The 72,089-nt window shown below is 33.4% G+C and overlaps 3 protein-coding genes across 3 annotated transcripts; 2 read left to right on the forward strand and 1 right to left on the reverse strand.

The window, feature by feature from the left end:
- The first annotated feature begins 9,020 nt into the window (after positions 1–9,020).
- Positions 9,021–18,893, forward strand: LOC141342161 (regulating synaptic membrane exocytosis protein 4-like). Its single transcript, XM_073846556.1, has 6 exons — positions 9,021–9,407; positions 13,171–13,312; positions 15,189–15,301; positions 15,393–15,494; positions 15,589–15,728; positions 16,835–18,893. The coding sequence occupies exons 1-6, from the start codon at positions 9,245–9,247 to the stop codon at positions 17,048–17,050; spliced, it is 876 nt and encodes a 291-aa protein (XP_073702657.1). The 5' UTR covers positions 9,021–9,244; the 3' UTR covers positions 17,051–18,893.
- Positions 18,894–21,522: 2,629 nt separating this feature from the next.
- LOC141343143 (dendritic cell-specific transmembrane protein-like) lies at positions 21,523–24,887 on the forward strand. The gene is made up of 2 exons (XM_073847744.1): positions 21,523–22,581; positions 24,534–24,887. Exons 1-2 carry the CDS (start codon positions 21,523–21,525, stop codon positions 24,885–24,887), a joined length of 1,413 nt encoding a protein of 470 aa, XP_073703845.1.
- A 1,087-nt stretch (positions 24,888–25,974) lies between these two features.
- Positions 25,975–40,766, reverse strand: dpys (dihydropyrimidinase). Its single transcript, XM_073847304.1, has 9 exons — positions 40,358–40,766; positions 35,684–35,842; positions 35,344–35,523; positions 31,347–31,536; positions 31,036–31,192; positions 30,798–30,939; positions 30,461–30,603; positions 26,351–26,558; positions 25,975–26,235 (listed from the first exon to the last, which is right to left on the reverse strand). Exons 1-9 carry the CDS (start codon positions 40,607–40,609, stop codon positions 26,170–26,172), a joined length of 1,497 nt encoding a protein of 498 aa, XP_073703405.1. The 5' UTR covers positions 40,610–40,766; the 3' UTR covers positions 25,975–26,169.
- Positions 40,767–72,089: the final 31,323 nt, after the last annotated feature.

Below are 72,089 nucleotides of genomic sequence, written 5' to 3' on the forward strand. Positions count from 1 at the left end.
CTGATTTATTATTAGAATTATCAATGTTGTAAACAATTGTGCTGCCAAATATTTTTTGGAAACCTGTGATTTTTTTTTTTTTTTTTTCAGAATTCTTTGATGAAAAACAAGTTAAAAACAACAGCATTTGTGTAAAATATAAATCTTTTCTAGCAATGTAAATCTATGCTGTCACTTTTGATTAATTTAATACATCCTTGGTGAATAAAAGTTTTAATTTCTTTCAAAAAAAGAAAGAATAAAAATTTACTGACCCCAAACATTAGAACAGTATTGTATATTGTTAGAAAACCTTTCTATTTTAAATAAATGCTGTTCTTTTTAACCTTTTATTGATCAAAGAATCCTGAAAAAAAGTATTCCAAAGCACAACTGTTTTTAACATTGATAATAAATCAGCATATTAGAATGATTTCTGAAGGATTATGTGACACTGAAATTTTAGCTTTGTGTCACAGGAATAAATTAAATTTTAAAATTCACGTAGAAATTTTTTTTCTGTGTTATATATATATATATTACAAAAACAGGAAGCTTTAAGTGTCATGACAATGATGCAAATTTTGTGTGTAATGCATGCTTAATGTATTTCATGCTGTTGTCGTGCCATAGGGAATTACAGGAAATGTAGTTGTGCATGACTCACAACATAAATCAACAAAATGAGCATTTTATTCTGGCTAGCCTGATTTCTGCTTTTCATCAACACATTATGAACAAGCTAAATTGCCATCTACATTCACAGTTGCAACTTAGTAAGATCAATACCAGTTTGCACCGTCATCCTTTAAATTGACACAAAATCATTAACAACAACAACAGACAAAAAAAGAGTATTTTTACGAAAAAACGTGCGTCTGTAGTTGAAGATAAAGTGATTCTGCTGTTGTACAGAAAGTTTGATAATCTATTTAGATCCAATTTTTTATTTCTGTGGTGTAGTCCTTATCAGGCTTGTGCACAATTCAGAATTTCAGAATTAGCCGCCATTCAATTCATGAGTTGGAATTTGAATTGAATTGACTCCGCCCCACAGGAATTTGAATTTGAATTGGAGTTGGAATGACAGGAAGTGGAATTAAATTCATGGCAGTTCAAATACATTCCACACAGTCATACAACAGAAAGAATGTGTTGAATCTCACATACAATTACATTAATTTTGTAATTTAATAGCATAATTTCATTACACATAACTAGTCACTCCTCAACCCTGCATACATTTTGTTCCAACATATAGATAATGATCAAATTTTTGAAATAAATTACTCCCTCAATGTTTGATTAGTTTTGTTCAAAATGTTATTTTCATTTCAAAGAGATCAAATAACACAATGTAATCTGTACAAGTAGTTCAAACTAATATCATTTATAGAATATGTAATGAAATCATATCTGACATATATTGTAAAGCTTCATTGTTAAACACTTCACTTATGTATATGAATTTCTTTGAATTTGTTTTGAATTGCAATTCTGCTTCCTTTAATTCAAATTCGAATTGTAATTCTAGATCCTGTTTTTGACATCAATTCAAATTCAAGAATTGAATTGGAATGTAGGAGTCATTCTCAATTCAATTCTGAATTGTGCATATCATGTCTACACTAATACGTTTTGGTTCGAAAATGCATCTTTTTCTCTCTGTTTTGGCCTTCTGTCCACACTTAGACAGCATTTTGGTCAGGGAAAACTAAGCTTTTTGAAAATGCTTTCCAAAGTGAATCAATTTGAAAACTGAAAATGGAGGCTTTTGAAAATGAGGACGCATATTTAGTCATGTGATGCATATTGTATCAAAAGATATGTTTATACCGGTAATTGTGCCTGTTATGTGCTATTCACTGTCACACTGCTGCTAAAGAGATTTACCTTGTACGCTCTTCATATCACAGTCCTAAAATGATGACAGAAAATGTACTCAGTTGCTGTACTGCAAAACATGACGACAGCTGCTTTTCAGATAAAATATGAGTGAGCGTGACATGGATGCATCAGTGAATGATGAGTTATTTCCCTAAATAAAATGATCCTGCCAGAAGAATAGGTTGTTTGCAATCACGTGGTTCTGATGACGCGCAAAATGCAGCTAGAGGGCAGGAAGTGATTTTTCTCAATAGGAATCACTAGCAGAAACTTGAAATGCCTGTGTTTTGAGTTGTTTATGGAAATTGGTCAAACTTAGAAATTTCATTTTGTATCGTGTATGAAAATTTGCTGTTCATAAGGACGAAAACGCAAGAAATTGACTGAAAAATGCAGAGAAAAGTGAGTTGTAAACCTGTGTCTGTGGTCAGGAGGAGAGTTAATGTGATATTACGATATAAACAATATATAAATAGATACAGGGTGAGACAGTGAGAATTTGCTAAATACCACACGTAGACACAATGTAAATAAGACATTACATTTGCGATTGATTACAACGGAACCTTGTGAGATAAGTAAATTGAAGTGAGTGACTATGGAAGCGATATTTGCTCACTTTACGTGCTGCTAACAGGACCGATAGCCAAAACCCTGTACAGCAGTAGTTTCAGGAGTCACATATATCCTGCATCCTTCATATAAATGTGGGACTTTTGAAATTGTTTGCAATCAGGCTTACTTAGCTTATAATATAAGTCTCAATGGCAGGCAACTATTTCAATTTGGTTGAAAAATCATCTTCATAACATAACGATCACATCCAACATATGTTGTGATTTTCTGTATATACCTTTCTCTTGTAGCGTCTAAACCAGTACAGTGCTCGAAACTGAATATACATTGTGTCTACTGAATCTTTTCTTAACTATTTGCACACTCAAGTATTATTCGGCTCTCCTCCTGACTGCAGACAGAGGTTTACAAGCCACTTTTTCCAGCGCCTTTCAGTCAATTTCTTGCCTTTCTCCCATTATGAACAGCAGATTTTCATACAATGATAAAAGCTCCGTGTGGTTTCTCGGTTTGACCGATTTTGAGCGCCTATGAACAGTGCAAAACACAGATATTTTAAGTTTCTGCTATTGATTCCTATGGAGAAAAATTACTTCCTGCACTCCAGCTGCATTGAGCAATGACGTCATGTGCAAATAACCTATTGCGTGAAAACGTATTATGTCTGTTCCGTCTGTATAATCTCAGTGAGTTTTTGGAGGCTTTACGCATGTGCAGTAAGGCGAATTTAACGTTTTCCTACGTTTCAGTGTGGATGAGAAACTTAAAAAAAAAAAAAATTCTGTTTTTAAATGTATCCAGATTAAAGGGATAGTTCACCCAAAAATGAAAATTTTATGTTTATCTGCTTACCCCCAGGGCGTCCAAGATGTAGGTGACTTTGTTTCTTCAGTAGAACACAAACAAAGATTTTTAACTCAAACCGTTGCAGTTTGTTAATCATTTAATTGCAGTGGATGGGCACCAAACCTTTGAAAGTAAAAAAAAAAAAACATGCACAGACAAATCCAAATTACACCCTGTGGCTCGTGACGATACACTGATGTCCTATGACATGAAATGATCAGTTTTTCCAAGAAATTGAACAGTATTTATATCATTATTTACCTCTGATACACAGCAATATCCAGCTGTCCTGGGCTTGTGCTCAGTATCCGGCGCTTTACATGTGTTGGGGAGCGCGGGGAACAGCCTAACACTTTTTGAATTTTGCGTTTTATGTAAATCCAGTTCAGAGTAAAATTTTTATCCAAATTATTTTCACACTTGTCTAGTACAAATATATCACTTTGTTTCATATTTACAGTGTATACGCTTTTCGTTATTTACCTCAAAAGAAAGGAAGTGAAACGTGACAACATGCCCCGTAGTTGGGGTACATTGTAACACGACCATATGACAGCTTAAAATGTTATCTGATCAAATTAAAAAAATATACACAACAAACTAAAATATTTTGTCAATAAAATACATGTTAACTTTTTCAAATAAAGTAATGAAGTTTTTTTTTTTTTTTTTTAAATAAAAATGATCTAATTTTGGAGTTTGACAATGAACATATCGCAACAATGCTTGGAACGGACCTGATCGCAGCACAGCTGTACAGGAGTTCAAAACAATGTGGACAAATAGATGAAACACATTTAGACATTCAAAAGAACACTCCCCTCCCACCACATACAACTCTCATAGAACACGACACACATAAACCAGCCAAAATGCTTTACATTTCTTGAAATAATAACATCTGAACATTAAACATTGATTGTCAGCCTTTATTCACCTGTTTCTTGTGGTTTCTTATCAAAATCCTTATAAGTAAATAGTGTAAATTGCACCGCTTATGTCATAGAATAGCATAGTTTAATAACAGCGGGGCATAACACAGCGTTATAACGTTCCCCATCTGTGCGACTGGAGTTTAAAGCAGGTTAGTGTCTTCTGCTGGTTTGCGAAGCATTAATAAACTATCCAAACTGATAAATAACAAATTGGAGATTAAAATAATAGCAGATTTGTCTAATTTGAAATGAGTACTAAAAACTGAAATTAAAAGTTTACTTCAGCCAGAAATGTACTTTTACTATGGTAAAATAAATTTTAAGCGATATCTTCAAAAGGCTTTTGAATTTTGGCGCTCTTTTTTTCTCTGCATAGTGTTGCTATGGCAACTAGTAAATACCGTAAATTTGGTTATGCTTGCATGTGTAGAAATATATAAACCACGCGTGTTACAATTAACCCCGCGTTAGGTTGTGCCCCGCCTATGCACTCCGGTGTAGTATACGCAAACGCTGGAAGGGAAAAAATGATCGCTGCAGACCCTCCACACTTTTACTAAGTGTACGGGCATGTTGATATCCAGCCGAAGAGCAAGCAACCTTAACTTCAAACGTTCAGGCTCAGAAGTTGGGAATCGGTGAACAGTCAACAGTCCCAGATGAGTTTGCACAAGCAAACGTTATCTTTCAGCTTTAAATCGGTTTGAACAATCAGGATAAGCGCAAGTAATTACCATTTTGAATAGCCGCTATACCCACAATCTCTGTGCACTGTGTAAACAATGAGTGTCGTATACACATGACAGATCGCTGCGTTTGCGCATGCACCCAGGACAGCTGGATATTTCTGTGTATCAGAGGTAAATAATGATATAAACACTGTTCAGTTTCTCGCAAAAAATGATCGTTTTTGTGTCTTAGGACATCAATGTACCGTCACGAGCCACAGGGTGTAATTTGGATTTGTTTGTGCATGTTTTTTTTTTTACTTTCAAAGGTTTGGTGCCCATCCACTGCCATTAAATGACTAACAGACTGCAACGGTTTGAGTAAAAAATCTTTGTTTGTGTTCTACTGAAGAAGTCACCTACATCTTGGATGCCCTGGGGGTAAGCAGATAAACATGAAACTTTCATTTTTTGGGTGAACTGTACCTTTAATGTAGATGTAGCCTGAGTAGCATTTGCTCTTCATCTCAAAGTGGCCGTAGTTCTACACGATTGACAATTGACATTTGTCCAAATAATGGGAATGTAGGCCAGTTGAAGCTCTTGAACAATTTACTGAATGACTGTGACCAACATTCATTGATGAAAGCTTGTTTATGTAGGGGAAAATGCTTTGAAGAGGCTTTTTCATTTATGATGCAAATTATGAAGTGGTTGTTGCACAAAGAAAGCTTTGGTACAGCTTGTCTAGTGATATCATCTGTGTTTTTTAGTAGTTTTTTTTAGTAGTACACTGATTCATACATGTTTTCCTCTAATCTGCACTTTTTTTGAACCCTATGGCTGATCGTGTTGACTGCATTTAGTTTACATTGTAGTCTCAGACTGCATATTTGTGGATCATGAATGATTAATCAACATTTTCCGGAATCAAGTCATGTGTTTGGTATTAGCTAAACTGCTTGCAATAGAGGAGTTTTAGAGATTTATCAAATCAGATTTCCTTATGTGGTAACCCACGGGAAAGTTTGACTTCTTAGAGCTCTTTCGTAGCTTTTCTGAGTTTGCTTGTTGCTTTGTGTTTGCTCAGATTGTCTAGTTTGTAGATGTGGGTCACTAGAATTTTTATTTGACCTGAGCAGTTAATACTTTTAAGTGTTTAAAAAACCCACTTCCTTTCTCTGGCTGTCAGTCCTGCTGAGTTTCACAGTGAAATGTCTAGTTTAGACTAGTTCAGTCAGTGTGCTGTAATTGTCTGCTTCCTTCCTTTTGCTTTATTGTGTTATGAGGGTTTTGAGACGTCACCTCTGCCCCCCTGTGCTGTTTCACGGCTCCAGAAGACTCGCGTTTGGCTGTGAATCAGGATGTGAGTGCGTTCTGGCAGGTTTGGGAGTAACAGTACACTCTGTTATGTTCTTCATGTCTGCTAGAAGATATTCAGACCTCACAATGTAAAACACCCATAAACAAATCAACATGAATATCATAATAGACCAGAGTAGTACTGGATACCAGATAGGTATACTTACTCAGATATGGAAGACACCATATATGCAGTGTGTGTATGGAAACATTCTGATTTTTAATTTTTTTTTTTTTTTTTGAAGTCTCTTATGCTCACCAAGGCTTCAAAAACACTAATATTATATATAAAATGTAAAACAAATGTAAAACAACTGTTTTCTATTATAACATATTTTAAAATGTAATTTATAAAATGTAATTTATTCCTGTGGTGCAAACCTGAATTATCAGCAATATTACTTCAGTATTTAGTGTCACATGATCCTTCAGAAATCATTTTTATTTTATTTTATTTTATTTTATTTATTTTTGATAATATATTTGAGGGGAACAAATTGCACAAATTTGCTATTAGTGCCACTGATGGAAAATACTGGTCAAGTAATCATCAATAATCATGTTATTTCACTAAGAAATATAAATCTAATGTGCACATTGTTTACAAAATAAATAAACTATACATTATTTATTAGAATTCCACATCACCGTTTCTCTTCACATTAATCTAATATTACAATAATAACAGACATATTTACATATCTTTTGGATAATATTTAAATATTTTCCTCTGCCTTTAGCACAGTCATAAAGGCAAATTATTTAATTATTGGCTAATTAAAAGCTAATTATTGTTATTATTATATATATATTTTTTTTGAGAATATATTTGAAGGAAAATATTAACTAATTTGAAAATCATTATTAATAATCATGATCTTACTCCACTGAATAAGAAATAAAAATAATAATGTGCACATTGTTAAATTAATTTATTAATCTTAAAAAAATACATTTTATGTTGGATTTTCCTCACTTTTTTATATTTTATTATTTTTATAATATATTTGAGGGAAAAGATTGCATAAATTTATTATCAGTGCCACTGGCTGAAAACACTTGTTGAAATTTTATTAATAATTGACCAAGAAATAAATATTCCCCTGATCAAGAAATAAAAATCTAATGTGCACATTGTTTAAAAGAATAAATGAATTAAAAAAAAAAAACATTACCACTCTCAATATTTCTCTTCATATTTGTTCAAATATTTAAATATTTAATATAAAAATATTTTCTTCTGCCTTTAGCAGTCATACAAAAAAAAAAAAAACATTTAAAAAATCATTTATTTTATTTTATTGTATTTTATTATTTATTTTGGTATATTTGAAGGAAGAAATAAAAATTGGTATCATAAGTGACACAGGTTGAAAATCATTATATTCATAATAATCATGATCTTGAACCATTAACTAAGAAACAAAAATCAAATGGGCACATTGTTTAAAAATAAATAAATATTAAATAAATAAAATACATTATTTATTGGATTTTTCCTCACCACTGTCAACTTCTGAATTGAAATGTTTGTCTTCACATTTATTAATCTAATATTACAATAATGGAAGAACAAAGATAGGTTATTTAATGCAATGTACATATTTTTAAGATAATATTAAAATATTTATTCAGCCTTTACTACATAAAGCCAATCATTTAATTAATTAATATTATTTTTATATATATTTTTTGAGAATATATTTGAACAAATTTGGTATTATTAGTGCCACAGGTTGAAAATCATTATATTAATAATCATGATCTTATTCCATTGGCTAAAAAAATAAATATAATGTCCAAGTTGTTTAAAAAAAAATAAAAAAAAAATACACTATTTATTGGATTTTTCTCACCACTGTCACTCTATGAATTGAAAAGTTTCTTTTCACATTTATTAATCTAATACTACAAAAATAGCAGAACAAAGATAAAGAAAAAGCAGTTATTTTATTTTTAAAACACTTGTTTTGTAAATCTAGTATAAATGCGTCACTCTTCATAAAAATATGTTTTAGAAAAGAGGTCCTTAAAGGCATTCAAAGACTGAGAATCCTGTCATAGAGACTTTGGGTAATTTTGACCTTCATAGCACTGTAGAAACCACCTAGCACTGTCCTGGCTATCGTGGTTGTAAATTTTGCACAATGCAAAAATCCAGTATTTTAGCCCTCATTAGACACCCAGTGTCTTGTTTTTCTCTAAACGTGATGCTTTAAGTGCCTGTTGGAAATGGTTGGAAATGCCTGCTATTCCTGTTATGACTATGCAAATATTTGCAATGCATTTTGCAGGGATATTTTTCTGGCATAGCAGTGATTCAGCTGTTTCGGTGGCCGGACATCTTCAGTGGTAAACATTTACACTGGGAGATAGTGAAGAGAGAGGTGGAGGCCTGAGATAAAAGATGCACGTCAGCACAGGCAAAATAAATCTCTTTTTAAGAGCTGAAGAGAAAGGAGGATTGTCAGCCACTCTCTCTCTCTCTCTCTCTCTCTCTCTGTGTGTGTGTGTGTGTGTGTGTGTTTAACACGTGAACTGTGGGTGACTGGCATGTGGACAGTCAGGGCAAGAGATGCTCAGGTTCCTAATGGCCCCACACACACACATTTGCAGTATCTCTGGGTAAAGCTCATGTGCCTGGAGAAGCATCTGAAGCGCTGAGCCACACCGCTGCCTCTGATTGGCCGGGGGAGGATGCAAGAAAAGGAGCCAGGCTCCGCCTCCTCCCCCCTCCTGCGCGTGTTAGAAAGGAGATAGCTTGAGGAGAGCCGACAGCTTCACTGCGCCGAACGCACACTAATGCTGCATACTCCAGGGAGATCATTCGACGCAGATTGTTCTCCAGCTGAAGAACCCAAAACAAACCCGGTCTGGAGCAAGAGCACGTCCAGTTTAAATGTTGTTTAAGAGCACTCTGTATTCTCAGTTCAGCTCGTCGTCCACAGTCTCAGCACTTCAGCATCTTCTCCAATCGCCCCGGCTGTAAACATGGGCAGGCAAAGCCACGATGCCACGTCCACCACGGGCTCGGGTGCGGGCAGCACCGGTGGACGCATGCAGCGCTCCCAGAGCCGCATGAGTCTCTCGGCTTCATTTGAAGCGCTGGCCGTCTACTTCCCTTGCATGAATTCTTTCGATGAGGAAGATGGAGGTAAGATGTGTCACATGTGGAGAGGACTGAATGAGCATCTTGCATGTCAAAGTAAATGCGTTTTGCAGGATATTTGGTGTTAGAGAACATACTTAAGATACTGAACTGTTTTTCATTCATATTTAATTAGGTTTGTAGTTATTTCTGGTGGTGTTTACACACAGTATAATTGTGCAGAATTGTGCATGGCTGTCATAAATTATTTAGGTGCATAAATTGCACATATATTCAGTTTCGTAGTACTGAGTAGTTGTGCAGTGTTTTTTGGTGGTTTGGTGGGAATCGAGCATCATGTGTTGTGACCTTGAAGGTGTTTGATTTCCTTTCTCTACAGCATCTCTCTCACTTTCTCCCCCTTCAGTCGCTCTAGAGATTAATATCACTGGAAATATCGTATGACTTTTCATATCTTGCAGAACTAATACCTTTCGTGGGATGCGCAAGCGCAGCCATATTCTGTTTAATCCATTATTATATTTAATATATATTTAGTGATTCTCGAGAGAACATAGTACAGGTCATATTTTATCCTAAATTATTATTTTTTCTTTGAATACATAAAATTATAAATTATTATTATTATTATATATTTTTTTTATTACAATTAAACACGTTACTCTCAAAATGTGTTATTGTACTACAGGAATATTAATGCCTTTTTCTTTTTTATTCAGCATAAATTATAAACCGTAAAACACAAATACTATCATGATATATACATTCTTTACAAATTAATGTCTATTTAAATGTATTTATTAATATGTATTCATTTTATTTAACTTTTTATTTATTAATTTTATTTTTTTTAAACATTGTGCAAATCAAAATTTATTTATTTATTTGTTTATATATAATATTATATATTTGTGGCAAATATATGTGCATTTGTATGTATATATGAATTTAAATTTGAATGAATATAAATATTAGTTTTTTTTCAGGATACATTAAATTCAGTACAAAACACACTATCATGATGTATAAATTCTTTACAGATAATGACTATTTTAATTTATTTATTAATGTATTTATTTATTTATTTTATAATTTCTTAATTGTTTATTACTTTTTATTTTTTTAATTTGTTTTAAAACATTAATTTTATTAAAACATTGTGCAAATCAAAATATATTTATTTATTTATTATAATACTTATTATTTAGTGGTAGATATGTGTGTATTTGTATGTATATTTGAATTTAAATATGAATAAATATAAAATAAATATTTTTTATTCAGCATAAATTAAAGACAGTACAACACAAATACTATCATGATCTTTACAAATTAATCTCTATTTATTAATATTTATTCATTAAAAAAAATTATATTCTATGTATAAATTCTTTACAAATTAATATGACTATTTTATTTATTTATTAATATGACTATATATATTTATTCATTTTATTTATTTTTTTCATTTTGTATTACTTTTTTATTTATTAATTTGTTTGAATTTTATTTTAACTAAAACATTGTGCAAATTGAAATATATTTATTTATTTTGTCATAATATCACATTATTTAGTGGCAAATATGTTTTTTCTATTCAGCATAAGTTAAAGACAGTACAACACAAATACTATCATGATCTTTACAAATTAATCTCTATTTATTAATATTTATTCATTTAAAAAAAAAATATTCTATTTTCTATGTATTTGTTTTAATTTTATTTTGTTAAAATATTGCGCAAATTAAAAATTATGTATTTATTCATTTATAATATTATGTATTATTTATTGCCAAATACATGTGTATTTGTATGTATAAATATGAATGAATATAATCCTTATTATTTTATATTCAACATAAATTCTATCATGATGTATAAATTATGTACAAATTAATATAACTTTTAATTTATTTATTAATATAATTTACCCGTTTTGTGCTTAATTATAATGAAATAAAATAAATAGGCCTTATTATTATTTTTATTTCTTTTGATTTTGGTTAAAATATGACCTGAACCTAAACACGCGTCATTAAAGCGACAGTCCATACAAAAATATACGTTTTCTCACCCTCATGGCTGACTTTCTTTTGTGGATTACAAAGGAAAACATTTTGAAAAATATTGGAAACAAACCAGATTTGGTTTCCATTGACTTCCATTGAATGGACAAAAAGTGCAATGGAAGTCAATGGGAACTAGAAATGTTTGGTTACCAACATTCTTAAAAATGTCATCTGCATTCTGCAAGTCATACAGGATTTGAACGGCGACATTTTTGTGTGGACTGTCGCATGAAGAGATCATTGAACTGGGTCTTCTGACATCGGTTTCTCAGGTTTACTTTATCTCGGTCAAGTTCAACAAGACCCACAACAGTTATGAGTTCTTGATTATTTTATACAAGTGCACTGTTAGTACAGAAAAGGACATTCGCATCCACCGCTATGTTCGTCATCCTCTTGTGTGCAGTTACGTCTCAGGGCCGAAAGCAGAGGCGGATGACATTGAATAAAAAGAAAATCAAGCCTGCTGTGTGTGACCTGCAAATGAATGGTTTAATCTCAGCAGCTCAGTCGCGTTCTGCTTCCTGTAGCCTTCCTTCTCTCTCCTACCTATTGAAAGCAGGTTCTGCATTCTGAGTGGATGCATCACATTACTGTATCATCCTCATTTTTGCATACGCAGTAAAAGAACAGGATGTGCATCAGTTTTGGACGTCAAGTTAAATAAAGCAATAAGCAATGAGAGAACGTGTTTAACAGCGATTTTAGCCTCAGGTGACTTATTACTTGGGTGAAATTGTGCAATGCATCATAATAATGGGAATAAACTACTGTTTAGCCAAGTAATATGGTCATTACTCTTACTGTACACTCTTAAAAATAAAGGTACTTTAAAAGGTTCTTCACAGCGATGCCATAGAAGAACCATTTTTGGTTCCACAAAGAACTATTCAGTCAAAGGTCCTTTAAAGAAACATCTCTTTCTTACCTTCTTAAAATCTGAAGAACCTTTTGCCACAAAGACCCTTTTGTGAAACTGAAAGGTTCTTCAGATGTTGAAGGTTCTTTATGGAACCATTTAGACAAAAAAGGTTCTTCTATGGCAGGGTTCCCCAAATCTTACCCTGGAGGTCCAATGCGCTGCAGAGTTTAGCTCCAACCCTGATCACACTCACCTACCTGTTATTCTCTATTGATCCTGAAGACCTTGATTAGCATGCTCAGGTGTGTTTGATTAGGGTAAGAGCTAAACTCTGCAGGAAAATGGATCTCGAGGTCCAGATTTGGTGATCCCTGTTCTATGGCATCATGAAGCACCTTTATTTTTAATAAAGAATCTGCAGATTTTTAGTTATAGCTAGGTGTTATAGTTATAATTGTTCAAGTTAACTTCTGTCTTTATGAGGATTATGCATTGTTTAGCTCTGAAGTTGCTGATGCAGGTTGAGGTGTTTGGTCACATCATGTCTGATTTTGGTTCAGTGCACCTGCGTAACCCATCATGTCAAATCACCCTGGATCTCATGTACACAGACACTATGGCATGTTTGTAGGCCAGATATAGATGCAGTGTATCTACAACAAGAAATTGTTGAATTCAGTCCATCCTGTGGGAGCAGAACCACGTGCTTCTGGACCTTCATATCACACTGTCTCGATCCGCTGTCACATTTGAGCCACGTGTGAGGCTTTGGTTTCCTGTTGGAGAGATGTGCAAAAACGTGTCCTTCAACATTCCACCTGAAACATCTTGATATCTCGACTGACACACTGTCTCTCTCTCTGTGTGTCGCTGTAGAAGCAGGAGGAAAGAAGCTGCGTAGCACTATCCAGAGGAGCACAGAAACTGGTCTGGCCGTAGAGATGAGAAGCAGAATGACCCGACAAGCCAGCCGCGAATCCACTGACGGCAGCATGAACAGCTACAGCTCAGAGGGAAAGTAAGTAACAAACCATTTTGTGAATATATGACAAGTTTATTTGCAAAAATCATGTTTTTCATTGTGCATTCCAGTTCATCTCAATCAGTCTGCAGTTAGGTTATTTTGATATAAAATAAAAACTAAAAAATACAGCTAACACAATAAAACAATAAAACATGATAACATAATAAAAAACATGATTTTTGAAGATATATGTTTTTGCAAATAAACTCTTCATATATATATAAATCATTTAGTGGCAAATATATGTGTATTTGTATGTATATGTGATTTTTAAATAAAATATACTCATAAAAATACCTGAAAAATATGACTATGATTAATATTAAATTGTTATTATTAAATAATAATGATATGTATATTGTAAAGTAAAGTTAAAACCGTAATAATAATAAATATATTGTTTATATGGTTATTTTAAATAATTGTAAGTAAATAATTACTACAAACAATGTATTATTATTATTATTAATACATTTGTGAATAATTATATGCATATTAAAATAATATATATTATCATAGTAAAAATAATAAATGTTAGAATGTATATATGCATATTTTAAATAAGTAGTATTAAATGCATAATAAAATGTCACATAATAATAATAATAATTTAGCTTTCAACAACATCTGTGACCTGTTAAATTCTATTTATTGTTGTATTCAAACAGAAGTTGCAAATTATTATTATTGAATAATAATAATAACAATTATATGTATATTCTAAAATAAAGTAAAAATTGTAATAATATTATATTTCATATAAGCTTCATATAAGTTACAAATTGTTATTAAATAATAATAATTATTATATGTATATTTTAAAATAAAGTAAAAATAGTAGTAGTGATAATATTAATAATAATATCTTGTATATATGGTTATTTTAAATAATTATAAATAAAAAATTATTACAAATAAAGTATTATTTTATTATTAAATTAATGTTAATAATTATATGCATATAGAAATTATAATATATTATCATAGTAAAAATAATACATGTTATAATGTATGTATGCATATTTTAAATAAGTATTAAAAACTTAATAAAATGTAATAATAATTTAGCATTCAGTTACGTTACCTGTTAAATTCTATTAATTATTGTATTCGAAATAAAGATGCAAATTGTTATTATTAAATAATAATTAATAATAATTATATATGTCTGAATGTATAAAATAAAAATAGTATTAATTATATGCATATACAAATAATAATATATTATAATAGTAAAATATAAAAAATAATAAATAATGATAATTAATGCATATTTTAAATATGTAGTATTAAAAACTTAAAATAAATAAATATTAATAATAATAATAATAATTTAACGTTCAACAACATCAGTGACCTGTTACATTTTATTCATTATTGTATTCAAACAAAAAATGTATTGACAGTAATGCCAATGTACAGTAAAAATCTGTGGGGCAGGGTATTGCACCAGATGTTAATAATAATAAACACTGGCACAATGTATCACCATAGAATTTAAACATTATATAAAATATGGGTCTATCCAGTCTTTCACCTGCTACCATATTCATTTACACACCAGAATGAAAAAAACACCCAATGTTTACTGTTTAACGTTTACATAGAGAAAAATCAATTTTACAGGTAGTAATCAGAATATAATCTACCTACAACAGCAATTCCACCACAAAAACAGCAGTTTTGATGACTTTATAGCTCAAATAAGCATTTTTGTGCAGTAGAACCAATATAACTCCTTTAACAAGCATATAAGCTGCACATTGATGCTTTTCCATTTGCCCCATTGATTTCCACTGTAAATGCTTTACTATGATGCAGAATGTTTCAATCAGAATCAACCTACTAATCAAAAATCTTTTCTTCTCAGCCTCATTTTCCCTGGAGTGAGACTCTCTTCTGACAGTCAGTTCAGTGATTTCCTGGATGGACTTGGCCCCGCCCAGCTTGTGGGGAGACAGACATTAGCCACGCCCCCTATGGGTGAGTTCTTGTTTATTTGATTCTGTATACACACTTCACTCAAGTGTCTGTGTCTCCAGTTACACTCAAAATCCTTTTGTTCCATGTCTAGGTGACATTCAGATCGGAATGGTGGAAAAGAAAGGAGCCCTAGAGGTAGAGGTCATCCGAGCCAGAGGCCTTGTGGGAAAACCAGGTTCTAAGGCACTGCCAGGTGAGTGAGGTTACACTTTCCGATGTTGATTTCTCATGCACCTGAAAACTCGTCACTCACGATTAAAACATCATCTGTGGTTGTTTTTCTCCAGCCCCTTACGTAAAGGTGTATCTACTGGAGAACGGCGCCTGCATAGCCAAAAAGAAAACAAAAGTAGCACGAAAAACACTGGACCCTCTTTACCAGCAGCAGCTGTCGTTTGAAGAGACACCAGGAGGAAAGGTTTTACAGGTACAACGTCATCCCTAATGGTTTTATTTACCAGTTTTAGCTCATTATCTCATGGTTATTTGGCTAGTCTAAACAGAATTAGTGCCTTTATCAATCAGTTTGTAGTAGAAGTCAACAAATACATTTTAATGTCCGATACCAATATCTAAAGACAAATTCAAAAATGTTTTTGTTCCAAAATACAGCAAAATCAGTAATCTTTTTACTATTTAAAATAACTGCTTTCTATTTGAATATATTTTCAAAGCTAAAGTCTTCACTGTCACATGATCCTTCAGAAATCATTCAAATATGCTGATTTGCTGTTTGAGAAACATTTATTATTATTATTATTATTATTATCAATATTTAAAATAGTTGAGTACATTTTTTAAGGATTTTTTGATGAATAGAAAAAAACTTTTGTAACACTATTTGAAAAGAAATTACAGATATTAACAATTTTATTTAGCGAGGATGCTTTAAGTTGATCAAAAGTGATGATAAAGACATTTATAATGTTACAAAATCACGTGAATGATGTTCTTCTAAAATTAATATTCATCAAAGAAACCTGAAAAAATTCTACTCAAATGTCTTTAATATAATAATAATAATAATAATAAATGTTTTTTGAGCAGCAAATCAGAATATTAGAATGATTTTTGAAAGATCATGGAACTGGAATAAAAATGATGGATGCTAAAAAAATTAGCTTTGGAATCACAGGAATAAATTATATTTTAAAACATAATAAAATAGAAAACAGTTATTTTAAATAGTGAGATATTTGAAAATATTTTGCTGTACTTTGGATCAAATAAATGTAGGCTTGGTGAGCAGAAGAGACTTCTTTAAAAACATTAAAAATATTACTGTTCAAAAACTTTTGACTGTGTATACAATTTATTAAAAAATATATTTAAAACCATGGCATATAAAATATAGTTTAATGATTGAATAAATTACGTTTTAATTTAAATCAACGCTTTTTTTGTAGTGTATTTACTTGGATAATGTTTAAAAAAATTATGTTATGAGGCATGGCCTCAATCTATCACCAGTTAGTTTTTTTGCGTGTGAGTGTGACTTGATATTAACGGCCATTTATTCTCTTCCCTTCGTAGATCATTGTGTGGGGAGACTACGGACGCATGGACCACAAATCTTTCATGGGAGCCGCTCAGATACTTTTAGATGATCTGGACTTGTCCAACATGGTTATTGGCTGGTTCAAGCTGTTTCCTCCCTCTTCGTTGGTCGACTCAACCCTGGCCCCGTTGACCAGAAGAGCTTCCCAGTCGTCTCTCGACAGCGGGTCCGGGCCGTTCGGTCGCTCGTAGCAGTTTCCTGAAATCTAGCGTTATTGTAGCAGCCATTGGGTGGAGTTTGAGATTTGCGACAGGTCCCGTCCCCCCGGTAACACTGCATGCTTGATGTTGTGTGTTCAGAGCTTGTTTCTTAGGGGTGAAAAAAGCGGTCCTGTTTTTGCTCGCAAAAAAAAAGCCGCACAAATCGTGCGCAAAGAGCAACCCCTAGAGGGCAGGGACGAGACGAAGCTGGGGAAAAATGGCCTCCTTAGCTTGAGGAACGTCACAATTCCTGCTTTTAGAACCTATTTGAAGCCATTGGAGATGAGTCTGGACTGAGAACTGACATGTCGAGTTCTTCAAAAGCCCTTTTTCAAACGGGGTGAAATGTTCTCTTCAACTTTCGTTTTCCATTTATGTTTCTTTTAATGTTGATGTGTTTGTATCTACATGGGCTAACAGTGTTCCTCGGGTCAAGCCATGCCAACAGACCCAGCAATGTACACACAAAACAAGACTATGACGAGGGAATGAGCACCTCGCTCCCTAGATATGATTCTGCTAGATCAATACAGAGATGAAATGTAGGTTTGAAATATCTTTTAAGATCAAATTGAAGTACTTCTCTTGATACCGTATGAAACCTAAAGAAGAAATAACAAGTTTTTTGTTGCATGGACACAACTTTAGCTGAACTTGGGGAAAAAAAAAAAAGTGAATAGAAAATAATTTTCTCAGACTGCTACTTGCAAAAAAAAAATAAAAAAAATACAATGAGAAAAAGAAAAAATGAACCGGATCAGCCATTTTCAACAATTTCTATTATTTTTAAAGATAAATTTCACTAGTGCATGATTTTCATGGGGAGTGAATGCTACAGTGTGATTTGAAGAAAAAAAAACAAAAAAAAAAACATGAAACCTTGTTTTTTTGTCCTGTAGACCGTTCATTGGTCTCTCTACTGTATTTTTACAGACAAGCAGATAAATGACAAGCTTAAGATTTTATTTACAGTGAAAAATCTGTTCATGTGACAAAGACGTAAAAAAAATAAATGTCTATGATTTATTATTGTAAAGGCGTAAGCCTCATGAAGCTAAAGATGATGTGCAAATTGTACATGTTTCTCTACTTCTCCCTTGTCCCAGGGTAAACTCTCTGTACTTCTTGCTTCCGTTGTCAGATTTCCCCCCGGATATTGTTCCAGTTCTCTTTTACTTTTCATTCGTCTCCTACAGCTCTTCTAGTTTTAGTCCGTATATTGTTTGACGTTCATTCGTTTAACAAGCATGTTGAAAAGGGTTTTTGGCAACATGGCTTGGGCACATCTTACAGTAACTCAGCATGTTTTGATAAAGACGATATTTGGAGAAAAAAAATGCAGTTTCTTGTACAGTGCATGTCGACGACGATCCTCTCTCCCCCCTTCACCCTGAATTGAATTTTAGCGAAAATTAGGCAGTGGTCCCACACGGACCAGAAGGGCGAAATTCCGAATGAACATTCCACCTTGTAAAATCATACTTTGTTGACAAATTTAAGGGAAAAACGTGACCAGGGATTTTTATATCTTTACGGAAATAACGAGCTGCAGTATTCCTGACAAAAGAGCCCAAAATTTCACGAGATCTTTTTACCGGAGGCGGCCGCAGCTCACTGACTTTCGCAGTATTGTGCTGTACAGTTTTCCGAGCATGATGCTGTCTGCAGAGAAATGCACATCGGGACGATGATATTGCCACACGATATAACTTTGGTTTTTATTTCTTCCTTTCGAGAAAGTAGTCGTTTAATATATTTTTGTTAGTTGATTTACAAGCCAAGACCTATTTATTTTTTATTTTCTATTTTTTAGTAATAATCCGAGCTTCTTATTTCTGAGAAGTTGATGAATCAGAGTTTTAATGCAATGAATGGAAATATACACTGAGACATTACACCTCTTCCTACGAAAATAAACTTTTCTGATGAATCGATTTTATCACGCTTTCAGTCTACTGTGTACAATCTACAGAATTTTAATAGAAATCTCTATTAAAGCAAACTCTTTAGGTATTGTCAAATCTTATGGAAGTGGAATAATGTCTCATGATGTCAAAGGTATGTTCTGTTCTATTTCAAATGCCTTCTCTATTGTTTTTTTGTTTTTTGTTTTCTTTCTTTTTTTGGTGCAATGTGTTCATGCCAAGGCTATGTCTTGGTCAAGTATGGTTGAGTACAGAGATTTATGTAAGTTATTTTTCAAATTAAAAAATAAAAAATGGATATTACACTGGAAAATGAGCGTTCGCAAACAAAAGCAATATGTCTCCAATGTTTCTTGACATGATCTGAAAAACAGCATACAGCACACACACAAATACACATGCATACAGCTTTTTAACTTAAAAAGTGAATAGTAAATAAATCATTTGAGAAAAAGGTCAGAAAAAAATCATGTCCTGTAGCATATATCAATGGTAAATTGCAATGTACAGTGTGTATTCAAATGTATGATAAACATACATACAGTATATACACTACCAGTCAAAAGTTTTTTGGACAGTAAGATTTTTAATGTATTTTAAAGCCTCTTTTGCTCACCAAGCCTGCATTCATTTGATCCAAAGTACAGCAAAAACTGTAAAATTTTGAAATATTTTTGCTATTTAAAATAACTATTTTCTATTTGAATATATTTTAAAATGTAATTTATTTCTGTGATCAAAGCTACATTTTCAGCATCATTCTAAAAATATATAAATAACCTAAAATGATAGAAATTAATACTTTTATTTAGCAAGGATGCTTTAGATTGATCAAAAGTGATGAAAAAGACATTTATAATGTGACAAAAGATTTCTATTTCAGATAAATGCTGTTCTTCTGAACTTTCTATTCAAAAGAAATCTGAAAAAAATTCTGCTTAGCTGTTTTTTTTTTCCAGTTTCTTTCTCTTTTAACCTTAACTAGATCGATATAATAGCAATCATATTTTGCTGTTTATGAATGTATCCACAGATATTTTACTTGTTTTGAGTCACTTTTGTTATAGAATCCAGTTTCACACTCATTTATTTCTAAATTGTGTGTGAACTGAAAAAAAAAAGACAAATGTATTCTGATCCAGTTTGAATATTATTTTCATTTCTGTAGGTATAAAGGGATAATTCACGCAAAAATTTAAATGTCTTAATTTACTCATTCTCATGTCGTTCCACACATGTATGACTTTCATAATAATAAACATAATAATAAATGTTTTTTGAGCAGTAAATCAGAATATTAGAATGATTTCTGAAGGATCGTGTGACTAAAGTAATGATGCTAAAAAATCAGCTTTGAAATCACAAGAATTGCATTTTAAAATCAAAACAAGTATAAAATAGTTATTTTAGTAAAAATATTTCAATACTTGCTGTACTCTAGATCAAGTACAAGCAGGCTTGGTGAGCAGAAAATACTTTTTTTTTTTAAATACATAAAAAATCTTACTGTACAAAAACTTTTGACTGGTAGTGTATGTAATAGTTGATAGTTTTAATCAGTGTTATTTAAATTATTATTAATGTTTTAAGTTATTAATTCATGTGTTTATTTATTATATCATAAATGCAGTGCTATAATTTTGTCCTGTAAGTGAACTTTGTTTTCCCACAATATCAAAATGATCAAGATACTTTGAAAGCAAGCATACAGTTTTCCACAAACAACTAAAATGTATTGTTTTTTATTTTCTGAAAACACATTAATCATGAGGTGGTTTTTGTCAGCGCTGTTCTGTGGTTATGAGTAAGTGCTGAGATGATGGCTAAAAAAGGAAGTATACAACTGTGGGATAAAATCAGCTTCCGCTTGCTTTACTTTAAAAAGATGAATGCTGGACTGTCACAACACACTCGTGAGCTGACAAGACTGCTGACAAATAAAAGGTAAGTGAAACGTTAAAAAATAGGTTAACTAACTGTAAAATACTATCATGACTGTTCTAAAACAGGACAGAGAGTTCAAGTCATCACAAAATCTAATGTAATGTTGTAAGACTAAATTGTTTTAACAGATTTATTGTTGCTTCAGTCAACATAATACCAGATTTTAGTATTAGTGTTATATAACTTAAGCCACACTGACAAATTTCTAAATGCCACTGAATTAGCTTAAATAACAAAATAACCTAGTGACACCTTTTTTTTCCCAAAACTAAATTCACTTTTTTGAGCTATTTTTAAGCTATCTGACTTTAGTCTCATCATGCTATGCTTGAACCACAAAATTGCCAAAATATATCTTTTGGTTTATAATTTAAAACCCAACAAATTTATTTTGTTAAAGGTTTTACTTATGTGCTTGCGCTACTGTATTACAAAAGACTTTAGCTGATTTGATATTGATGTTATCTAATGAAATGATATTCACATTTTGTATTCATCTTTTATGGACAATGTAGATCAAAATAATGCAGACATTATGGTTACGAAACCATTAATAATTTCAAATTCTCTGTTCTTGTAATTTAGGTTAGTAAAATGATGATTCAAGCTAAACTGTATCAACTGGCAGAAGGACTACAACGGGTCTGGTCCAGAATATGTGGTCTCTACACAACCAACGCCACAAAAAGCTGGAAGGAAAAACTTATCCTCCTGGTGACCTGTTTCACCACCAGCCTCATTCTGAGCACCTTTCTCTTCCTCATCCTCCACTTATCCTTTAAATGTGTTCAGGAGGTCTCGGTTCCCTTCACTTGTGTTTTTTGTATAAGCCTAACACCAGCAATGTATTTCTCAGAAAGGATACGCTGTTTTGGAGCCTTGATTTTGATCTCAATGGGTATGAAACAAGTGAAGAGCCTTCTTCTCGCTTTAGGAACCAGTTCGGTGATTTTCTTCAACATCCAGAACACATTACGAAACATGCGGCTGCTGGCAAAAGGCCTCCTCTGCAACTTGGAGGAAAAGTTATTGGATATTAATACAGAACCCCTGGGGAATTATATTAGAATGCTGAAGTGGGTTGGAAAGCAACTTAAAAATTACTTTAGGAACTTTCAGTTGGGAAGTTATTATGCTAATTTTACACTTAAAGCAAAGGTGGACTCGGAAGATTTTAAAATTCACCTCAGTGAGGCCGAAAAAGCTTTAAACCAGACTGCGCAAGACGTGTTAGCATTGACCAACGTTTTGTCGTCAATAGGGAAGATATTGTCTCCAACATTAGGTCTTTTATTTCTTGTACTGCTCACTGCTCTTTACCTGAGGAGATTCCACGTAGACAAAAAGTACAACAATATATACATCACGAAAACTTTCCGTTGTTTTGACGAGCGGGAAAAGGAGAAAGGAAAGCCGTGTGTTCTTCCGCTCAGCAAAAGCGAATCGGAACGTTATATAGTGACTCCTTCAATTCGTCCGACTGGTCGACGGTGGAAAGCCATGCTCAAGTTCAGTCTTCCCATATTCACCCATTGTCTCACCTGGCTGGTGTTTATCAGTCTAGACGCTCTGATTTACTGGCTTATTGTAGTTCTGAGCACACGACTCGGGGAAATGGAGCCACTTCGCGTTCCTGTGGGAATAAAAGTTCAGGTAAACAAAGAAGTTACACTATATAAATTGGATATGTTTATCATTTAGTGTTTTTACGTTTCTATAACTAAACTAAGTATGAAAATAATTGTATTTGTTCCACTGTGAACGTATTCCTATAAACATCAACTTTAGTTAGAAGGTACGTTAGAATAAATTTGTTTGATATAAAGACGGAAATGTTATAAATTGGCATTTACCAGCAATATTCATCATATCTTTCTGTTGTCTGAAAAAAGCAAGATATTTTTCGTGTAGGCTATCTGTAAATACAATTAGGCCTAAAGAATCCGGTTTCACTCTCTTTTAAGACCAAACACGTTTTCTAGTAGATATTTAAACATCCCTAAAACAGAATATATTTACTTGGGTGTGCAAGATATAAAGAATTGTTTTAGGAGGAGATATCATAAATTATACTTTTTGCTTGCAATATCCATCATATCTTGCTATTTTGTGAAGATAACAACAGATATTTTTCATATTTCTATAAATAAAAGCAATGTACCTTAGGTAGGCCTAAAGAATCAGGTTTCACTCTTTTTTATAACCAAATGTTTTCTAGTAATCCTTGAGTGTGCAAGATATAAAGGCTTGTTTTAGGAGGAAATGCCATAAATTAGCATTTTTACCAGCAATATTCATCATATCTGTGTGAAGATAACAACAGATATTTTTCATATTTCTATAAATAAAAGTAAGGTACTGTATGTAAGCCTAAAGAATCAGGTTTCACTCTCTTTTATAATCAAACACGTTTTCTAGTAAATAATATTCAAACATCCTTGAGTGTGCAAGATATAAAGACTTGTTTTAGGAGGAAATCATATCTGTTGTTACCTTCACACAATAGAAAGATATGATGAATACTGCTATCAAAAATGCTAATTTATGATAAATTAGCATTTTTGATAGCAGTATTCATCATATCTTTCTATTGTGTGAAGGTAACAACAGATATTTTTTCATATTTCTAAAAATAAAAGCAAGGTACCATAGGTAGGCATACACAATCCAGTTTCACTCTCTCTTTTTTTTTTTTTTTTTAACCAAACACGTTTTCTAGTAAATGTATTCAAACATCCTTTAATGTGCAAGATATAAAGACTTGTTTTAGGAGGAAATATCATAAATTAGCATTTTTGCTAGCAGTATTCATTATATCTTTCTATTGTATGAAGATAACAACAGATATTTTTCATATTTCCATAAATAAAAGCAATGCACCGTAGGTAGGCCTAAAGAATCAGGTTTCACTCTCTTTTATAATCAGACACGTTTTCTAGTAAATATATTCAAACATTCTTAAAACAGAATAAAGTTACTTGAGTGTGCAAGATAAAAAGACTTGTTTTAGGAGGAAATATAAATTAGCATTTTTACTAGCAATATCCGTCATATCTTTTAATTTTGTCAAGGCAATCACAGATATTTTTAATATTTAAGTACCATAGGTGTACCTAAAGAATCTGGTTTAACTCTCTTTTATAATCAAACTGTTTATAACTGGATCCATATATGACCGTATTTTGCTGTTTATGAATGTACCCACAGATATTGTACTTGTATTGGTAAATACAGTCACTTTGGTTATAGAATCCAGTTTCACTCTCATTCACATCTGAATTGATTGTGAACTAATGAAATTACAAATGTATTCTGCTCCAGTCTGAACATAACCACAGCTTTTATTTTAATTTCTATAGGTTTAAAGGGATTATTCAAAAATAAAAATGTTGCCCTAATTTCACGCCTTATGTCGTTTCAAACATGTATGACTTGCTTCATTAAAAAAAAAAAAAGTGAACAGTGAAAGTCAGTGAGGCCAAATGTTCGAACCACAGCATTCTATGTGAGGAAAGAAAGTCATACAATTCCAGATCGACATGAGGGTCAGTAACTGATGTCTGAATTTCATCTTATTATTTTCTATTTCTCTTTTGTTTTGAAAGGAAGCCACAATATTTCTAGGTTTACCTGTTGATGAGAATGCAAAAGGAGCAAACTTTTCCTACACGGTGTCTCTGTTTGAGAAGAAGTGTTTGCCTGAACCGGAACTGTGGCTCTATCAGTCTCTGGTTCCTCTGTCTGTCGTCCTGGCCTTGCTGGTTGTTCTGATTCTGCTGTCATCACAGATGATTCAGCTCAGGGTTGTGCTATCAGAGCAGTTCTTCTCAGATGTGGCAGAGAAAAGAGCTGCATATCTACATGCAAAGATTTTAAGAAAGCGGCGCAAAACTAAAGCAGAAGAGCATGAAGGACCTCTGAAGACTTTAGCCATGCAGGTTGGTCATGTTTTGCAGTAAATATATTCAATTATCTTTAAAACAGTACATTTCATGAACTTTTTCTGTTTTTATTGCAGCCCAGTTTTTGGTGCCCCTTACTCTTCCATAAGCACAGCACAAACCCTGACGCTGTTTAAATATGCTTGAAGTCTGCAACACACCAGCCATAATCGCAGGTTTGATGGAGTACATTCATAACGCAACATTCACACTTTTTTTTATCAAAAAGTGTACCTTGTATACAGAAAGGAGGTGTCCTGTTTGTGATGACCCAGTGATCAGTGTATGGTAAGCAAATGGATAATAGGCCATGGGGCCCTAGTGATCATTTTGAGCTGTATGGACCAAGGGGAGCCCTAGTGGTCATCGTGCACTGTTTGTGACCAGGGCCGTGGTTTTCATTTTACTCTTCAGGGGTTAACAGACCCAGATTGAGGTGGAAGTCATTGAGCAATGAACATTTGCATGTTTTAAAATTGTATCCTAATAGAATACAAAAGTTGGTAAGATTTTTTCAATGGTTTTGAAAGACCTTATGCTCACCAAAACTCCATTTATTTAATCACAAATACAGTAAAAACAGTATTATTGTGAAAAATTATTACAATTTACAGTAACTTTTCTACAGTAGTCAACATTTCAAGTGGATCAAAACCTTTCATCGAAGTTGTCCTAAGACCAAAACAATACCCGTTCTTGTCTTAGGACAACTTCAAATGTTGACTACTATATTTAATACGTTTTATGTAATTTATTCTTTTGATAGCGAAGCTGAATTTTCAAGAAACATGTCTTATGATCAGTGTTGTAAACCATTAATATTTAGTTCTATTTATTTGTATATATTATATATAGCATTTATTTGAAATATAATTCTTTTGTAATATTATAAATGTCTGTAGTGTCACTTTTAATCAATTTACTGCATCCTAGCTGAATAAAAGAAAAAAATCATGTCTTTGACAATACTGTATGGCATTTTTGGGAAGTGACTCAAAACAATCCACAGGACAATCTCAGAAATGGTCATTATTCAACACTAATGCATTAGTGATCCTTCAGTCATTCCTTGAAGCACATTTTTTCACTGTAGAGGGTTCTTGAGTATAGTATATTATAGTTTATTGGAGATAAAAACAGTTTTATGGGTTCTTCAGAGCAGTGCAGTGGTTTCTGGGTTCTTTACAGCACCAAAACTTTATTTGTGAAGCTTGAAAAGTTTTTTTCTGTGGCAAAGCCCTTTTTTGGTTTCTGTAATTTCATCATCATCTTCTGTAAATTTAACATTATTCTTATATTGCTACAGGGCTACAGATATGATTTCTCCAGTGTACGGTTCTCTGCACACAGCACTGGGCTTTCCAACCTAAACACAAAGATAGTATCATATTAACTACAGTTCTTATAACGCACAATGACCACATTTCAAAATTTTAGGGGATGCTGGGCAGTCTTAAAGCAGAGCCTAAAACTCGTCTCACCTTTTCCCGCTGATTAATTCTCTTGTACACAAATTCAGAGAAGGGTTTCCGTGGGATGTATCGTCCCGCACCCGGTTTTGTGAACAGTTGCCCGTTTTCATAAACCACTTTTCCCCCGGAGATTGTGACGACTGGAAGTCCATGACACAGCATTCCCTCAAAAATGTTATAGTCCACCGCCTGGTGGTGAGTCTTTGCTGAAATCACCCTAAAAACAACATAAGATACAAATAAAAACAAAAGACATTCATATGCAAGTTGACTTACTGAATTATCATATATAATGGCATTTATATGTAATGTAAACCAGTAAATGTGTACATATAAATATATATACAGTTGAGGCGAAAAGTTGACATACACTTTGCAGAATCTGCAAAATGTTAATTATTTTACCAAAATAATAAATTTTATTTTAATTTAGTACTGACCTGAATAAGATATTTGACATTAAAGATGTTTACATATAGTCCAGAAGAGAAAATAATAGTTTAGTAATTTATAAAAAAAATGACCCCATTCACAAGTTCACATCTTTTCTTAACTTTCTGGTCCCAACAATGTTTTGGTTTTTCAGCATTTTTGTGTATTTGAACCCTTTCCAACAATGACTGTATGACTTGAGATCCATCTTTTCACACTGAGGAAAACCGAGGGACTCATATGCAACTATTACAGAAGGTTCAAACGCTCAATGATTTCAGAAGAAAAAAATTATGTATTAAGTGCAATTGAATTTGAAGATCAGGGTAAATTTAACTTATTTTGTCGTCTGGGAAACATGCAGATATCTTCTGTAGCTTCTGAAGGGCAGTACTAAATGCTACAAAATAAGAAAAATCTACACATCTTCATACTGTTTAAATGTTTACACCCTTGGCTCTTAATACATAGTTTTTCCTTCTGAAGCATCAGTGAGCGTTGAACCTTCTGTAATAGCTGCTATTGAATCCCTCACTTGTCCTCAGTGTGAAAAGATGGATCTCAAAATCATACAGTCATTGTTGGAAAGGGTTCAAATACACAAAAAATGCTAAAACAACAAAAACAAAGAATTTGTTGGACCTGAAGGATTTTTTTGAAGAACAGAGAGCAGTTTAACTGTTCAGGACAAACAAGGGATTCATGAACAACTATTACTTTAAAAAAATCATTTAGGTAACAACACAGTATTAAGAATCAAGCGCATGTAAGCTTTTGAACGGGGTAATTTTTATAAATTCAGTTATTCAGATCAGTACTAAATAAAAGATAACATGCATTTTGTATGATCCCTCTTATTTTGGCAAAATAATTAACATTTTGCAGATTCTACAGTTTTTCAGCCCAAATCTGTTGTTTCCCATATTCAGCTTTTTTTTTTTTTACCATTCTATTGCTGTATCAGCGCAGCTCAAAGAATGAGCTCTGCATGGCCATCTGTCTCCCACACTGAGACCAACCAGCAAAAACAAGAGTTTTCCTATTAAGATGACAGCTGTCATCTTAAAAAGCTAATTTAGAAAGATAGTAAAAGTTATGGATTCCATCAATTGATATTGTGCAAAGGATACTAATTTTCATACTGTATTTGGCTTGACTGACAAACTTGTCTGTGCAAACGTTTTCATTAATTGATTTATAAATGAATAAAAATTGCATACCTTGTGCATTGTACCATTTCATGGCATGCATTTCATGCTTTTTATTGTTGCATCTATTATAATGCTGGGAAAGACAATAAACATTCCAGCATTTCAAAATGATGAATGCTACAGTCCCAAAATTGAGGGTAAAGGTTGTGCTGCTGGAAATATATTGCATAAAATATTGCTAACTCATTCTAATCCTCTGACAGTTTCTCTTTGCAGTTTCTTTCTGCAAAAGTTTTAATTTATGGTGCTTGTAGAAAAACACAGACTCCTTGGTTTGTAAAACGCTAATAAATGCACCTGACCGCACTTTCTAGATTGATGCTATATGAACTTTGGTAAAACTTAAATATGTAAAATTTTCAGTGTTATGCTTTATAAATATCACAGGTTGTCTCAAAAACTTTGAACACTGTCTGTGTGGCACTATGAAAATTCCCTATTTATATGTTAATGACCTGTCTAATGCTCAACCAATAGTGTGAGTTGGGGGTGGGGCTTGTCTGTTGATCATTGGCTGACAAGCGGCATGTTTGCAGTTTCAAATTTTTAACTGGTGGTAAATTATTTACTGTATTAATATTAATAAATCTAACAGCTTATTGAACATTGGTGGCTTGGTGCCTAAGAATAACCCTTACAGGCGGTAAATAATGACGCTTTATACTAATAATTATCTGAAAGATGGATAATTATGCAATCTCACAGTTGAATTGCCTGTCAGTCCAATCAAATGTCAGGTTTATGCATATATCTTGGACAACTGCCTTGCTTTCCATGAATTTCTGCTAAGAACATAACATCCAGTTGACCCTAATTGTCTAATATGGACCCAGAAACGTCACTGGTCTCTTATTAGCGCATCTTACACAAGCGTTCAGCTCTGATTAACGCAGCGGTGCTGTGCGCTAAATTTCAGTACATTGCTCCTCGCTGCTTAACACACATCAGCGGTTGGTTATTTGCCTAGAGGGAGCTAGCCCAGATTCACGGGGAAAAGGAGCAGTAACGTGGCCCAATTACATAAGACCCACGGCCGTCTGCTGTTTCCGTCCTCTCCTCTCATGCGTCCGCTTTACAAACGACGTGTTTGAGCAGGAAGAATGCTTGAGTTTCTCCATTTATGGTCACGTCTTTGCAACCAATCCGCTGTATTAATGTTTTGTCATGGCAACATCTGCCTCAGTACTTTCAGCACCTATAGAACCTGTATGACCCCATTTATGCAGAAACTTGCTTAACCTTCATACCAGGTATTTAAAAAAAAAACTACAGACATTTATGCATTTCAAAGCATTTTTAGCTATTTATTTCAGGTCCAAATATGTGACCTAATATAAGGACCCTCCAAAAACTGAAGTATATGGATTTCATTTTCTAAATACTGTATGCTCATTTCAGTTGAAGAACAAAAACATAGCAATTCATGTGATGTACAAAGCTCAACAACACTGCTGACTTATTCAATTACAAATAATCTCAAGCACTCATGAAATGAAGATATGTAAAAGTTAAAGCTGAAGCCCATGAAACGAGAAGGCTGGATTTTAAATTGTACAATCAAAACCTTATGCCACATTATTGCGTAACGTTAAGGCACTGATTTATCATGCAGAATGGTTCTGTTTTCTTTAAAGAAATTCAAGGAAAAACTAGATTTTTACATTTTCTGAGTGCTGCTTGCATGCTAAGTGCTTGTGCATGTGAAAAATCAAAACCGGCTTCATGCAACAGGCCTGCAGTCTTAATGATATTTTTTTTTTTCTGTGGCTCAAGTGCCTCTTTCAATTAAAGTTTATGGGGCATTTTTTCCCTTTTTATTATCCACCAGGTGGAAATTATAAGTCTGATGATTTAGAAAAATTGAAGTACACATTTCCTCAAATAAGCTGCACAATTTCAGATATCATTTGTGTCCAAATACTTCGCTTTAGCAGTTTGTTTAAATGCCAGACCCTTAAGTATGACTTGCTTCCTGACTTGCTTTACTAGTAAATAGAGTGCTGCAGCTGTGACGTCAAAACCCAGAAGACTAATTCACCATAGTAAGATACCGTGAAAGGATTTTATATTGTGGCTTTGCAGTTTAAAAGTAAAATAAGATCTGCTGTAAATCTAAACTGACAATACTTGAAAGGTTTACTCAACAGTGCAAATTACATACACTCATACTGAAAATGTCAATTGCAAAGCAGTTTTTTAATTTGTGTTATATTAAGTAACTAACTAAATGTGTGCAGTTTAACTTTCGTCAAGTTACATTTACCACAGACTTTATTTTTTGTTGTTTTGAAATGGTGAAATAGTCTTTTGAAATAGATGCATAGCTGCAGCCCTCTGCTAAATGTATTTAAACTAGATTTTGAATTCGTATTGAATGTCTGGCAGTTCGAAATGTCTGCACAATGAACCAGGGCTCATTATTCATTAGAGCATATAAATGAGGTCACATGTAGTTTTCTAGGCTGCTGTGAGTTACCTGGTGGCCTTTGAGTCCCATATGACCAGGTCTGCATCTGAGCCTTTAGCAATTCTTCCTTTTCGGGGATAAAGGTTGAAGATTTTTGCTGCGTTAGTACTGGTGACAGCTACAAACCGGTTTTCGTCCATTTTTCCGCTGTGCTGGGAAAAATAAAAACCCAAATTGTGAGTTATTTTGGATGGTTGCTGCACCTCACTTCCAAGAATGAGAAAGTTAAAGCTCAGCGTTACAGATAGATAGCTGGACAGAAAGAGACAGTATCTGTGACTTTATTTAGTAGGTTACGTCTGTCTATTAAAGAGTGAATTAATGAAAACTAATGAGAAGTACTGACCACTCCCTTCTCCCATATTACAGACATCCTGTCTTCGACACCATTGACTCCGTTTGGGATTTTGGTGAAGTCGTCTTTCCCAAGAGCTTTCTGGCACACTGAGAATGTGCAGTTATCTGTTCCTGTTACACTTAGATCATCACTGTAAAATAATGCACATTATTATCTCATCATTTATGATGTTTTTAATATTATTTATTTTTTTAACTTTAATGAAATTATTAAAGTTCCTACATACTTGGCCAGCAGGTCCATCAGATATCCAGGGGTACTGGGGTCTGGTCTCAAAGGTGGGCCCATGACAAAACTAGCAGCATGAGCCCAATCCTTATGCCAATAGTGAGTGCCATCTATGCCCAGTCCAGCCGCAATGGGCTCTCCAAACACCACTCGACCTGATGAGAAACAGACAGTGTGATGAAGGATCAATACTGAGTGTTTGATAATCAAGTTTAGAAATGTAGAAATCAAGTAATATCACCTCAAACGTGCCAAAATCAGCTCACATTTGCTGTGAATAATAAGCTTTTCTTATTCCATCTCACGCACCGTTTCTGCGAGCATTAGCCACCACCTTCGCTGCAGATTTGCTCATGACGTGCACTACATAGAGCGGGCAGTTAGCAGCATGGGCGATTGTGATGGCACGCTGTGTGGCCTCGGCCTCCACTTCCTCTGGACGGCACATCTCGTGGCCCTCAGGACCCGTGATGCCCAGAGAGAGCATACGCTTAGCACCCTGTGTTAGAAAACAAGCAAATCAATATTCACAGAAAATCAAATCTATACATGCTCTGTGAGACAGCAATCAACTGTATTTCAGCAGCCTGCATCAGCATCAGATTTAGCAACTATAATATAAAGATTCTGAATAATATATAACATTTCTGAAGGAAATAACAAGCTTGTAAAGCAGAAAAAGTATTGTACACATTTATATTTTCAGAAGAAAACAGAAAGAGTAATGCTTGCCACAATGCTAACCATTTTATTCTCATAGCTTCATAAAATTACAGTTGAGCCACTGATGTCAGATGGACTATTTTACTACCTTTCTGGGCCTTGAACATGTCAGTTGCATTGCTGTCTATGCAGGGCCAGAAAGCTCGTTGACTTCATCAAAAATATCTCAATTTGTGTTCTAAAGAGTTTTTTGGGATTGGAACGACATGAGGGTGAGTAATTAATGACAGAATTTTCATTTTTAGGTGGACTATCCCTTTAAGTTCTTTTCGTGATATGTCTGAAGGGAGATCAATTTGACAATGTTGTTGTCTGTACATGAAAAACACTTCAGTTTTTAGATCAATCATTGTTATGTTCCGGAAATCAATAGGATTTGGCTCTAAATTTCTCTGTGTCACCCTGTTCTGGTGCTTTTTGGAATGGAAAAACAATTTAATAGGTTAATTTGCATTTGCATAATTAGTGAAGGCAGGTATTAAAGTTTACCAAGAGGCTTTAAAAACCTGTAGTTTAATGGATCCTGGGAAGAGAAAAGAGGAGGGAGAGACTGCGTGTGAATGCTAAAAGTGTAAGTGTGAATACTGAGAGACTATAGAGGGTTTGCATTTATGTCACAATTTGGTCAGTTACCCGCATGCGCTGCCATATTGATGATACTCGGATGTAAACCACAGCATGGACTGCACAGTTAATGAACTACTGAATACATTGTTCTGCTAATTTCTGCTGTCTAAACCATGGAAAAAAAAACTGTATGGAAACTGCAAAATCATATAGAGAAAAACTTAGTAAGCAGGTAAGGGTGCAATATTTTGACAAACTGAAGTTAATAGGTGGTAAAGATACGTACTAGCAGTATTAATTAAGATATTAGCCTAATATTTCACCTACTTGACCGAAAATTATAAGAACAAACACGAATGTTGTCAAGATTCTTGCCCTGGAAATCCTGGTTTAGGAACCACAAAAACCTTTTATTTCTCAGAAAGTTTTTTTGCACTCTTCTGCTTGATTTGTTATCACTTTTGGCAGTCTATAGTAATCCAAATGTTTTTTCCGGTCTGACCAATTAGTACAGCACAAATCATGACAATAATTGACCATTTTCAACCGTAATAATCACCAAAATATGTGAGTTTTGTTCAGTTTAGTGGCATTGTTTACGTTCAGTGCCGCTGTGAAACCACTATGATTTGTGTCTTTAAGAATTCAGCTTAAGGTTTGTTTTCATTTAAGAGACACAGAGAGGAAGTATTTCTTTGTTCTTTTGGAATCATATTAGTGGTGGGCATAGATTAATTTTTTTAATCTAGATTAATCTAGATTAAATCTTGGAATTAATCTAGATTAAAATGGCTAATTTGAATTCTGCTGAAGGCATTCAGAATATGTGTGCTACCCAAATAATGACTAAAAGTAAGTCTTTGAGAATGGTTTTCTCAAGCCAGGTGGCGCTTTAGACCAGGCGCTCATCTCCTGTTTCCAAACTGCATCACAAACTGCTCAATAAAGCTGTTCTATGATAATTTGTTGATGAAAATAAATTATGTTCCATAAGATGTACTTGTGTTTACTAACTAACTAACAATGAAATTATTTTTTCTACCTATTAGACCCTAAACTTAGCCCTTACTGTAATAAAAAAACAGTATTATTGTTGTACAGTGTGATAAAAATATACATATACGTATATATATCTATGGTAGCCAGTGTTTCCCCTACGTTTCCAGCTTTTGGGGGGTGGGGATACATGTTACACCGTACTTTTATTTTGACAGGTTGCCGTGAAGTTTCTGTGTATACAGTATGATATGATGCAGTTTTCTCAAATGAAACGGTAAAAGTGACACTCACAGCAGTTTTGGAGATTGAGTTTATACATACAGCTAGGCAAACGGAACATACCGGATTCATATTAAAACGGTCTTTTTGCATTTCAGTTTTCACAGACACTAGTCCATATCGCGATTTGAATTAAGTGACAGACCAACATTTGATTTATGAATCCAAAAAACGACGAATTTACGTGGCATTTCGCGCTATGGTAGATTCGGTTTTTATGAATGGAGGACGACGCGATCCCGTCTGTGTTTTGGCGGAGGAGACGTAAACGCGCGACCATATTCTATAGTCTTCGGTATACATCCGCGTTAAACTATCAAGGTGAAAGTCATCATAGCTTGCGTAGTTTAGACCCAGCTCCCAACCCAAATTTGAGAATAGATTAACGGCGATATTTTTTTTTATCGCCCGATAAGAGTCTCACGTTAACGCAGCACGTTAACGCCGATAACGGCCCACCACTAGCCTAAATAAATCATATACTTATCTTTTGAGAAACTAATGTTCCAGTACCTGAAGGAGAGCGGCCTCTCTTTAGAGTTGTTGTTTCAGATATGTGTTTTAGTCTTTGTCAAGTCTGGTCTTGATGTGTTTTATCCTACCTGAGGCTCTAACTGACTGATTTGTTACACCTTCTCTCCCTGTACATGATTTACATAGTCTTTTGGAAATAATGAAAAACATACAGTAGCTAGCCTTAAATCCAGCTTCATTAACTCATTTATGTATGTGGTGCCCTCCAGTGGAATCATATTTCATCATGTTTGTAATTGCCTTGTGATTTGTTCTAAGAATGCAAAATGTATTTCAAATAATGTTTATATTCATCAGAAATTGCAGAAATATCTACTTTTAGTGGTAAATCATAATAAACTGCTTCATTGAACTCTGACCAATCAAGACTAGCATGACACATCTGGTTCTTTCTAGGGCTTTTTGCCACATATTGTGCAACAGACAGTGTAAAAATAAATGTGGTCAGTAGCTGGTTATTATTAGTTTTATAACACAATCACATGAAAAATCATTATTTGTAGAATATATCCTTGACCTTTTGACCAAATATAATTTGTAATATGTCACTTACTTAGTTTAAAGGCACAGGGCAGTTCTTGTGTAACATGGCCTGTTTGTTTAGGGCTTGATCAGCTTTGCATTCAAAGAATGATTTACAAGAAACACCTGCACACTGGTTTACTCTTAAATCATGGTGAAGTTTAACTCATGGAGTGAAAGAACAAAAAGCTTTGGGAAATTTCTATGCCAACAGATCAAACACTCTTATTTTATTGGTATGGAATGGATGGTTTTACTAAGAACATTTAACATCTATGAAAACTTTCCATTCCAAAAAATGTTCTTTATAGTTGAAAAAATGTAAATGTTCCTCACACTAAGAAAAAATGTTCTTTTAAGAACGTTTCACTGAAATGTTCTTTGGGGAAATGGTTGTCTTTTTGGAGCCTTTAATTTTAAGACTGAATAATAAAGAAGATACTTTAACTAATAGCTACTCTTGCATATGCATAGCAGTCTGCTTAGAGAACCATCCAAAAGAGCTTCTGTCCTTCCATAAATTGTTCTCCCCTCATATCTGGCATCATGTTTAAAGTACCTTAAGGGGTTGTGTGTCATTTCAAACATTATTCCATGGTAGTTCCCTGAATCTGAATGGTAGCAAAGATGCAAGCAAAATGCAAAATTAAAAATTTAAAGATGTAAATCTAAACTCAGTTACCTCTGCAATAAGGTCTCCATTCTCTGCATGGACTTGAGCTATTGCTCCAATCTCTTTACACTGGGCAAATACAGCATAAAGCTCATGGTCACGCAGCATGAAGACGTCTTTGTATGCCATGAACATCTTAAAAGAGTTGACACCTTTCTCACAAACAAGAGTCTCCATTTCCTTCTTGACCTAGAGAAAGTCACAGATTTATATGTTAGTGTTAATGATATATCATCACATTTACAGTCAGATAAAAATCCTATGTGATGACCTTAGTGCAACTTTCATAAATAAAATTTATGAAAAAATAGTAATTTATTTATTTCTAATTATATGGTAGTAGCCATACAGTGTCATCCCACCAGGTTACTGCCATATGAAGGGAGTAATCACAGCAGACTTTGGGGTCAGCCGTTGTTCTCCACCGCTCATAGGCTTCCAAGAGTGAACACCCCTTCTGTGGGATGACAAAGTCCAGGATCATGGTCGTGCCTCCTGCGACTGCGGCCTGTGGACACAAGGTATTATGTAGCAAAGTAAAGATGCGGATCATCAACAAACATGTTACAAATTAACTGTCTAGTTACATCTTAATCACCATGGGTGATGACCTTTGACTACCCACAATTCTGTATAAACACCCTCTTTATGTCATTGTGTCATGGACTCTAATTTATTAACATGATCAAAACTTTGCTAAAAAAACTGTTGCACACAATCCACTACACAACATCTGATTGATAGCTCATACTTTTTAACAAGTAAAAGGCCTTTTAGTATAATTCTAAATGTTCACCTTCAGGTGTGAAATCTTTATCTTTATTTGATTATCAATATTTTTTTGAGGAACATTCATTTGTTCATCTCTCAATCATCAGTGTACTTTGCATTGCATTATATGTTATGCCCCCCTAAAAAAATAAACAAAAAATACAATACAATACAAATCACAAAACTAACTGAAAAAACATATTTCTTTTATATTTTGTACGGTTCTGGGTCAATAGTTTATGTATCAGATGACATTCAACTGACTAGGCGTGTTTCCATTACAGATTTGCGCAAAAATTTGCCGATATTTGATAAATGTCGATTGGAAAGTATTGCGAAATAACTAGCTGCGTTTCCATTACCCCTTAAATTGCGCAAAATGAAATTGCGAATTGAAAATAAGCATAATGGAAACGCGTCAACTGCGCAAAAACTCCCATATATCGCAAAAAAGTTTTTACGCTCGCACGAGGTGGTTTTTCAGGCAATTCGAAAAAGGAATGGAAACGTTTTTTCCACATTTACAGGTCACATTCGATTAAATATAGCCATATTCCCCCAAAAAATCCATTGCTATGACTTATCGTGAGAGGAAAAAATAACATTTTAGTCGCATAACATCAGTTAATGGAAACGCCGTTATTTCGCAGTACTTCGCAGTAATCGACATTTGTAAAATATCGCCAAAGTTTTTCGCAAATCTGTAATGGAAACGCGCCTAATGATGTGACTGAAACAATTTTTTTCCTCTCGCGATAAGTCATGGCAACGGATTTTTGTGGGATTTTTTTGCTATATTTAATTGAATGTGACCTGTAAATGCGAAAAAAAAAAACGTTTCCATTGCTGTTTTGTGAAATATTCCTTTTTCGAATTGCCTGAAAAACCACCACATGCGAGCGTAAAAACTTTTTTTTCCCGATATATGAGAGTTTTTGCGCAATTGACGTGTTTCCATTAGGCGTATTTTCAATTTGCATTTTTCAATTTGCGCAATTTAAAGGGTAATGGAAACCCAGTTAGCCCAATATATAATATAAATATAAGCCCAAATACCACAAAAATCCATTGCCATGACTTATCGCGAGAGGAAAAAGTAGGCGCATTTCCATTACAGATTTGTGCAAAACTTTGGCGATATTTTATAAATGTCCATTAAAAAGTAATGCTAAGTGATGGTGTTTCCATTAACCAATGTTATGCAACTAAAACGTATTTTTTTCCTCTCGCGATAAGTCATGGCAATGGATTTTTGTGGGATTTTGGCTATATTTAATAGAATGTGACCTGTAAATGCGAAAAGGCCGTTTCCATCACTGTTTGCCAGATATTCCTTTTTCGAATTGCCTGAAAAACCACCTCATGTGAGCATAAAAACTTGTTTGCGATATATGGGAGTTTTTCCAGTAGGCGTATTTTCAATTCGCATTTTTCAGATTGCGCATTTCAAAGGGTAATGGAAACGCAGCCCAATATATAATATAAATATAAGGCCAAATCCCACAAAAATCCGTTATCATGACTTATCGCGAGAGGAAACAATTACATTTCAGTTGCATACCATAGGTCAGGGATCATCAAAACTGGACCTCGAGATCCATTTTCCTGCAGAGTTTAGCTCTTACCCTCATCAAACACACCTGAGCATGCTAATCAAGGTCTTCAGGATCATTAGAGAATAACAGGTAGGTGAGTGTGATCAGGGTTGGAGCTAAACTCTGCAGCGCATTGGACCTCCAGGGTAAGATTTGGGGAACCCTGCCATAGTTTAATAGAAACCCCGTCATTTTGCAATACTTTCTAATCGATATTTATAAAATATCGCCAAAGTTTTGAGCAAATCTGTAATGGAAACACGCCTTATGTCGGTAGATGAAATTAAATGTTCTGATTTAAGCACAATGAGCTTATTTGCATTGCTCGGTGTACAAGAATACTGTAAATTAGTCACAGTAAAGAGGGGAAACTGGAAGGAAGGAACAATGAGTAATGCATTCGAGTGGGTAGATCAAAGTTGTACATTTACAACATTCAATAATGGATTTCCCCCGATGAGCAACTAACAAACATGACATAAATTAGAATTATAATATCCTCACAATTATGCTCCTCCTTAGAGAAAAATGGTATCTGTGAGGATTTCCAGTCAGGTTTTAGACCGTATCATAACACTGAGACTGCTCTTATTAGAGTTACAAATGACCTGCTCTTGTCAACCGATCGTGGTTGCATCTCCCTATTAGTGCTACTGGATCTTAGTGCTGCATTTGATACTATTGAAACACAACATTCTTTTAAATAGACTTGAAAATTATGTAGGCATTAATGGTAGTGCACTGGCATGGTTCAAATCGTACTTATCAGACCGTCATCAGTTTGTGACAATAAATGAGGAGGTATCATTTAAATCGCAAGTGCAGTATGGAGTACCTCAAGGCTCAGTACTAGGGCCATTACTTTTTACGCTTTACATGTTACCCTTGGGAGATATCATCAGGAAACATGGTGTTAGCTTTCATTGTTACTCTGATGATACTCAGCTCTATATTTCTTCACGGCCCGGCGAAACATACCAATTTGAAAAACTAACAGAATGCATAGCTGATATTAAACAATGGATGGCGAATAACTTCCTACTGTTAAATTCTGAAAAAACAGAGGTGTTAATTATTGGACCTAAAACCTCCACAAGTAATAACCTAAAACACAGTCTAATACTAGATGGCTGCTCTGTAAATTCGTCATCATCAGTTAGGAACCTAGGTGTCCTTTCGATAGCAATCTCTCCTTTGAAAGCCACATTTCTAGCATTTGCAAAACTGCATTTTTCCATCTTAAAAATATATCGTAAATTACGACCTATGCTGTCAATGTCATTCATGCGTTCATGACCTCGAGGGTAGATTATTGTAATGCTTTATTGGGTGGTTGTTCTGCACGCTTTAATAAACAAACTCCAGCTGGTCCAAAATGCAGCAGCAAGAGTTCTGACTAGAACCAGAAAGTATGACCATATTAGCCCGGTTCTGTCAACACTGCACTGGCTCCCTATAAAACATCGTATAGATTTTCAAATCTTGCTAATTACTTATAAAGCCCTCAATGGTTTAGCTCCTCAGTACTTGAGTGAGCTCCTATCACATTATAGTCTCTCACGTCCGCTGCGTTCTCAAAATTCTGGCAATTTGATAATAACTAGAATATCAAAATCAACTGCCGGCGGCAGATCATTTTCTTATCTAGCACCTAAACTCTGGAACAATCTACCCAACACTGTTCGGGAGGCAGACACAATCTGTCAGTTTAAATCTAGATTAAAGACACATCTCTTTAACCTGGCTTACACATAAAACATTAACACATTCCTATAATTCAAATCCGTTAAAGGATTGTTAGGCTGCATTAATTAGGTCGACCGGAACCGAAAACACTTCCCATAACACCTGATGTACCCATTGCATCGTAAAAAGAATGGCATCTACGCTAATATTAGTCTGTTTCATTCTTATTCCGTAGCCACCAGACCCAGCCTGTATCCGGATCAGATGGTCACTGCAGTCCCCCGGATCCAGTCCGTACCCAGCTTAGATCATGGATCACCACCTGGAGATGACTTCTATAGCCCTGAAAGTCAACCAGATGAGCTCCAGAGACGGATCATCAATAAAGACCTCGCCAACCTAGACGGCCATCGGCGCTACTCCACAGGAACCTGATGAGTTCTCTACAATCAGACATTGTTACAAACTGCTGGTTTGGTCTGGCCAGAGGAGAACTGGTCCCCGACTGAGCCTGGTTTCTCCCAAGTTTTTTTTTTCTCCATTTCTGTCACCTGTGGAGTTTTGGTTCCTTGCCGCTGTCGCCTCTGGCTTGCTTAGTTGGGGACACTTTCCAGCGATATCCTATACTATTTGAACTGAACTGGATGGTGATATCACTGAATTCATTGATGAACTGCCTTTAACTGAAAATTGATTGTTTACAATAATGCGTTACTTACACACTATTGTGCTGTTTAAATACTGTGCAGTTGCTTTGACACAATCTGTATTGTTAAAAGCACTATATAAATAAAGGTGACTTGAGTTGAAGTATGAGACTATTGCAATGAATAGTTTTATAGGGGCTCCAGACAGTAACAATGTTTAATTAAAAAATGTTTATATTTTATTTCAAAATTTAACACAATTAATTCAAATGAGTTAAGGAACGATAACGGATGTGCAAAACGTATTTCATAAGTTGCATTTACCTTGGTACCAGTATGAAAGTCATCCACAGCTGTGGTGCCCATGAATGACAGCTCCATGTGTGTGTGAGTGTCTATTCCACCCGGCAGCACGAGTCTGTCTGTGGCATCGATGACCCGTGTGCCAGCTGCTACCTGCAGATCTGAGCCAACTGCACTAATAACTCCATCTTCAATATACACGTCTGCCATCTCAGAGAAATCCTCATTTACCACCTTCCCTCCTTTAATCAAAATCCGGCTTGGAGTCGTCATATTTTCTTTTGGATTACTAACGAATGCAAACGATTATTAAAAAGAGTCCAAATTATGCTCTGTAGATGAATTAGATTTTTTCAGTGAACATGCACAAACTCTATAGAAGCACTGTGTCTATCAGTGTTGGGTTAGAAGTGTGGTCTGCAAGACTGAATCTCTGTCTGTCTCTGGGTGCTTTTTTTTTTTTTTTTTTTTTAACTCACACATTTTATTGCGAAACCTGCCCAACCGACCTGTCCAGCCTGTTTTTGACTTGATGAGCATGATTTATCTGAGCTCGGTTCAAAAATCAATTCATCACTCCAAGTGTTTTCAGAAGCCACCAGGTTCTAAATTTTTTGAATAAACCTGTTCTCTTTAACATAATCTCCGTGTTGAACAAAAAGTGTCAGGATATCTTTAAAAGTTATAGAAACACGTGTTTTAACTCAATCAGTTAATAAACGTAAAATCCTGCACGAAAATAAAGTTGCTAGCAAGCGACTTTTAGCCAAGAAAAACGATCAAGAAACTTTTTTAAAATGCAGTGTGCATACTAATACAAACACATACATCTTACAAGAAAAACAAGTGCATGGATAAAAAAAAAAAAAAAAAAAAAACATTTATTTAACCAAATTAAAGTGAGCTTCATATATCTTTTTAGCTTTTCTGTTTCTAATATTATGCAAAGTTGTACCATATTGTTTAATTTATTTTATACAATGTTCACAATTTGGCTTAGCTTTAGCCCTTTTCTTTAGATGAATATGATATTTTCCAAGTAAAATAGGTTAATTAGTTGTGTAAGAAAAGAAATTGTATTTTTTAGAATCAATCTTGTACAAAAACAAACATGACATCATCAATTTCTATTTGTATTAATGTTCTAAACAAGCTAGAAATGAAGTTAGAGACATCTACTTATAAAATAATAACATCTACTTTTAAAATAATCTTGAGCATACACAATGAAGATGAAATCGCAGTTTCTTTAACAACACCACAAAAATCACAATTGTTTTCCATATCCAGTTCGAACCGTTCAAATAATTATTTGTATAATATTTTAAAAGATACCAAAACGAACAAGATGTACAGTAGGTCTACATAGAAATAGTAAACATGCCGTTGTTTTAGTCGTGGTTAAATTCCCCCCGCCTCAAGATGGCGCCATTTACTTAGGATTTAAGTGTGAGGAACTTGAATCCCAAATGAACCTTCTTCCTCAACATTACCAACAAATATCTTGATATTTGCATGCTGTAATGAAGATATAGTCATCTGACAATCATTTTAAGGTTTTTAATGCAAAATGCATAATCATAATCAATGAGTATGTTTCTGGTGCAGTGTCGTTGACATGGTCTGTAATGTGCTATGCATCTTTATACAGTAGGAGCAATAAAGTAGGCTACTTAAACGAATGTCTTCCAGCTGTTTTGAAAGGCAAATTTGCCTCAGTACATATGCTTCAACATCCAACATCTTGACTCAAAGGTCACAATGGGACATTGATCAAAATTTGAATATAAATAAATGTTCAAAAGAGACATTTATCTGATAGAGTGTCTCTGTTTGAGTGGAATGATGTTCTGATGTTGAAGTCCTGATAACCTAACATGACCACTGCATCCATTTGAATATCCTTTTTGTTCTTCCTCGTCTTCCAAATGTCTAATTTGAATTGCAAAAATATTTAATTAAAAAAATCTTAGATTTGCCTTAGATTTCAGTGGAGTTATGCTGCTGCCTACTTAGCTATACAACTTGGAACATACTGTAGCTTAAAAACTACAATACACCTCTGATCAGATAAATACATGGTTTCACCCTGTTGTTCTGTTTTCCTTGGATATTTCAGCCATGAAACTGTTCATCACTCTGGTTCTCAGCATTCTTTCTTTCTCCACAGGTATGCTGTCATTTAGTTATACCAGTCAAAAGCTTTTGAACTGTAAGATTTTAAATATTTTTTAAAACTTATTTTAAAGCAGTCTCTGCTCACCAAGCATGCATTTATTTGATACATAGAACAGCAAAAACATTAACATTTTCAAATGTTTTTCTATTTGAATATATTTTAAAATGTGATTTCAAAGCTGAATTTTTAGCATCATTACTCAAGTCACGATCCTTCAGAAATCATTCTAACATTCTGATTTGCTGCTTAAAAATATAAATTATTGTTATTATGTTGAAAACAGCTAAGAAGATTTTTTTTTCAGGTTTCTTTTAGAAGAACAGCATTTATCTGAAATAGAAATCTTTTGTAACATTATAGATGTCTTTATCATCGATTTTGATCAATTTAAAGCATCCTTGCTAAATAAAAGTATTAATTTCTATTCTTTAATTCTTAATTTAAAATGTATTTACTTGTTTAAAAACTAATACATGAAATGAATGCATTTTATGTTTTATATGACATTTTCTATCTTTCAGTGCTTGCACTGAGATGTTACCAGTGCAAATACAAATACAATTCATCTGAAGAATGCAAACAAAATCTAACAAAGTGTCCTCTTCAGTGTGGCTCCGTCACCATATATAACAGTAAGCATTACAGAACTCTGAAAAATTCAGAAGTTAAAGAGTTTTTTTTTCTTTAAATATTTTCAATCATGTGTTTTTCAATTGTCTTTGTACTGTAGATGACAGAACATTAGATAACAGTAAAAAGAACTGCACAGATCCTGCCATGTGTGTTTCTGACGGCATACATTTTGAACAAAGCAAAATCTTTAATCCCCAATGCTGTGACACTGACCTCTGCACCACTGAAGAGGCGCCAGGTACAAAAACTATAACATTTTACAACGATAGCAGTAATCTCAGTAATGATTAGTCTCTGCATTGCTTTAACTACTACTCTTATTCATTCTTATCATAATCTGTATAGCATTGCCAAGATTTTCCATTGGGATGAAGTGTTACTCTTGTGACCTATTGAATAGAGACTGCTCTAAAATTGTGACTTGTTCAGATGACCAGAACAAGTGCTTCAGTGTAACAGGTGATTACAGTCTCCACATGAAATGCTGTTTCTTAATTCTTAATTCTTGCTTAGCCTACTATTTTTTTTTTCTGTCATGTATGTCATAACGATCTCCTTTTTTTTTCCAGAAAGAATAACTGGCATAAAAACTAAAGGATGTGGGAATGACATTATCTGTGAGAACACAATATTAAATACTCTGGGGTCTGTAGTTGGTGCTGAGACGACATGCTGTGCAGGATTTCTGTGTAACAGTGGTCAGTGCTTGGAACAGAGTCTCTTCCCGCTGCTGATGCCCCTTCTTTCTCTCTTTTTCCTCTGAGATTCAAGTTCTCTGAATTTGTTTGTACTTTTTAGACATCTAAGACATTTTTGTTGTGAATGAAGTATGTTTCTATATAATCATGATGGTGCTGCTTTATTTGAATTTGTTTTACTTTCTCTGTATTGGTTTTGATAAAGGATAACCTTGGTTAATTATTGATAATTATTTCTTTCTTTATTTAAAATGATGCTGTCTTTTATTCTCTAGGGGGTAGATGGGGTGCACCTAGTAAATATTAAAAACAAAATATTAAGCTACTTAAATTATCTGTATATTTTATTTATTGTGCCTACATATCAACTATCTGTACACACTGGACGTGACAAAGTGACTTAAATCTGACCCTGGACCACAAAAACCAGTCATAATTGTAATTTTTTCGAAATTATTATCTGAAAGCTGAATAAATAAGCTTTCTACTGATGTTCGTGCAAAAAAAAAAAATCGCCTTTAAAGTTGTCCAAATGAAGTTCTTAGTGATGCACTTTACTTAAAAAATAAGTTTTGATAAATTTACGGTAGAAAAGTTACCAAATATCTTCACTGAACATGATCTTTACTTACTATCCTAATGATATCCTAAAAATCGATAATTTAGACCCACTATGTATTTTTGGCTATGCTACAAATATACCGCAATGCTTCAGGCTGGTTTTGTGGTCCAGGGTCACGTCACACATATGAAAATACACCATAAAAATGTGAATTATACAATCTAAACAAAGAGTGAAATAAAGCATTTTGAAACCTTTGTCATTTTATGCATTTGTTTTTTTTCACATAACTGTCCTTCAGTTTTTTTTTGTTTTTTTTTTTCTTGCAAACATTCACGTGCTTGATTCTAAAGGAGATATCTAGCTCAGTGAGGAGCATGCTTGATGTGACCAAAGCAAAAACAAATCAAGGCAAATTAAGACCAATATCATTTGCAAACAGACTATTTTCACTACACAAATTTTAAAGGCTGAAAAGACTCGTTCCAAATCGACCAATCAGAATCAATATTCAAATGACGCAACGTCCGTCTTTGCTTGGGTCTAAATGAGGCCGAAGATGTAGGTACTAACAATCCAGGCTAATCAACTTTTAACACATTAGTGTGTTATCAAAGCTGGTTTTTGTTCAGACAACAGGTAAACATAAACTTAATATCGATAAAATACTAATTAACCAAGAGTCTGACAACAAGCTAGATTGGATGGTAGTGTATTAAATAATTCTTTAAGTGAGTGTTAGGCGGAATGGAGCTTTCCATTCAGGTAAAAATTTTAATGGTCGGAGTCTTATATGATGTTGAGTGATTTATTCCTTTGTTTTATTGTATTGTCATGTTCTTTTGGCGATGGAAGAGATTATCCAACTTATTTATTTATTATCTCATAAGAGCGGGCGCGGCCATTGGTAAATTCTGTAGAGTCTGGCTTCCGGTCTCATCCGCTGTGCAAATCAGCTTGTTTTGCTGCTTGATATTGCAAATTGATGTGTCTTAGCATATTATTTTAATGTATTACCTCAATTATGAACACACTGGTTTATAGTGCAAACATTTTTACTGTTTACTGCACGTTGTTATTATTCTTCTCATTATTTTCCTATAGCGGCTAATGAACCGGATGTCTCGCCCATAGGCTTACTTCTACGTTGAAGAATGAGATGGATAATGCTCCATTTGTAAAAACTATTTTATAATATCAATGTGTACATAATCACAATTATCACAATTTTTCAAAATATATAAAAATCAAACTACTGTATTTTTTGTTTTATAGGCCTTGAAAAAACTCACTTATTGGAGAGATTTACTGTGGTTTGTATGGCCACACGAGGGTGCTGTTTGTCAAGATAGGTTAATACATTAGTTAATTCGGATGTTCAGCTCTCACATATTGAGGAGTCTTTCCTACTATGCAGTTCCCTTTGAACGCTGGAAGTTTTTAAAAAAATATAGTATGCTTTTCGTGTAATTTAATGGCCAGACGTGTTCAGAGATGTAATCTGTATTAATTATGACTCAATTATTTACACAATGGCAAGAACATGAACAGGGTGGATCGATTTTACATGAAGGGTGTCTACTTGTCAGTGGCTTTTTAAAATACAGTAGTCCACATTTGAAGTGAATAAAAAGTGAATCAAAGTTGACAAGAATGGGTATTGTTTTAGGATTTGATGAAAGGTTGATACACTTCAAATGTTGACTACCAGTGTTGTTGGTCACACAAAATACGTAATAATATGACTTTTTCCAATTAACTAGTAAAGTAGCACATTACTTTTTAATTGACAAGAAATTATTTGATTTACTTTTTCAAATAAGGGCAGTTTTTATTGAATTATTGATTAAAAGTTGAGAGAAATTGTAAGATGTCACTTTAGTTCTAGAATAAATGTTAACATGCAATAATTCATCTCACTCACTAAAAAAACAGATATTCCTCAAAATGAATAAAAACTGAAATTCAATGCAAACCTGCAATAATTAAATATGTTAAATAATACAAATATCCTTTATGTATTTAATCCCATTTTTATTAACCGATGTCTCTGCTGCCGACCTTCGATGATCCAATTCATCCATAATAATAAGCAAAAATTACTTAAGATAATCTAACATTTGTTTATTGCTGAAGAGTTGACAATTTTTCTTTTGTGATATACTGTACAGACATGAATTTACTTTTCTCTAAGCTTGAGGCTTTTGGTGTAAAAAGGCTTTTACATTTGCCAAAAATATTAAAAACAAACAAGCAAGTCCTGCCCAGATTTAAAAAGTAACGTACCGCATTACTTTCCATGAAAAGTAAATAAGTAGCGTAATTAGTTACTTTTTTTAGGGATTAACTTAATATTGTAATGCATTACTTTTAAAAGTAACTTTCCCCAACACTGTTGACTACTATAGATTTCAAAGTAAAACTGGCAAAGGACAAAGGAAAATATAAATTGATTACAAATCTTTATTTATTACAAATTTATTTATTTGTGTGTTAGTCTATTAATTTGTGTTTATTTTTTATTTGTAAGTTTTTTTCATTTATTCATGGGATAAATTGTTTAAGGGTAAAATTTGAAAAACAAAAAGTAAATGGATGTTTTGTCATATTAGTAGTGAGTTTCAAAATATTGAAAGTATTTAAAATGCTCACTTGTTCGCTTACTTATAATTTAGATAAAAGATAACTATATGCTTTCAATATTTGTTTTTAGGTTATTGCATCCAATATTTATAGACATACAATAAATGCAAGACCCAGGAACAGTTTCTGTTGTGCTTGATCAGGGCAAATTCTTCATGTACTGAATTCTTCAAGCACTCATGTCATGTCATGTCTTGTGTATTTAGGTTATAGTTGCACCCAAAAGTTTCAATCAGTTGTGCTGTTGCAGTGTTTATTGGCTAATTTGCATTGCCAACATTGTTTTGACTTGCAGTGATTTGACGGAGTGCATGAATAATGACTATAATGATTTATTTTGTTGTTGTTGTTGTTGGTTCCGTTGGGTCTTTTTGTTGTAGCACAGGAATATCCTCAGAGCTGTGAATTGCATCAGCCGGTTCAGGGAAAGTCTTTTCACTGTCACAGCATCTTGTGCAGCTTACTTTGTCTTTGCTGCGTTAAAAAATAGAAAACTGACATGCACGAGAGACACAAAGATGCATGTGCTGGAAAGATAAGCAAGCCTTTAGGGTTTATAAGTACCTAACCTCTCTCTGTCTCTCTCTTTATCTTTATTTTTTCTCTCACTCATTTTCTCCCTCGCACACATACACGCGCTGAACAATTCTGCATGCCTTAAGAGGATTTACAGGGTGATTTGAAGTGTAATCAGAGTATGAAATATTAAGAAAGCCGGGGCATCTACACTGCGCCTCTGCAGACGGGGATAAGAATTTACTTTCGCTCGTCAAGTCTGGAAGAGTTCAGAAAGTGTTGTTTGTTTATCGAAGCGGTTGCGTTCGTATAACATGATCATCAGCTGCCAGACGTGAATGACGCCTCTGCCGTTTAGAAAGTATCTTTCATATTATGGCCATAGCATGCACTGTAAAAAAATGATCTGCATTTTAATAGTAAATACATTGTAAAATGCTCTGGTAGAATACCTGTAAAGTTCCCTTACTATATATGTGACCCTGGACCACAAAACCAGTCTTAAGTAGCACAGATTTATTTGTAGAAATAGCCAAAAATACATTGTATGGGTTAAAATGATCGATTTTTCTTTTATGCCAAAAATGATTGGGATATTAAGTAAAGATCATGTTCCATGAAGATACATTATAAATTTCCTGCCGTAAATTTATCAAAACTTAATTTTTGATTAGTAATATGCATTGCTAAAAACTTCATTTGGACAACTTTAAAGGTGATATTCTCAGTATCTAGATTTTTTTGCACCCTCAGATTCCATTTTTCCATTTTTTTTTAATTGTAAAGATCTGGCAACCACAGCTGTTTTTTTTTTTTTTTTTTTGCAGTGTCTTACTAGTTTTATATATTTATATATTGCTGGAAGTAAGATTTAGTTATTTAAACAATGATTTTCAAGTAACAGTGGTGCTTGGCATATGTGGACCTTCAATATATTTACTGCAGCTTATGGAAAGGCCAAAAAAATTGCTACCATCTTTTTTTATTGTAAAGATCTGGCAACCACAGCTGCTTTTTTATGCTGTTTTTTTTTTTTTTTTTTTGGCAGTGTCTTACTAGTTTTATATATTTATATATTGCTGGAAGAAGTAAGATTTAGTTATTTAAACAATGATTTTCAAGTAACAGTGGTGCTTGGCATATGTGGACCTTCAATATATTTACTGCAGCTTATGGAAAGGCAAAAAAATTGCTAAATTTTTTTTTATTGTAAAGATCTGGCAACCACACCAAATTTTTTTTTTTTTTTTTTTTTTTTTTTTTGCAGCGTCTTACTAGTTTTATATATTTATATATTGCTGGAAGAAGTAAGATTTAGTTATTGAAATAATGATTTTCAAGTAACAGTGGTGCTTGGCATATGTGGACCTTCAATATATTTACTGCAGCTTATGCAAAGGCAAAAAAAATTGCTACCATTTTTTTATTGTAAAGATCTGGCAAAAAAATTGCTACAATTTTTTTTTATTGTAAAGATCTGGCAACCACAGCTACTTTTTTTTTTTTTTGCAGCGTCTTACTAGTTTTATATATTTATATATTGCTGGAAGAAGTAAGATTTAGTTATTTAAACAATGATTTTCAAGTAACAGTGGTGCTTGGCATATGTGGACCTTCAATATATTTACTGCAGCTTATGGAAAGGCAAAAAAATTGCTAAAATTTTTTTTATTGTAAAGATCTGGCAACCACACCTATTTTTTTTTTTTTTTTTTTTTGCAGCGTCTTACTAGTTTTATATATTTATATATTGCTGGAAGAAGTAAGATTTAGTTATTGAAATAATGATTTTCAAGTAACAGTGGTGCTTGGCATATGTGGACCTTCAATATATTTACTGCAGCTTATGCAAAGGCAAAAAAAATTGCTACCATTTTTTTATTGTAAAGATCTGGCAAAAAAATTGCTACAATTTTTTTTATTGTAAAGATCTGGCAACCACAGCTACTTTTTTTTTTTTTTTTTTTTTTTTGCAGCGTCTTACTAGTTTTATATATTTATATATTGCTGGAAGAAGTAAGATTTAGTTATTGAAATAATGATTTTCAAGTAACAGTGGTGCTTGGCATATGTGGACCTTCAATATATTTACTGCAGCTTATGCAAAGGCAAAAAAAATTGCTACCATTTTTTTTATTGTAAAGATCTGGCAACCACAGCTGCTTTTTTTTTTTTTGCAGTGTCTTACTAGTTTGATATATTTATATATTGCTGGAAGAAGTAAGATTTAGTTATTTAAACAATGATTTTCAAGTAACAGTGGTGCTTGGCATATGTGGACCTTCAATATATTTACTGCAGCTTATGGAAAGGCAAAAAATTGCTACCATTTTTTTTATTGTAAAGATTTTGTGGTAAAGATCTGGCAACCACAGCTGTTTTTTTTTTTTGCAGTGTCTTACTATAGTTTTATATATTTATATTGCTGGAAGAAGTAAGATTTAGTTATTTAAATAATGATTTTCAATTAACAGTGGTGCTTGGCACATGTGGACCTTCAATATATTTACTACCGCTTATGGAAAGGCCAAAACATTCACTACCTATCTTTTTTATGGTAAAGATCTGGCAACCACAACTTTTTTTTTTTGCAGTGTCTTACTAGTTTTATATATTTATATTGCGCGAAGAGGTAAAATTCGATATAGAATAGCACTTTTATGGAATAATAAACTATTTTTTTAAATTCTCAAGTACTCTTAAGTATATTATTATACAAACTGAGAGAGAGTTACACTTTATTTTCTGTGTATGTCTAACATGAAAAGCTGTTTCTAAACCATTATACTTTCATAATCTGTTTTGTAAAAAGAAAACAAAAAAACGGATGGAGCTTGATATTATTGTTTTATGGCTGAAATAAAGGTGGGTAAAGTTATTACGTTTTGATAGCACATTATGAAGGCATTTTTAATGACTCATTTATAATAAAAACAGAGTGGATTTTGATTTCAACTTTTTAACTTTAATTGTATTCAACTCCGCATGCTCCTTAGTAGTGTGAATGCATGCGTGAATGCCAGCAGATGGCAATATTTATCTGTATTACAGAGGACTGAGAGAGAAAAGCTCAATCATAACCATCCTAAATTGCACAAAAGACTCAAATGACAAAATTTCATATCTGATTTTTAATGGTGCAATTGCTATTTCAGATATAGCCCATTTTTTCTGTGTTGTTAATTTGTGAACTAGTGAAAAATAAGCTTTTATGAATGGGTTTTTATTTGCGGAGGAAAATATAAATTGTTGAATACCTTTCTAACAGCAATAGGATCTTCGTTGCTGGGTTGTAGGGTGAATCACAATAACACTGCATGTATTTCTGTGCCTTGGTATAGATTGATGCTTGTTTGTGCTGTAAAGTGTCTCGAATGTCGCAGGGTTTGAATGTGTCACAAAGTGGCATGTCAAGCACCAGTGCAGAGACTCAGAGAATGTAAAGCTTCCAACAATGGGAGGCGGAAAATGTGAAGGGGAACAATTAAATTACGCCTTGCATGAAGTTTGCTTTTCATTTTGTGAGGCAAATTTAGTGCCATGCTTAATCATTATGCTGTCGAACACGATTTGCAAAAATATTCAAGAGCTTTGCGTGCCTCACTGCCCTTTCTGTATTGAAAAATAATGGGGCTCTATCCAATTAAAAACTGCATTTAAATCAAGAAAGTATTACATGCTCTTTAACAGTATCTCTCTGCTGAAGCTTTTCAGATGCTGACTGTATGCACAAGAAGGACTCCAGCAGACCTGTGTTTCTCTCAGGGTGTGTGTTATTGTGCTGAATCTGGTTTTATGATTGAGAACCAAGCTATGGGGATCTTTATAATGAAATATATTTTCGCTGTCACTTGTGTCAGTGACTTTTATAGCAGTGGTTTTGCTTCAGGACCCAGATTTTACTCACAGTACCAAAAATGTTTATAATAATGAACTGAAATCCCTTTAAAATCAGGCATTTACATTTTTAGGAATTAATATGCACAATTAATAACATTTGTTTTTCCATTTCAGCATTTGTTTGATTCACCACACAAAACATGTGGTTGCAGTCTTCATTTTATTAATTTGCATATATTTGTTTATGGTTTTAAATAATTCGGAGACACCACACAACCTCTTCTTGCAGCTTCTACAGTGACAGATTATATTGCTGCAAAATACAGTAGAGTTTTAATAGATGCACTTCCTTTTTAACACTAATCAGCCAGCTTTTTTTGCATTTAAAACTAAATAACATATTGTTAATTGCATTTTGGATTTTAGCATTTTTTTCCAAGACACCTATAAACTATGTCGCACCAATTTAGAACTACTGCTTTACAGTTTATGTGGGATATTTTGCTTAGTTCTACATTGATTATAATATACTCCAAAAATATGCCCACATACTTGTGCATGTTCAAATTCAGGACCTATTTCAGGATTGTCAATTTATATCATCTTGGATATGCATTGCAATTTTGTATGGCATGCATTGATTTTTCATGGTTGCACACCTGGCAGAATATTGAATATTTTATTCTTCTGTATGAAGAAACATTGTCTATAAATACACTTAACCAGATATTACAGCTAAAAAATACAAATAAATCAAATAAAATCCTTCTGAAATGTATGTTGTCAAATGCATAGATTGTAAAGTGCATTAAATTTATTGCTAAAAAATACTAATAAATCAAAATCCTTCTAAAATGTTTGTTTTTAAATGCATACATTGTGAAGTGCATTAAATGCATTGCTACAAAATGCAAATAAATCAAATAAAATCCTTCTGAAATGCTTTTTTAAATGCATACATTGTGAGGTGCATTAAATTTATTGCTAAAAATACAAATGAATCAAATAAAATCCTTCTGAAATGTGTTTTTTAAATGCATACATTGTGAAGTGCATTAAATGAATTGCTAAAAATACAAATAAATCAAATAAAATCCTTCTGAAATGTGTTTTTAAATGCATACATTAAAGTGCATTGAATCTATTGCTAAAAATAGATCAAATAAAATCCTTCTAAAATTTATGTTTTTAAATGCATACATTGTGAAGTGCATTCAGTTTATTGCTAAAAATACAAATAAATAAAATAAAATCCTTCTGAAATGTGTTTTTAAATGCATACTTTGTGAAGTGCATTAAATGTATTGCTACAAAAATACAAATAAATAAAATCCTTCTGAAATGTATGTTTTTAAATGCATACATTGTGAAGTGCATTAAATTTATTACTAAAAAATACAAATAAAATCCTTCTGAAATGTTTTTAAATGCATACATTGTAAAGTGTATTAAATTTATTGCTAAAAAATACAAATAAATCAAATAAAATCCTTCTGAAATGTATGTTTTAAATGCATACATTGTAAAGTGCATTAAATGTATTGCTAAAAATACAACTAAATAAATCCTTCTAAAATTTGTCTTTAAATGCATACATTAGAGAGCATTGAATTTATTGATAAAAATACAAATAAAATAAAATCCTTCTAAAATGTGTTTTAAATGCAAACATTGTAAAGAGCATTACATTTATTGCTAAACAATGCATATAAATCAAATAAAATGTATGTTTTTAAATGCATACATTGTGAAGTGCATTAAATGTATTGCTAAAAAATACAAATAAATCAAATAAAATCCTTCTGAAATGTTTTTAAATGCATACATCGTGAAGTGCATTAAATTTATTGCTAGAAAAATACAAATAAATAAAATTAAATCCCTCTGAAATGTATGTTTTTAAATGCATGCATTGTGAAGTGCATTAAATATATTGCTAAAAATACAAATAAATAAAATAAAATCCTTCTGAAATGTATGTTGTTAAATGCATACATTGTGAAGTGCATTAAATTTATTGCATTCTTTGCATTTCCTTTAATTGATTTGCTCACTAGCAGAATCTACCTATGATCTGCAAGCGTATCGTATTGCATGTAGAGACTATAATATCATGAATACTTGAAATGACATGTTTACTGTAATTGTAAATTGCTTGGCTAATAACTATGAATTCTTATTATGTTTCTTCCCAGGAAGGCAGCATTTAGAGATTTTGCACTAAATTTGTTGCCTGTTTGTTTAGTGACAATTTTTTCTCCAATATTTTGTTTTGAAATGTTTTTGAAGAATGTGGAGTGAATGTAAATCAGAAAACACATGCTTTTGGATTCTAGCAGTTACAGTATGTCCTGTGAACCTTCTGAATCCGCAGCTCGTCGGTGTAATTAAAAGATTTGCAAACACGTGTCAGCCGATAATCGCTCACAAACTGCTTCCTGCCGTCCCCAGCTGCATTACGTTCCAGAAATCATTTACCACAGCAATCTGATGTTTATTTCGAATGAGTAAATCTACTTAGCACTGAAGGCATTAATTGATATTTTAATGCTATTCTTATAATTGAAGTTGGAGAACAAAAGACACAGTGAATACAAATACTGATCACTGTAATGCACACATTTATTTCTATTATTGTCTCTCTGGTGAAATGAGCATCTCCATTTGTGCCTAGACGCTGAACGGCTAGATGGCATCATTGAGCAAGCGAATGAGCCCTTTCTCTCTCTCTTTCTCTGCAAGTAATTTGAATTGTGCAGTTTTGCCTCAACCGAGATCTGTATGTTTTATCCGCAAAGACAGATATTTGCAGGACCCTTGTGACATCCTCGCTTACAGATGCATTTCTGAAATACTTTAAATGGCAGTGTTATAAAAGTAGAAGAGGATTGTGGGTCAATGGTCTTGTGAAATCAGAGAGCAGCGCAATAACATCCTGTTTAGAACAGAAAGGCTGATATTTGCTCTTATCGGCCGCGAATCAAAGAGGACATTTTCCGTGTCTCAAGTTCTTCGTGATGTTAATATTCTCCTTTCACAGGAGGTAAAACATGACCTGGGCCAGCTCTTCCCCAAATGTCACTGAGTTCAAGAAAAAGGATAAAAGCTGGAAGAGCTATTCTGCGCTGGGAACGAGTTCTCATGCATCCAAATTTACAAAAAAAAATCTGCATTTATACAGAGTTAGATATTTATATATATATATTTGTTTGTAATGCTCAAATTGATTTGAATCAAATCTGAATTAAACATTAGGAGCCACAAGTTGAAATGCTTTTATTTTGCGTGTTAATTTAATGCAAAAAATACATTCAAATTTAATGCATAGCTTTTTAAGTAACCTCCGAATGTATTCAGACACTCAAGCCGTAATTAAAAATGACATTGCATTATATAACAAAATGTCAAACTAAGTGGCATTTATTTTCAAATATTGCACAAGCTCTTCAGTCAACACTCTGGCTATGAAATGCAGTAAAATTAGTGTCAATTTTATGTCCTTTTTTTGTTTTTTTGGGTTGGCAGTGCCTTATGTAAAACTCAATGATCCATGTTGTGATTTCGTCATGTTGTGCTTCGGTGGAAGCAGCAAAATCTGACCTTTTGTTCACATGGTCAGTGACACTAATTTGCTTACATTTCATTAGTGACCTAGAAATCTTGAAAATGTCTTCTTTATTTCACCTTACAGTGTTTCTTTGTTTTAAATGAAGTCTTTCTGCTTATTTCCAGGGTTAAAGAATACGTTCACCCAAAAGTGAACATTTGCTGGAAATTGACATCCTCAGGCCATCCAGGATGTAGATGAGTTTGTTTTTTCATTAAAAAAGATTTGGAGAAATGTAGCATTACATCACTCGCTCAGCACAGGATCCTCTGCAGTGAATGGGTGCCGTCAGAATGAGAGTCCAAACAGCCAAAAACCTCACAACAATCCACAGGTAATCAATAAAAGCAATCAATTAACAGCCTGAGAAGTGTAAAATATGTGTGTTTGTAAGAAATAAATCCATCATTAAAGCCAGCTTAAATACTCTATCCATAATATTGCTTTCTCCAGTGAAAAAGTCACAAGCGAAAACAGTTTGAAATAGTTTTAAACAAATATGTTGGTGGATTTTGATGTGAGAGGACAACAGGAGATTTTTCACTGAAAGAACCTTAATGATGGATTTGTTTCTTACAAACATGCAGTTTTTTACTTCACAATACATTAATTGATGGAATGGAGTGGTGTGGATTACTTGTGGATTATTGTCATGTTTTTATCAGCTGTTTGGACTCTCATTCTGACGGCACCCATTCACTGCAGAGGATCCATTGGTGTGCAAGTGATGTGATGCTAAATTTCTTCAAAACTGTTTCTTATAGTCTCATATTTTGGCTATATGGGATGTTTTAAAGTTAAAACACCTTAATGATGTTTTTTTTTTACAAACATGCAGCTTTTCCCTTCACAGGACATTATTTGATGGACTGGATTGGTGCGGATAACTTGTGGATTATTGTGATGTTTTTATTAGCTGTTTGGACTCTCATTCTGACGGCACCCATTCACTGCAGAGGATCCACTGGTGTGCAAGTGATGCTAAATTTCTTCAAATCTGTTCGTTATAGTCTTATATTTTGGCTATATGGGAAGTTAAAACACCTTAACAGCTTGAGAAGTGTAAAATATGTCTGTTTGTAAGAAATAAATCCATTATTAAAGCCTTTTAACCTTTTAAACCTCTCGAAATTTGTTCCTTATGGTCTCATATTTGAGCTATATAGGATGTTTTAAGTTTAAAACACCTTAATGATGCATTTGTTTCTTACAAACATGCAGTTTTTTACTTCACAAGACATTAATTGATGGACTGGTGTGGATTTCTTGTGGATTATTGTGATGTTTTTATCAGCTTTTTGGACTAATTCTGATGGCACCCATTCACTGCAGAGGATCCATTGGTGTGCAAGTGATGTGATGCTAAATTTTTTCAAATCTGTTCCTTATAGTCTCATATTTTGGCTATATGGGATGCTTTAAAGTTAAAACACCTCAACAGCTTGAGAAGTGTAAAATATGTCTGTTTGTAAGAAATGAATCCATTATTAAAGCCTTTTGACCTTTTAAACCTCTCGAAATTTGTTCCTTATGGTCTCATATTTTAGCTATATAGGATGTTTTAAGTTTAAAACACCTTAATGATGCATTTGTTTCTTACAAACATGCAGTTTTTTACTTCACAAGACATTAATTGATGGACTGGTGTGGATTTCTTGTGGATTATTGTGATGTTTTTATCAGCTTTTTGGACTAATTCTGATGGCACCCATTCACTGCAGAGGATCCATTGGTGTGCAAGTGATGTGATGCTAAATTTTTTCAAATCTGTTCCTTATAGTCTCATATTTTGGCTATATGGGATGCTTTAAAGTTAAAACACCTTAACAGCTTGAGAAGTGTAAAATATGTCGATTTGTAAGAAATGAATCCATTATTAAAGCCTTTTGACCTTTTAAACCTCTCGAAATTTGTTCCTTATGGTCTCATATTTTAGCTATGTTGGATGTTTTAATTCTATTCTATTCTATTCTATTCTATTGGTGTGCAATTATTGTGATGTTACATTTCTCCAAATCTGTTCCTTATGGTCTCATATTTTGGCTATGTGGGATGTTTTAAGTTTAAAACACCTTAATGATTAATTTGGTTTTTTACAGACATGCAGCTTTTCACTTCACAAGACATTATTTGATGGACTGGATTGGTGCGGATAACTTGTGGATTATTGTGATGTTTTTATCAGCTCTCATTCTGACGGCACCCATTCACTCCAGAGGATCCATTGATGTGCAAGTGATGCCAAAGTTCTCCAAATCTGTTCAGATGAATAAACAAGGTGATCTACCACTTGCACGACCTGAAGGCGAGCACATTTTAATTTTTTGGGTGGACTATTGCTTTAAATGGCAAAACAAAGAATGTGATCTCCTACATATGTACCCCACTGTATATAATATCTTATATGACACTGAAAACTTAATTTCACTGTCACAATGGTCTGAAATGTTTACTATCTCTATTGCCTATATTGTAGGAACTCACAGGCATCATGGCAGTCGGCTGTTATCAGAGAGAACAATTACCGCCTCATCCGCTCTGACTATCAGCCCTGATGATCTGCACAGATTCACATGACAGCTAAATAAATATGTAAAGGTGCTGCGCTGGAGATCCTGCAGATACTTACAAGCTCTCTGAGGAAAACTACAGCGCCAGAGGAGATGATAATGATTGTGAGAACGCACACCAAATTAATCTCTCCCTTATCGCTCCATCTTCAAGCTGATAAATGTGTTACGTGCGTGTGATTTTGTGTGCCATTGTTTTGATAGCAAAAAATTGCTAGGAGGTTAGATTATATCTTTTAATATACACGCTGAGAAATAGACAATCATTTGCGGTAATTAATTACTTTGCATTTTATACATTTCAGTTCTTTTGGGGTTCCACAGAAGAAGAAAAGTCAACATACGGGTGAGTAAATAATGATATCTTTTTTCTGAGTGAACTGTTTCTTTAATAATAAAAAAAACAATCATATACACTTCCCACTACCATCTTCACCAAAAATGCTACAGTACAGCCAAAGCAAAGACCTCAAAATCAGAGGTTTCACTATGAAGTGTCATAAAGCATACACAGACATGTCTAGTAAGCTCTAATGCTTTGGGTTGACGCCTGCTCCCCATATCCCAGCATGCTTTGAAACATGTAAGACCCTTCTCAATCATTTTGCAGCCCGTCTTCGATATTGGCTGTGCTTTGGCTACACAATAAGGGAGCGAGACGGTCATGGGAGGGATCAGCTTTATTCCACCCAAATAAAAGCAATGGAAACAAAGCATCATCGCTATATTTAACCAAATCTGCAGCTTACTGCGACAAGCACATGATAATGATATCCTCTTAACAAGCATCGCCACTGAATGACAGCCAATGGCGCTGAGGCAGCCAGCACAAGATGGTGTAAGAAAACGGCTTCAGCCGGAGCGATACTACCAGACCTGTGGGAATGTACAAATACAGATTAGTAACTGTTAGTTATGATGCTGTTTGTACAGTTATGTACATTTATACAATAAGTAATGATCTGTTTTTAAAAGAAGGGCTGCATGTCAGTACCTTTGTACCTTATTTATGGCTAAATGGTATAAGTAAGGTACTACTGTGCTTCTTTTAGGGGTAGATACAGTTGAAGTCAAAAGTTTACATACACCTTGCAGAATCTGCAAAATGTTAATTCTTTTACCAAAATAAAAGGCATTGTACAAAATGCATGTTATTTTTTATTTAGTACTGACCTGAATAAGATATTTCACATAGAAGACATTTACATATAGTAACATAAAAATGACCCTTTTCAAAATTTTGCATACACTTGATTCTTAATACTGTGTTGTTATCTGAATGATCCACAGATGTGTTTTTTGTTTAGTGATGGTTGTTCATGAGTTCCTTGTTTGTCCTGAACAGTTAAACTGCCTGATGTTCTTCAGAAAAATCCTTCAGGAAAAATCCTTAAATTTATTGGTTTTTCAGCATTTTTGTGTATTTGAATTCTTTCCAACAATGACTATGATTTTGAGATCCATTTTTTTTCCATACTAAGAGCAACTGAGGGACTCATATGCAACTACTACAGAAGGTTCAAACACTCACTGATGCTTCAGAAGGAAAAACGGTGCATTAAGAGCTGGGGGGTGAAAACTTTTGGACAGAATATAGATGTATAAATTTTTCTTATTTTGCCTAAATATCATATTTTTTCATTTAGTACTGCCCTTCAGAAGCTACAGAAGATACTTACATGTTCCCCAATAGACAAAATAAGTTAAATTTACCCTGATCTTCAAATTCAACAGGTTTTCACCAACATGCATTTAGTATGATCCCTCTTATTTTGGTCAAATAATTAACATTTTGCAGATTCTGCAAGGTGTATGTAAACTTTTGACTTTAACTGTATACTTTATCTTTAAAGGTAATTGCCCCAGTACCAATTTTTATTTAATTTTTTTTTATTTTAATTTGTTTTTGATATTATGTATTTATCAGTATTAATAAATATTTTGAATGTTTCATTTTTAAACTTATTTGTTTTTATTTTAAATATATTTTGTTTCATTAATTATGTACTTTTTATAATTTTTTAATATTTCTAAATCACTTTTTTATTTCAGTTTTAGACATTTTAGTACTTAAAATTATTTATTTTAATTATACATTTCTCTTTTAATGTCATGTTTATAAAAATATTTTTTAAATAATTTTATACAGTAACAGAAATGCATATAAAAATGTATCTAAAAACAAATGGCTTCATCAAATCCTTAGTTTAGTAACACGCTAATTACAAAATAATTAAATCAACTGTAAGTTGCATTTCTTCTGAGGAGATTTATTTGCATGGCATTTGCATTTCTAATTGTGTCCTAATGTTTTTCAGAATGCAATGACATGTGAAGCTGACCTTGTTTGTGTACAATACCTATCAAAAGTAAGTATGTTTTTTTTGGAAATCATTATTTGGAATCATTAAACCGATCAAAAGTGACAGTAATTTATATATAATGTATTACTTTTTATTTAGAAAATAATATTTTTATTCAGCAAGGAATCATTAAACCGATCAAAAGTGACAGTAAAGATATTTATAATGTTACAAAAGATATTTCAAGTAAAAGCTGTTCTTTTTAATTTTTCTATTTATCAAAGAATCCTAAAAAATGTATCTTATCGCCGTTTCTAGTAAAATATTAAGCAGCAGAACTGTTTTCAACATTGATCATAGTAAGAAATATTTTTTGAGCAACAAATCAGCTATTAGAATGATCGGTGAAGGATCATGTGACACTGAAGACTTGCATAATGATTGCATCACAGGAATAAATTACATTTTAAGTTTTTACTGTATTTTTGATCATATATTTGCCTTGGTGAACATAGGAGACTTCTTTTAAAAATCCATTAAATGGTAGTTTACATAAATCATTAATTTAGGCCTTAGACTTGAAGTCTTCTTTTCTGCGACTGCCATAACAAACTTCCAACAAACTTTTTGTAAAACATTACCTGAGTCCCTTTTCTCCATCTCTAAAAATAGATTCCTCTTTCATAAGTGTCTTTTTGTTGTTCTGCCAAATCTTAATTAGCGATTAGTCAGAATTATTCTCAAACTCCCTGATTCTTGTGCAGAGCCGTAGATAGTGTGGTGTTTTAATTAAGCAGAGGTCAGATGTCTGAACTCAGCAGGAGACGTGCCGAGTGACGCCACGGTTGGCGGGAACGCGCTCCAGGAAGGGTGTGACTTCACTGTCCTACATCAGTGCCCGGGATCTGCATCTGTTATTCCAAAGAGTGTTTGGGAAGGAAAAGAAGAAAGAGATGCTTAGCAGAGAGAGTGAAGAAGGGGGAAGCTGGTAGTTAATTGGATTCCCATTGTTGTGTAGGTTGGTTTATAGGGGTTAACGCTGGTGGAAAACAGGGTTGTCCAGTGTTATTTTGTGTTTTCTATTTTTTTTACACTACCAGTATAAGATTTTTAGAAGAATTCTCTTCTGATCACTAAGCCTGCATTTATTTGATTCAAAATACAGCAAAAGTAAGAAATATTTTTACTATTTAAAATAACTGCTTTCTATTTGAAATGTATTTTAAAATGTAATTTTGTTCTTGTGATCAAAGCTACATTTTCAGCATCATTACTCCAGTCTTCAGTGTCACATGATCCTTCAGAAATCATTCTAATATGCTGATTTGCTGCTCAAGATTTTTTTTTTATTATTATTATTAATATTTAAAACAGTTGAGGACATTTTTTCAAGAATATTTGATGAATAGAAAGATCCAAAGATCAAAGAAACCTGAGAAAATTCCACTTATTATTAATAATAATTAATGTTTTTTGAGCAACAATAAGCAAATATTTGAATGATTTCTGAAGGATCATGTGACTGGAGTAATGGTGCTGAAAATTCAGATTTGAAATCACAGGAATAAATATATAAATAAGAAATAATAGTTCAAATAGAAAACAGTTATTTAAAATAGTAAAAATATTTCAAAATTTTACTGTTTTTGCTGTACTTTGGATCAAATAAATGCAGGCTTGGTGAGCAGAAAAGACTTCTTTAAAAAACATTAAAAATCTTTTTTTTTTTTTTTTTCAAATTTTTTATTTATTTTGTATATTTATTTGAATATTTATTTGTTTTAGTTTTAGTAATTAAGTGCTGCATCTAATTGTAGTTATATTCCAAAGCGACACTTTAATTGTCAGCTATAATTATTTCTTTTTTTATATTTTATTTTATTGTATTGCATTTCAGCTGTATTTCACTTATAATAGTTTTAGTCAGGACGATAACCACCTTAGACATTGAGGTGAACAAATTCAATCATGGTCAGTGGTCACAGGCTCTTTTATTTATAAAAACGAAGCATGAATTCCAGCATGACACTTGTTTTTAACTGTGCTTTTTAAGAGTGCAAGGTAACTAAATATGTATTATTTGATAACTGTTTTACAATAGAAATGTTAAACAACCAGGAGTAATATCCAATAAAGTAAAATACTTTTTTATTTTTTATCTTTTGTGTTAAATTTATAGAAAATATAGGCTGTCATTTACAAGATTCATATATTAGAATTTAAAGGAGAAGTTCACTTCCAGAACAAAAATTTACAGAAGATTTACCTACCCCCTTTTAATCCAAGATGTTCATTAAAATTGTTTTTCGAGATTTCTCTCCATATAGTGGACTTCAATGGTGCCCGCGAGTTTGAACTTCCAAAATGAGGTTTAAATGCAGTTTCAAAAGGCTCTGAACAATCCCAGCCGAGGAATAAGGGTCTTATCTAGCAAAACAATCTTCATTTTCTGAAAAAAATTACAATTTATGTACTTTTTTTAACCTCAAATGCTCATCTTGTCTAGCTCTTTGTGAACTCTGTGTATTCCGGTTCAAGACGGTTATGGTATGTTGAAAAAACTTCAACCTCATTTTCTCCTCCAACTTCATCTTAAAAATTGTCTTATATCATTCTTTTACCTTTTTTTTAAAGGGTGTTTGAATGTCTTTGTACGTTTACTTAGTAAACACTGGGTCTGGACTTCTGCAGCAATGTAAGACAATTTTGGACGAAGTTGGAGAAGAAAATGAGATGGAACGTTTTCGACATACCCTAACTGTCTTAAACTGAATTACACACAGTTTACACACAAGCATTTGAGGTAAAAAAAGTACATAATTTTTTTTTTTTTTTTTTTTAGAAAATAACCAATCGATTTGCTAGATAAGACCCTTCTGCTTTGGCTGGGATCATTTAGAGCCCTTTGAAGCTGCATTTAAACTGCATTTCGAATAGCCTACTATTGGATACTAGTCCATGACATGAGATACTAGTGTGCCCAACAAAATGGGCACTAATCTCATGTCATGGACTAGTATCCAAATTCACGCTACACTCTTAAAAATAAAGGTGCTTTAAAAGGTTCTTCACAGCGATGCCATAGAAGAACCATTTTCGGTTCCACAAAGAACCATTCAGTCAAAGGTCCTTTAAAGAACTATCTCTTTCTTACCTTTTTATAATCTGAAGAACCTTTTTTCACCACAAAGAACCTTTTATGAAACATAAAGGTTCTTCAGATGTTAAAGGTTCTTTATGGAACCATTTAGACAAAAAGTGTTCTTCTATGGCATCGTGAAGTACCTTTATTTTGAAGAGTGTAGTAGTTAGTAAGTAAAGAAGCCACTACATTTTTGTGCAGAATCAATCCACATATTGGCCAAGATGTTCACATTTGCTTGCTTTCATATCATAGCAGGTCATCAGAACTAACAAAAAAATATGAAAATTACATTTTACTCTGGATTGGGTTTGCACGCATGATTCGAGTCCATCAGCGAGTCTTCAATCTCTAACTCTGATGAACAAACGTTTCTTTCTTCAATGTGCAATAAGGCTCATACGTCTGTAGCACCTGCTCTCCTCGAACTGTCTGGAAAGAATGCGCTTCAAATTCACGTTCACTTATATACCATCAATGTCACAGATTCCCTCTCTGCGTTGCACGATCGCAATCGCAAAATCTCCTTCTACGGATTTAAACTAGTCCCCCCGGATGTTGAAAGACAAGACCGGTCTGATATTAAAACGGCGAGGGGAGCCGCTCGGCTGGCAGGCCTCAACGCTGACTGACACCGTCCCAACGATAGCGAAATCTAGCAGGTGCGTTCACGCACTCTCCTCTGATCTGTACACCGACCCACTTGTCTTCTTAGTGTACTCTGTAATAAGCTGCTTCAAAGATCACTATGTATGCTAGCGAGCGATAAGATCTGCAGTATGGAGTTCTCCTTTCCTTTCACGACGCCGTCTGTCTCGCGCTCGTGCTCTTCTACTCTCGCTCCCCCTCTCTCACTCTTTTGGTTTTCTTAAGAAAATGTCAGTCTAATCATATCTTAATGCTTTGATAACAGGGTTCTTTTTTTCCACGGGAGAAGAACAGATACTCTAGTGTCTTAAAGGCCGAGGATGGGAATGGAAATGAAAGAAAACACCCTTGAAATTCAATTTTTCTCCAGCGTGGGTGTAGCCGCGACGGCGTTTGACCTTATACACAATTACTTAATTGTTTCATTTAAAGACGGAGAAAGATCATACAAACACGAAGAAATGTGCTGTGAAGTGTCAATGTGACATTGTCGTGAAGTCTTTTCCTGCAGACGTGTAAAGGAAAACAAACTAGCATGTCATCACCGCATGATTCAATTAGTGTGATATTTCATTTATGCCAGCATCAAAGGACGTTCGTTGTGATTGATGGCTGCTTATCGGCCGCAGTGAATAGATACAGTTAAATTGATTGTTTTAGGGAGGAACTGTGTAAAACGCTGTTATACAGTAATGTAGGTACATAAAGACAAAGTATAGAAATTGTTCTTCCCTTTATCTTTAAAATCCTGAGAGCACCGTCGCTTCATATATTTCCCACAATGCCCATATAGGCTCTTTGTAGTCAAGTTTGCAGTGTTGTATTTGGCCAGTGTTAAAATGAACTATATGGAAAATGTGAGTGGGGATTATGTGCAAAACACACTGCTGCTGTGATAGGCAATGTTATTTTAGTGTAATTTGCACACTATTATAGTATTTATAAATTTTTAAAATAGTTTCTGTTTTTGTATTTACAGTTTTGATTGTAAATTGTTAATTTTAGATGATGTACACTTCCGGTTAAAAGAAAGAAGTTTCTTTTGCTCACCAAGCCTGTATTTATTTAATCCAAATATAACAAAAGCAGTAATATTGTGAAATATTTTTAGTATTTGAAATAACTGCTTTCTATTTGAATATATGTTAAAATGTAATTTATTTCTGTGATCAAAGCTAAATTATCAGCATCATTACTCCAGTCTTCAGAATCAATGATCCAAAACACTTTTGTAACATTATGCACTATAGCAATCAAAACCTTGAAGTCAGTATAATATTTTTTTTTTGGAAAATAAATTATAGAAATTAATACTTTTATTAAGTGATGATAAAGACATTTATAATGCTACAAAAGATTTTTATTGTTCTATTCATCAAAGAAACCTGAAAGCTATTTTCAATATAATAATGATAATAATAATAAATGTTTTGAGCAGCTAATAATAAATGTTTTGAGCAGCAAATCACAATATTAGAAAGATTTCTGAACGATCATGTGACTGAAGTAATGATGCTAATAATTTAGCTTTGAATTCACAGGAATAAATTACATTTTAAAATATATTCCAATAGAAATGTTACTTTTAAATAGTAAAAATATTTGAAAATTTTACTGTTTTTGCTGTACTTTGGATCAAATAAATGTAGGCTTGGACTTTTAAAAAAATCATTAAAAATCTTTTGACTGGTGGTGTATTTTAGAATGTTTATTCTTTTTTTTTTTTCTATTTATGTTTATTTTTATTTTAATCCTTCAACCTCAACTTATTTCATTTTTAAACATTTTTTATTTGTTTCAGTTACTTGCAGAGTAGTTTTAAAATTTTAGTTTTAATTTTAAAATTTTTCATGTAATATTTTTATTTTTATTTTAGTGAACAAAAATGATTTTTTGTGTGGTGCTAGGCCTTTGCTATGAGGTTTCTAAGATGTTCAGAGTGGTTTTTAGCATGTTGCTCATACATATTATGCTTCATCAGCACAGATTTGGAGAAATTTAGCATTACATCACTTGCTCACCAATGGTTCCTCTGCAGTGAATGGGTGCCGTCGGAATGAGTCCAAACAGCTGATAAAAACATCACAATAAGCCCAAAATAATCCATAATAATGCTTCCTCCAGTGAAAAAGTCCATTCCGGTTATTCTCACACATCAAAATCCACTGACGTGTTTTTGTTTTGAACTGTTTTGGTCTGTTTTTGCTAATTTCGTTTTGCATATTTCTCTCCTGGTGCAGACAAGTCAACTTTTTCACTGTAAAAAAAAGCAATATTATGCATTTTAATATCACATTTTTATCTAAAAGCAGTGGTTTAAAATAAAAAATGTCTTAATGATGCATTGTTTCTTAAAAACATGCAGCTTTTACTTCACAATAGCGGTCAATCGATTATCTGCACCGATATTAAGCATTTTTATGGTTATTGGTCATTTTTTAAACCGATTTGATGACAAAATAATTACTAAGCATTTAAAGAAAGTCCCTTGTTGTTCTTAATTTTGACATTAGTTTTCTTTTTTTTACACCAGACATATATATCAGTTCAAAATATCGGTTATCGGCCTGCTTGATCTGTAATAATCGGTACTGGCATCAGTCATGAATAGCACATATTGGTCGATTACTTGTGGATTATTGTGATGTTTTTATCAGCTGTTTGGACTCTCATTATGGTGGAACCCATTCACTACAGAGGATCCATTGGTGAGCAAGTGATGTTTTCATTTCACATCACATTTTTATTTTAGTTTTTCATGTAATATTTATATTTTTATTTCAGCGAACAAAAATGATTTTTAGTGTGGTGCTAGGCCTTTGCTATAAGGTTTCTAAGATGTTCAGAGTGGTTTTTAGAATGTTGCTTATATATGTTATGCTTCATCTAAACAGATTTGGAGATATTTAGCATTACAACACTTGCTCACCAATAGATCCTCTACAGTGAGTGGGTGCCGTCAGAAAGCCAAAGTTCAAATAGCTGAGAAAAACATCACAATAAGTCCATAATCCATAAAAACGCTTTCTCCAGTGAAAAAGTCCATCCCGGTTATCCTCACACATCAAAATCCACTGACGTGTTTTTGTTTTGGACTGTTTTGGTCTGTTTTTGCTAATTTCGTTTTGCATATTTCTCTCCTGGTGCCGACAAGTCAACTTTTTCACTAAAAAAAAAAAACAATACTATGCATTTTTATCTGAAAGCACTGGTTTAAAATGAAAAATGTCTTAATGATGCACAATAGGGCTCAACCGATTATCGGCACCGATATTAAGCAATTTTATGGGTATTGGTCATTTTCAAAACCGATTTGATGACAAAATAATTAATAAGCATTTAAAGAAAGTCCCTTGTTGTTCTTGATTTTGACATTAATTTTCATTTTTACACCAGACATATATATCAGTTCAAAATATCGGTTATCGGCCTACTTGATCTGTAATAATCAGTATTGGCATCAGTCATGAATAGCACATATTGGTCGTTGCTTGTGGATTATTGTGATATTTTTATCAGCTGTTTGGACGCTATAGAGGATCCATTGGTGAGCAAGTGATTACATTTTCAGTGAATTTTAATTTTTAGGTGAACTATTCCTTTAAGTACAATTTGTTACAAACTAACAGTTATTAGTGTGAACTTTACGACCCCATTTACGGCTGGCTGGTGCAATTCTACCCTGGTGAATAAAGTGGGGTGGATATTTCTGGTATTTGCTCCATTAGGTGTGACAGACATGTCCCTGTCATATGGCTGCATGGTGCCTTGAGTTCATGTCAGGATACTGATTGTGCTCTTGTTGTTACAGTAAAACCCCGCAGGCTGCCGGCCTGCACCACTCACGCTGCTTTACCGTGTCCCAATCCAGAAACAGCGCTGCACATTGGTTAATATTACAGTTATGTCAAATCTCCTCATTACTGCCCCAAAGTTTCTGTATAGCATTTCACTGAATCCTGGCCGCACGCTCTCCCCGGTGAGTGTCAGACGCACACACCTCCATCGTTAAAGAGGGTGATGGTGATGGCGGATGACAGCAGCCTCTGTGCATCTCCAGCCGCAGCTGCCCATCATCTTGAGTGACAGCTGAGAAGAGGACAAAAAAATAAAACTCCTCCCAAAGGTCTGCCAGATGCATGTGCACCTGCAATCTCAAGACAGAGGCCTGTACCTACAGAAGCACTTGTTCGCTTTAAACTGGGCCAAACAAAGCACTGCGTCTATACAGATATGAGGTTTGCTGAATGCATGCATGCTATTTTTCAGCATGAGCTTAGCATTTGAATGTCTGATTCCTAAAATTTACCTTAACAACATAACTTGTCCTGCATCATTTGAGCTGTTTGAGGATGAACGATACCTTAAATTGTGTATCTTGTTGATGAGAAGTGATTTTTTTCTCTCTTTTTTTTGGCCAGGAAGATGCTAAAAGTGACATAGAAGTGACAAAGATCCCATCTGCGTTGAAGGAAGGCACATTTAAAGACTTGTAAGTAAGCAGTAAACAACAACCACTCCGAACACAATTGCAACGTCATTTTGAAGATCCTAGTAACCAGATAGCAACATGCTAAAAAAAATGCAAGTGTGCTTGACTGTGCAAAATGCAGCTATTATGGCCAGGCTCTGTATATAAAGTTAGCTATATGTGACCCTGGACCACAAAACCTGTCATAAGGGTAAATTTTGATTGACCAATTGAGATGAATGAATAAACTTCCCATTGATGTATGGGTTGTTAGGATAGGACAATATTTGGCCAAGATACAACTTTCTGAAAATCTGAAATCTGAGGGTGCAAAAAAATCTAAATATTGAGAAAATCGCCTTTAAAGTTGTCCAAAATGAAGTTCTTGGCAATGCATATTACTAATCAAAAATTAAGTTTTTTTATGTTTATGTGTATCCAAATTTATCCACATACTCCATTGAATATCTCAACTGTTTGATTGCTATATTGTTATCCAGATCTAATCATCCAGTGTAACTGTAAGACATACAGATTGAGATATTATGAACATAAACAATATGATTTTCCGTAAAGTTTGCTGTCCCAAATTAATCTAGATTTATTTTTTTTAAATAAGAGCAACCTTTTTATTTTATTTTATTTTATTTTATTTTATTTTATTTTATTTTATTTTATTTTATTTTATTTTATTTTATTTTATTTTTTATTTTATTTTATTTTATTTTATTTTATTTTATTTTATTTTATTTTATTTTATTTTATTTTATTTTATTTTATTTTATTTTATTTTATTTTATTTTATTTTAATGTGCTGGTGGCCAAAAGGTTGGAATATTTTTTTCTTTTTTTGGACAGATGACTTTTATGCTCATTACTACAATATAGTAAAAAAAAACAAAAAAAACAGTAATTTTATGCAATATTATTACTATTATAATGTTTTGTATTTTGTGTCAAAATAATAATTACAGCCATTATCCTTATTTATTTGTTTATTTATTTATTTAAATTTTTTCCCAGATAACATTAAAGAAATATTTACCTAATTTGAATCTATTGATTATGTGTGATATTGATTTTGGTGTCATTTTAAAGGAATAAATTGGATTAAGAAATAAGGAGTATGGACGGCCATGAGATTAAAAGTAATAATCATTTAAAATAAAATATTTTATTTATTATTATTATTATTATTATTATTATTATTATTATTATTATTATTTTATTAATTTAATTTAATTTATTATTTTATTTGATTTATCTGATTAGTTTTTATTTTATTTTAGTTAATTCTATTTTATTTTATTTTACCTTCTGGAATGTGCTAAGGAGCATTAAAAGTAATGATAATTTAAATTAAATATTAATTAAATATTAATAAAATTAAAAATGAATTTAATTTAATTATTTTTACACAACCTCTCATAACTATATATACCGGTAAATATATAACGCAATATTACTTTTATTACATTATTTAAAAATCTTTTTGTATTTGAATGCATTTTAAAATTACGTTTATATCTCTGATTGGTAAAGCTGAATTTTTAGCATCATTGCTCCAGTCTTCAGTTTCACATGATTTTTCAGGGAAAAAAATAGGATGCATTAAATTGATCAAAAGTAACAGTAAAGACATAAAGACATTTATAATGTTTAAAAAAATAAGCTTCTAAATAAAATAAAATAAAATAAGCAGCAAAAACAGTTTTCAGCATTTTTTTCAGCATTGTCACAATTTTGAGATATAAACTAAGAATTGTGATAAAATCCAATTTGTGAGATCTAAACTCACAATTCTAATAAATAGTCACAATTTTGACATAAACTTCAAATTTGCAAGATCTAAACGTCGTATTCTAAGACAAAAGTCACAATTTTGAGATATAAACTCAGAATTGTGCTAAAATCCAATTTGTAAGATCTAAACTATATGAAAAAAGTCACAATTTTGAGATATAAAGTCTGATTTGTGTGACACTCCAATTTGCAAGATCTAAACTGATTTTAAAATATTGTGTTGTAGTTCATTCAAAAACATTAATAAAATGTATTTAGTGTCACATGGTCCTTTAGAAAACATTCTAATATGCTGGTTTGGTGCTCAAGAAACACATGATCAGTGTTGAAAAATGCTAAATATTTTTGTCTAAACTGTGATCCTTTAATGAGTAGAAACCATAAACTTTTTAGCTGAATTTTATGGTGTGCTGCTGTACGAGCATCTCTTCTAAACAGACACATTGCTGTAAGGTTTAACACGTGTGATTAGAGCAGAGCTCTGAGGACTCCAGCTTACAGCTTCTTCCAGTGCCTTGTTTTCCGCTCTTAATTTCACTTGCATAATACCAAATTGCTTGGGAGGATGCTGTCGGCTTCATCTTTTAATGAGTTGGTTTGCACGGTCTGTAGAAAGCACAGTATGCGGCGGATTTTGGTCGTCTTTTGTGAGACGCAGCTAGCCGTGGTATTGTGTAACTGTGTGTCGGCATCCACTTTGATTTGGGCTAATGGAACCCCACCAAGATATACAATTAGAGGGCTGGATGTGTTAGGATCTAATTCCATCTCATCGCAAAAAGCCATGCGCATACTGTGAGAGAAAATGGACACAACAACACAGCAAAGAAGCCAAATAAAGCCTTTATTAGCTGAACACAAACCCAGAACAGATTCAGAATCAACGCTTCCTGGCTCATTGACTGTCTTAACAAACTATTTGCACAATACGCAAATTAACTGATCAGAAAAAAGAGAAAATAGGACTGCTTTTATACGTTTCCTTTGTTCTGAAGTTTGTAAACAGCTTGGATGGGGTTGAGAGGAAAACGACTAAACCTGCAACAATAGAAACAAGAAATGCACACTGGCTTGTGAAGAATTTATCTTATTATAGATTCAGGTCAGCTCAGTTTTAATTCATCTGTGCATTAATATATACAAATGTGCAGTGTTTTTTGAGAGGTGCATCATAATTTTGTGTTTTGTCATATACAGTATATGGAAAGAGGTAACCGCTTTTGATGGCATCTATCAATCAAGACTGAATACAATTATGAATTGGCTTCCTTTCAGTTCATGGATGTAGAAATGGAATATGAATTAGAATGACAGGAAGAGGATTTTGCATATTTTTCTTTAGATGTATATTCATACATGTATACATGCATTTTTCCTTGAATTCAAATTATGTATCCGGTTTGCTGCTGTTTTCCAAATTCATGATTCTCAATTCAGTTCTGACTCGCAATCATCTCTGCTGTCAGTGGCGTTATATGATGGCCAGGGGTCAAAGGAATGCCTGAAATATTTCTGAGATTGGACAGTGTGTTATTTTTAGAGTTGTGGAATGAGAGGGGAAAAAGTTGAGAGCTTTACAAGTAGGTCAGCTGCAGCATTGCTTCATATCGCTTTTCAGTATTATTACCGTCCTGCAGCCCAACTTTTAATCCAGCTTGAGCTGCACCAATTGCACTTTCACGGACATCTTTTATTGTAGTCGAAACTGCTTACAGATCCAAAACTGAGCTCCGGCAAATACCTGAAAGACTTTCAGAGGGGAACGATGGCCACCGGGTCAGATTTGTTGTGCAGATTCGGTCATCAGTGGGAGATATTATTTTAAAGTAACATGTTATATTAATGTACAGTATAATTGCTCATTAACAATTGGTTTAGTTCTCTTCTACTACTGTACAGTGATGCTATCTTTGCCTCGCAGATTTTTTCTCCCCCAGATTTTCTGTGTAAGCTGCACTTCTTACATCACTATGCTATTGATTTTGCTGAAATATCGCTAACGTGACTGAACATCACTTGAACTTGATTAGTCTGGAGAATGAAGACATTGTGATTTGTACTTGCATGTTGTAGGTTGCATTATAAAACGGTTAGTTCCATTCCTCAATTCTGATTGGTCAGCAGCTGTGTCGTATTCA

This window comes from Garra rufa, chromosome 9 (genome assembly GCF_049309525.1).
Source record: "Garra rufa chromosome 9, GarRuf1.0, whole genome shotgun sequence".
NCBI classification, from domain to species: Eukaryota; Metazoa; Chordata; class Actinopteri; order Cypriniformes; family Cyprinidae; genus Garra; species Garra rufa.

Excerpts from the sequence above, each read along its gene's own strand:
- LOC141343143 (XM_073847744.1), top strand. The coding sequence starts at position 21,523 with ATGATGATTCAAGCTAAACTGTATCAACTGGCAGAAGGACTACAACGG. Across the intron at positions 22,582-24,533 it reads CTGTGGGAATAAAAGTTCAG|GAAGCCACAATATTTCTAGG; the intron begins GTAAACAAAGAA and ends TTGTTTTGAAAG.
- LOC141342161 (XM_073846556.1), top strand. The coding sequence starts at position 9,245 with ATGGGCAGGCAAAGCCACGATGCCACGTCCACCACGGGCTCGGGTGCG. Across the intron at positions 15,302-15,392 it reads ATTAGCCACGCCCCCTATGG|GTGACATTCAGATCGGAATG; the intron begins GTGAGTTCTTGT and ends TTCCATGTCTAG. Across the intron at positions 15,729-16,834 it reads CAGGAGGAAAGGTTTTACAG|ATCATTGTGTGGGGAGACTA; the intron begins GTACAACGTCAT and ends TTCCCTTCGTAG.
- dpys (XM_073847304.1), bottom strand. The coding sequence starts at position 40,609 with ATGACGACTCCAAGCCGGATTTTGATTAAAGGAGGGAAGGTGGTAAAT. Across the intron at positions 35,524-35,683 it reads TAACCTGGTGGGATGACACT|GTCAAGAAGGAAATGGAGAC; the intron begins GTATGGCTACTA and ends GACTTTCTCTAG. Across the intron at positions 30,940-31,035 it reads CTGATGGACCTGCTGGCCAA|TGATGATCTAAGTGTAACAG; the intron begins GTATGTAGGAAC and ends ATTATTTTACAG.